Genomic DNA, 72,089 nt, shown 5'->3' with positions numbered 1-72,089 from the left:
ATAGTCCAGTTCTTTTTACAGGTGTAGCAGTTAGATGTCTTTATTTGAAAGGTCCACTCTTTTTATCTCCTTTAAAATATAGATACCTGTTAGTAATTCTTGTTTTTTAAAACTCTTTACCAGTCCATCATAAAGTCTCTAAACTTGTAGATGCAGGCTATGTAGTAATTTTAGTTTTTTCTTAAATCAATAAATATCCTGCAATAATTTAAAAAGTTCTAAACCTTCCCCCTCAAGGGTCCATATCTTGAAATTTGTACTGAATTTGGCCCAGCTGATTATAACTCAGCTTATAGCCATGATTGAACATAGAATCTACCTGGAAATGTCTTCCTTATCCAGTAGGGCAGGGTGGGAACTACAGAACTTCCATAATTCTTCTCTCACTTTCCACAGTTTACCTCTCTTCTTACTTCCCTGCCTCTTTTCCGTGGGTAGGATTAGGAAGTAGAGGAGCTAGGCTGGCTAAAGCAAGATCAAAATGTTGAAGTATTACATGAGCACAATTTCAAAACTATAGTTAGAGGTGAATTTTTCCTTTGTTTTTTTTTACTGAAAACTATACTCCACTACAAGACAGTCAAAGGATATCACTCTTGTGGCTTTCTATAATACAGGTGCTTATCAGGGAAGATAGGTAATATGCTGTGAGGTTTGGGGTATATAAAATTATTTCTGGAGAAAGAAAGAATATCCATCTGTCATCCATTTCTTTATTGCACTCCTCAAGTCCACACACACCCACATACACACACACCCACATACCCACACACACACATTCACACACACACACACACACCATACATATGCACACATGCATACACGCACACACCCCACAAACTTTTCCCAAAATACATTTGCTTTGTGTAGAAGTATCTGACCAGCTGGGTTTCCTGTATAATTTATTTTCTAGCAATTGCTTTAGCATTTGGGGTATATAATTAATTCTTTCAGGCTACTGAAAAAGACTTAAGTATTCATTTGCTAACTGCCATCCTAACAATTTAAAAAACAACAAAGAATCTACCTCTTTAGTTTCAAATGCCTCTCTTTGAGTTCATTATTCCTAGAGACAATTTTGTTAGTGTACAGTTGCTGCATGGGATATCTTTATTTAAATTCTGAACGTTAGCTACTTACAACCATATAAAACTAAATAGGCCTTTCTGTTTAATGGCTTTTTAGCACTTACTATGTAAAAAGCCCAAAAAGTAGTCTGTTTAAAAGCAATCCTTCATATGCACTTATTTTCTCAAGTTGCTACTAATAAAGAATAATCAATGTTACTCTCGTTGGACCAAATTCTCTGGATTCCCAGAAACCAATTAGAGCATACTGCCCTCTAAATTTTATAAGAAATCTAAGCAGACAGTGGGTCTAACAACTCTTGTTGTATTTTTCTGTGTGAATAAGAAAAACACTGAAAATGATAGACATGTGATTAAATTGCATATTTTCAAGATAGTTTTGAGGAAATAACTCAATTTTTCACTTTGGGAAAAATGAATAAGGCCTACATGGTTATACAGAACAGATAGAATCTATTGTTTCTTAGATCACTATTGAAAGTATATAGGAATCATCCAAAGGGTTAAGCTAGAGTAAATAGACATTTTGTCATCTTAGTTTTTAGTCGTGACATGCAGAGCTAGCCAGATCCTAGATAGACTATCAAAATTTGTCAAGGAAATGCATCAATGTGAAAATTAAGTCATTCTACTCTCACATGCCTCTATTCATTGTACCAATTCCATTTCTCTAACTGATAAGTTTTCTAAAGAGAATCTGAATAAATTATGGTATATATACTGCATGTATAAGCATAAATATTCAGTAATGGAAGGATATCAGTTATGTTTCCTTTCACCTGTTCTTTTGAACATGATATTGGAAGTTCCAGCTAATGCAGTAAGACAAGAAAACAAAAAGTGTACAGATTGGGAAGGAAGAATAAAATTGTATTTGTGGATAACATAATTATGTGAAAAAAATCCAAAGAACTGACAAAACAATTCCTGGAACTAGTAAATGATTATAGCAAGGTTGCATAATATAAGATTAACATACAAAAGTCAGTTGCTTTCCTATATACCACCAATGAGCAAGTGGAATTTGAAATTAAAAGCACGTTATCATTAACATTAGCATCCTCAAAATGAAATTATTAGGTATAAATCTAACAAAGTATGTGAAGAATAGTTTCATAGATGAGCAAAACTCCAAAATGCTGATGAATGAAATCGAAGAAAAATTGAATAAATGGAGAGATAATCCATCCATTTCCATGGATAGAAAAGACTCAATATTATAAAGATTCAGCTCTATCAAACTTGATCTATAGGCTCAGTGCAATTCCAGTCAAAATACCAGCAAGACATTTTGTGGATATCAACAGCTGATTCTGAAGTTTATATGGAGAGGCAAAAATACCTAGAATAGTCAATATAACATTGAATAATAATAAATTTAAAGGACTGACACTACCTGACTTTGAGACTTACTACAGAGCTATAGAAATCAAGACTGTGGTTTTAGCAAGAGTAGACAAATAGGTCAAAGGAACAAATTAGCCCAAAACTAAGCCCACATAAATATGATCAACTGGTCTTTGACAACAAAAAGCAAAGCAACACAATGGAGCACACGTAATCTTTTCAACAAATGATGCTAGAACAGCTAGACATACATAGGCAAAAAAATAAAATCTAGACACAGATCTTATACCAGATAGAGCACAAAGGATTTTTAGAGCAGTGAAAATATTCTTTAAATACAATAATGATTGAGATATGTTAAACATTTGTGCAAACCCATAGAATATATAACACTAAGAATGAACTATAGTGTAAACTATTGATTTTGGATGATTATGGTATATCAGTATGGGTTCATTAATTGTAACAAATGTACTACTGTGGTAGGGGATGTTGATAGTCTTCATTATCATGAGGGAAGCTACGCATGTGTGGGGACAGTGAGTATATGAGAAATCTGTACTTTGCCCTCACTTTTGCTGTGTACCTAAAACTGCTCTAAGTAATTAGCATTTTAATTAAAAAAATCAATTATCTTAAAATTTATCTATGAAAACAATGAAATATAACAAATGATAATGGGTTTGCATAAATGTTTATACATATAGCAGAAACTGTGCACTCTACATTTCCCAGCTTTCCATATAGTTACTTTAGCCAGCTGATTAGGACTAGCCAGTGGAACATGAGAGAAAATTATATGCATCTAGGTGGTCTTGAAGCCACTGAGGTGGCCATAGATGAAGTAGCCTAGATCCCTGATTCATCGCTTGGAGAAGATCCCCTCTTTTTTTAAGCCACTAAAATGTGACGTTTTTTGCTTATGGAGTAGTCTCACTTACCTAGATTAAGAAAACTAATACTAAAAATTTATACGAAGAAGCAAAATGCCAAGAATGAGCAACTAATTTTTTTTAGGCAGGTAATTTTGAAAACAAATATCCAGTGAGAGACCAAATATGAATGGAATTGAATAGATATGCACAAAATAACACATGCATACCTAAAAACTTAGTAGCTGATCAAGGTAGCATTGCAAATCAGTGAAGGAATGTGATTGCACTGACTACACGTATGAAAAAGTAAAATTGGATAGTTACTTCATACCTTTTTCAGATATAGATGGATTAAAACCCAAAATGTGTAAGGTAAGCATTTAAGGGAATACATTTATGTTTTAAATGTCTGTACATTAAAAGACCCAATAAACAAAGTGTAAAAGACTCTCTCCCCTCCAATACACACACACAGGTTGAGAAAAGGTTTTGCATTACATATAATTAATAAAAAGCACTGGGATGCCCGGGTGGTTCAGTCAGTGAGCATCCCAATTTAGGCTCAGGTCATGAATTTATGGTTCATGAGTTCGAGCCCTACATCGGGCTTGCTGCTTTCAACACAGAACTTGCTTTGGATTCTCTGTTCCCCTATTTTTCTGCCCCTCCCGAACTTGTGCTGTCTCTCTCTCTCAAAAGTAAATAAACATTTTTTAAAAAATCATTAATATTGAGTATATATAAAAATTTCTTCAATAAGTTAGAAAATATAAATGTAAAAAGTAGCAAAATGAGATACCTGTTCATGCCATCAAATTGGCAAAACTATAAAGATTAATCTATGTATTAGTGAGGGTGTAGTGGAACAGAAAATCTTATAAAATCTAGATGACATTTAAATTAATATTGTCATTTTAGCAGTTTGTTCAGTTTGAAGATGTACATAACATCTGACCTAGCAAATGTCCTTTTAGGTATAAACTCCAGAGAAATTCTCACATATGTGAAAGGAGAAACTGCATAAAGATAATCATAATTGTATTGATTGCAATGGCAAAAGAGCAAAGAATTTCAAATGATTAGTGAAAGTGTATAACAAAAACTATATGTATCAACACAATTAAATTTCAAGATAAGAAATGTTGAATTTTGCTAATGTTTATTTTGAGAGAGAGAGAGAGAGAGAGCGAGAGAGCGAGAGAGAGAGAGAGCGCAAAAGCAGGGAAGGGCTAAGAGGGAGGCAGACAGAGAATCCCAGGCAGGATCCTTGCAGTCAGTGCAGAACCCTACACAGGGCTTGAACCCATGAACCATGAGATTACTACCTCAGCAAAATCAAGAGTTCAATGCTTAACTGACTAAATCACCCAGACACCTCAAGAATGTTGAATTTTTAAAAAGGAAGTTGCACAAGGTAAATCAATGTATGACACCAATTGTATATGGCTCAGTCGTTGAAGTGTCCGACTTCAGCTCAGGTCATGATCTTATACTTCATGAATTAGAGCCTTGCAGTGGGTTCCATGCTGACAGTGTGGAGCCTGCCTGGGACATTCTCTCTCTCTCTCTCTCTCTTTCTCTCTCTCTCTCTCTGCCCTTTCCCCAGTCACTCTCCTCTCAAAATGAGTAAGTAAACTTTAAAAAAGAATTATAAATATTAAATTAATGAATAATTTGGGGGAAGGAATTATATACATGGACCTTCTATTGTACTCGAAGTAATTTATTAAGTTGGGAAGAAAGTTGAATTGCAAACATTTGCATCTCTAATTTTTTTTAATGTTTACTTATTTTTGAGGGGGGGGCATGAGTGGGGAGGGACAGAGAAAAAGAAAGACACAGACTCTGAAGTGGGCTCCAGGCTCTGAGCTGTCAGGACAGAGCCTGATGCGGGGCTTGAACCCACAAACTGTAAGAACCTGAGCTGAAGTCAGACACTTAACCGACTGAGCCACCCAGGCACCCCAATAAACATTTACATCTTAAGCTGTGTGGAGGATAAGCTGGTGTTTGATACCTTATTCCTTGTGTGTCTTTTGCTAGTTTTAAAATACTCTATAAGCAAATGAGGGTTTCAGTTCTGTAATGGAAATTCAAAACAACAAAATATTTCCTGGAAGGATAAAAGACCAAAACTCTCACAGAGAAGCCAATTAATTACAAAAATTATGTATTGGAAGATATTAGAGAACAATAGAGGCAATGAGAATTAAAAGGAATAAAATCAGAGACAGGGATTTCAAAAGTGAGTCTGCAATAGTCCCTGGGGGTATTACTGGATCTACACAGAGGCTATGGATTGCAAATATGGGTGAGGTTCTGACAGAAGGTTACTGCTAGAAATGAAAAATGTAGCAGAACTTTTTACAACCTCATTGGGCTAGAGTAGAAAAAATGGAACTTGAGAAATGCATGTACAGTTTCCAACTCTGACATTTACTGAATTCTGAGGCCAAACAAGCTTTGAGCAAAAACTGTTTAAAACCATCATGAATTCCTTGTATTTGTGTATATTTGGTAAATAAGGACCTACAGAGGGTGAAGGCAAGGAGATTTGCAGGAGAACACCAGGTGAAAGTTGAAAACACTTGAGGGAGTGGCATATTGGCTTTGAAGTCTCAACCTCTTTAATCTGAGGGTTACCCTGGAAGGGAGACCACTGCTATGGAACAGAAACACACACTCACACACACTGCTTTTTGACAGTGGAGCAGGACTGATGTTACAAAATCAGGAGCTTAAGGAACCTCAAAAACAATTTTTAGTCTCCCTCAAGATATTTGTCAAAATCTGAAGCTGTACAAGGCAGGAGCTAAACAACTAAGTCATAAAAGTCTTACAGAAAAGATGAAATTTTTTGTAGTTTTTTAGTACTGCAGAGACAGATTCACAAAGATTTCCAAGCAATCATGAAAGACCATCCTATAAAAACAAAGAAAACCAGAGATAATCTGTATCTTACCAAAGTAGCTGCCTCACCTTCACATCACTCTCTCCAGGACTGTATTAAGGTTACCATGTCACACCCACCCTACTCTATCTTCTCAGCAGACGAAATAATAAAACTTGTTTAGTTGAATATATCATCATTTGATGCCTCTACCATTTTTTTAAAAAATATACAACGTGTAGCATTCAAACAAAAATTACTGGACATGGAAAGAAAAAATAGAACCATGATAGTGACCATGAAAAGAAACAGACAATAGACAAAATAGGAAAAAAAAATCACAGTGATAAAGTTTTTGAAAGCATCTGAAAGATATTGCTTTAAGCAATAAAGAGTTGTAAGGTTTTGCTGGTTCAGTCAGTTAAGTCTTGGTTTCAGCCCTGGTCATGATCTCATGGTTCATGAGATTGACCCCTATGTCAGGCTCTGTGCTGACAGTATGGAGTCTGTTTAGGATTCTCTGTTCCCTTTTCTGTACCCCTCCCCAGATCGTGCTTTCTTTCTCTCTCTATTTCTATCTCTTTCTCAAAAATAAATTAAATTAATTATAAGATTTAAAAAAAAATCTAAGTCTCCAAGGAGAATTAAAGTGAATGTATGGTACAAATATTAACAGAAAAAGATATATCATGAAAGTGTCTAAGAAGAGATAAAGGTCTTGGGGTCGGTATTTCCTAATATGAGATGAGTTTACCAGTAGGAGAAAAAAACTTGTAAAATACTGCTCGAAATGAGGCTGTGTCACATCACATTCTCTGGCTACTTAATTATTTTTTAGATTTGTTTTCTTTCCATTTTTCATTTTCCTATTTCTTTACCTGTAATTCCAGTTCCAGCTGTACATAGCCTGGTACTTGTAGTGAACATAGAGGGATTGGCTGGTCATAGGACACCATTTACTGTGTCCTTTGTCATAGCACTTAACACCTGGTTTCACTGTTTTCATTATCTTGACAATTATGGTTCTGGGTTCTTAGCATTTTCTCAAAGGAGAACAATAACAAAAGCAAATGAGCTTTTAAGGTGGTCCAAAAGATGTCATTTCAGAAGGACATGCAGGATTTATTCATTGTTTCTTTTTTTTAAGTGTATTAATTTATTTTGGGGGGTGAGAGAGAGAGAGAGAGGGAGAGAGAGAGAGAGAGAGAGAGAGAATCCCAACCAGCTTCCTGTTGTCAGCACAGAGCCTGATGTGGGGCTTGAACCCACGACCCTGAGAGATCATGACCTGAGCTGAAATCAAAAGTCAGACACTTAACTGACTGAGGCACCCAGGTGCCACAGCCTTACATTTTTTAGATCTTTTTTTCTAATAATGTTTAAATCATATCACCTTTAAGTGTGAAGGAGGTTGAGTGAAAAATGAAATCAGCACCCCGGAAAGGAGCAAAAGAGCAAATTTGCTTTATATCCATGTTTTTGCAAACATGCAAAGAGTGATTTCCTCTGTTGAAACCTAGTTTAGAGGGATTTTTATTCTAAAGCAGTTAAGTGATACAATGGATGGTAAATAAACGTAATTCATCATTTGAGTGTTTTTTTTTTTCTTTTGAATTCGACAGTCTGAAACACTGAGGGAATGTCTACAGCTCCAACATTAGAAAAACAGTTAACAGTGCCTTAAATACACATTAACTCATTTTAAGCAGTCTAGGACTGGCATGATAGCTCAGTGATATTAGAAAGAGCCAGGCTCCTATCTCTTGAGCAGCCATTTTCCCCCCTTCTATTAGCATGGTGTTCTGCTTTTCATCTATGTATGTTAATGGTTTATATACACTATGAAAGTTTGTTAGTTGTTATCACATTAACCAAGAACCCTAATTTTGGTTTAATTCCAAGATGCTCTGTCAGTGATGAAAGAAGAGAGAGAAAAAAGGTTTGGTTTATGAGTATATGGTCACCATTATGATTGCAAAATGACTTCTCTGTCTTTAGGTTTCAGTTCTCTTTTACTGAAGTTTTTTAGGTTGGATTAGAAAGGGGAAGATGCAAGAAGCTAAATAGGAAAGGATTAAAGAGGATACACTTGAAGAAGCGATTGCCCAAGCCCTCCCCTCACTCGTACCCCCAAAATTTTAATTACATAGCACTGGCAGAGCTGAATCACATTTCTAAATCTCACCTCTATAGCCGAGGAAGCTGAGGGAGAAGATTTGATGGCTTTGGGTAGTCAGTTTCTAATGTCTGCCACAGTTATTTCATCTCATTCTTAATTTAAAAAAATTAGAAAAATACATAAATTACAATTGATGAATATGATGAATAAATAAGAATGTCAAAGGTAGAAAATGTGATAATGTAATTGAAATAAACAATAGGATTTAACCTATAAAAATAAGATGAGCTCATGAGCCACAGTTTGCTCCTATATGTCAAAGAGAAGCTTGTCTGATAATTTTGCAATCTAAAATGTATCAGATCAACAAGCTGTGCACTTTAAATTTATACATTGTTATGTGTCAATTACTTCTCAATAAAGCTGGACCAAAAAAAAAAAGAAAGAAAGAAACCTGTCCACTTACTGCCCCCAAAATCTCATTTTTACTTCTGAAAGTGAAGAGACAGGGACAAGAAGAGTAGCATAACTGAGGAACTATTTTGTATCATTTAAATGCATTTCACATCTTATTGCACTGGTATTTTATTTTGATCACGTGCTTGTAATCAACGTATTTTTTTCTTCCTCCTCATACTAATCAAACACACTCTGAAATTAAATTAAACTTCGGACTGTGGGTAGGTGAACCAAATGACAATTGACAAACTCTCCTTGGGGATGTTTATCTAGGTATATAGCAACATGCTAAACAGGGAAAAAATGTTTTGATCTTCTAAATAATAAGTCTAAAAAAATAGGCTCTGACATTAAGTAAAAGACATCTGGGTCATGGTAAGTGCTTCATTCTTCATCTGTGTTAGGTGGAATTATTATTTTCTTTTAAGTGGAACCAAATCTTACTAGATTAACTATGAACATTTTAGTGAAACCTCAGTGGGAGACAGAAATATCATATCAAAATTGATAACAATGAATATATGATAAGTTAATGATTTATTAAAGTACTTTAGAGGTTACCTCAAAAATCATATATAAATGGTAAATATGGGTGGAAAAGGAATAAAAACTTCAGTATTTTACTTGGAAGGACCTGAAGAGATTAAGCTATAATATGAAGTTTAAGTTCAGTGAAATATTTACATTAACTTCAATAATAAGGTAGTTGTCAATTTTAATAAAAAAGTAATGTGACATAATTTTAAAAATACAAATTTTCTTTTTTTTTTTTGAGAGGGTATTGTTTTATTTTATTTTATTTTTTTTACAAATAGTTTATTGTCAAATTAGTTTCCACATAACACTCAGTGCTCATCCCCAAAGTGCCCTCCTCCATGCCCATCCCCCCCTCCCCCCCACATCCATCAGTCCTCAGTTTTTGTCAGCATTCAAGAGTCTCTCATGGTTTACCTCTCTCCCTTTCCCCCACCATTTCCGCCCTTCTTCTCCCCCTTGTTCCTCCGTCAAGTTCCTCCTAATCCTCCTATACGTGCAAACATATGATATTTGTCCTTCTCTGCCTGACTTATTTCGCTCAGCATAACACCCTCAAGGTCCATCCATGTTGCTACACATGGCCAGATTTCATTGTTTCTCATCGCCATGTAGTATTCCATGGTATAGATAAACCACATCTTCTTGATCCATTCATCTGTTGATGGACACTTAGGCTCTTTCCATGTTTTAGCTATTGTGGAGAGTGCTGCTATGAACATTGGGGTCCATGTGCTCCTATGCCTCAGCACTCCTGTATCCCTTGGGTAAATTCCTAGCAGTGCTATTGCTGGGTCCTAGGGGAGTTCTATTGTTAGTTTCCTGAGGAACCTCCACACTGTTTTCCAGAGGGGCTGTACCAGTTGACATTCCCACCAACAGTGTAGGAGGGTGCCCGTTTCTCCACATCCTCGCCTGCATCTAGAGTTCTCTGATTTGCTCATAAAAATACAAATTTTCTATCATGCCTTAGGATTTAACCAAAAGACCTTTCCTGAAACATTGAGACCATTTAAAATGAACCTTTAAATTACCAAAAATAAAATTCTAAATCTGTCCTGTGTTGTAAGAAAATATATTATAGACAAGAGGCCTGTTACTCAATTTTTGCAGCAAAAAATGCTGCTTAGGGGATGTCTTTAATAGGTAAATCACAACCAGGAGTTAGTAGTTAAGTCAAAGTCCTTTGAGATAGTCCAGTTACAATTTAAACACTGTAGCCATCCTGATTGTGGTTTGTCCTAATGTCTTAGTCCATTTGGGCAGTTATAAACAGAAACACCATAGATTGAATGGCTGATAATAGAAATTTATTTCTCATAATTCTGGAGGCTATGGAACCCAAAACCAAAATGCTAGAAGATTCAGTGTCTGGTGGTTTGTAGACAGCTCTCTTGCTGTGTCCTCACAAGATGGAAGAGTTGGAGAGAGCTCTCTGGAGTTTCTTCCTGTCAGGGCACTAATTCCATTTATGAGGGATCTACCCTTATAACCAAATCAGCTTCCGAAGGCCCCCACCTCCAGGTACCATAGCTAATAGATTTAAGTAGAGCCCAAAGGAACAGAGTGAGCCTGACTGGGTGAAATTATATGAAGCTCTCTTACCTTAAGGACCCTTGGGAATCCTTATAGCAAATTCAGTTCCATGAGAAATGTCTTTTGCCAAGGGGTCTTCTCACAAGTGTTATCCCTCTGATTATCAGGTCATCTTCCCAGCTGGTTTCTAGGACTTGTATTTGATGTTCTGCATCAGCAGGTTTTTTTTTTTTTTTTTTTTTTTTTTTAAATATAGGGAAATTAAATTTTATGTGTTCTGTATCACCCTTCGAGCTCTATGTGACTTGGGATTCACAAGAACTGAATAGACTTGAAATTGACTTGACATTTTTAAACATCACTATTAGTGCCGTTAGAGTTTATATAAAAGTGTGAATAGAATGAATGCCTACAGAATCAGTAATTCTGTCATCTTTGTTTTAGTATCCACTGGGCTTGTTACTTTCCCTAAAAATATCATTTATTTCTGTGGTCAGATAAAAGGAGAAAATAGAAAATAATTCATTTATTTTTATCCTGGAAAAAGTTGAGTTAGTATCTGGAAAACCCAAATGTATTAATATCATCAGAGATCAGGTTTACCTTTAGAGGTATTAGGTTGGTCTTGTGGCACCTGAGTGGCTCAGTCTGTTAAGTGTCCAACTCTTGATTTTGGCTCAGGTGATGGCCTCAGAGTTGGGTTCATGAGATCAAGCCCTGCATATGCGCTGTCAGTGTGGAGCCTGCTTGGAATTTTCTCTCCCTTTTTCTCTGCTCCTCCCCCACTCACATGCACACTTTCTCTCCCTCTTCCTCTCTCTTTCTCTCCTTCTCTCTTGCAAAATAAGTAAATAAACATTCACAGATACTAGAATGGCATTTAAGGTGGTAAAAAGAAGTGACACTAGTTTTGCAGCTTGCCTGACCTGAGTAACCACCTCACATCCAAAACTTATTTTACTATGTGACCTTGGGCATTTCTGAATCTTAATTTCATCTTCTATAAATTAGTATTAGCAATTCCAAATTACAGAGCTGCTATGATGATCAAAGGTAGTGTATGTAAACCGAAATTTTATATAATACCTGACCTATATATTCAGAAAAGATTAATTCATATTATTAGAAATAGTTATCGATTTTTTAAGACAAAAAATCAGTACAGGTAAGTCATATTGACATTCATACATATATTTAGCCATTTTTTTCTGATGCCTTTTCAATAATATTTACATTGTTTCTATATATTAAGTGAAACAACATTGCATTGAGGCAATGTTTTGGTAATAAGTTTTTGTTTATATTTTTTTTAATGGACACTACCTCCTTTAATTTCAAAGAATCTATTCATGCATAGATAGAACTGATTAAGACACACTTTTATTGATGAAGATCTTAGTGCTTAAGATTTGCCAGAAAACTGAAGCAATTGATAGAACCTGGTATGTTTAACCATATTAATTACCTAAATGCAAACTTCTATTTTTTAAAAAAAAATTTAATGTTTTACTTATTTCTGAGAGAGAGAAAGAGAGAGAGAGAACGAGTGAGCGAGCATGAGCGGGGTGGGGAGGGTCAGAGAAAGAGGGAGACACAGAATCCGAAACAGGCTTCAGGCTCTAAGCTAGCTGTCAACACAGAGCCCGATGTGGGGCTCAAACCCACAAACCGTGAGATCATGACCTGAACTGAAGCTGGACGCTTAACCGACTGAGCCACCCAGGCGCCCCTAAATGCAAACTTCTTCATACATCATTTAAAGATTTCTGTGAACTGGTTCCTTCTGTTAATGAACTTTTCTTTTATGAAAGCACTTCTTAATACATAGGCTGAATTCCACTTTCTGTCTTCACAAATTACATACATTTTATTCACCCAGGATATGAAGCATTTCTGTCCAACTCTGAAGGTTCACATTTCATTCATTCTAAAAGATTTTTCTCAAAATCTTATTCCAGGAAGCCTTCCCAGATTCCCTTACTAAAAATAATTGCTTTTCCTCTCACCCCACTGTCATTTTTTTATAGAGGTTTTATGACCTGTATCTTTCTGCATTGTAATATAATTATATTACCCATATCTCATCTTTCTTATTATATTAAAAGCTCCTTAAAAGTGGGATCATGCTTGATTAAGCCTTGTGTGCTTGCAGTAGGTGAACAGAGGGCTTTACTTCTAGTATGCGCACCATACATACGTGTTGAACTGGTCATACTTCAAAGTTTTCAGTTATGATATAGGTATTGAAGTATAATACTAAATGATAAGTGACGAGATAGATAACTATGTACTTAGTGTTCCATAATGACCCAGCCTGTAACTTCTTTTTATATTAATTGTTAATGGAGCATATCCATATCTGTAACAATCTTTTAAACTCTTTTCATGTCCGTCTATAAATTATATTGAAGAACTAAAGTTTACAATTAAAACCTAGTTCCAATCAGTATATTCCAGAAATTAAATACAAAAATACAACTCCAGTCATAAAATGCTTTTTATAAAAGGTATAATATCAATGCAAAGAACTTCAAGTGTATCTTTAACGTTATAATTGTTAATAAGGACAAATCAGCATTTTCACAGAGATAGCAAAGCATTATCACTTCCAATCTTTTAAACCTTTAGTAAAGCATGGTAGTAAAACGATATTAAATGGATGCCAAATTGACCAGAATCATAACGTTAAGTAATTCCACCACTCATTTACAGTGGGCTTTTTGGTAGATTCCTAAATCTCTTTAAATTACAGTTTATTCTTCATTTGAAAATGGGGATTATTGAACATAGCCAGCCTATTCTGTGGGTTGTTGAGAAGATCAACTCTGATTATATATGCATAGGGACTTTTAATCTCTGAATTGCTTATAAAATATAAGTATGATAATTGATTATAATATTTGTTTGTAGTCTTTTTTTTAATGGTTTACATCGGTGTGCAAAGGATCCAATTGCAGCCAGACACCTCATCTGTGTTCCCAAGAAGAACCTTGTGGTCATTAAAAAACATGCCAGCAAACACACGAACCACATTGCATCCAGTGAGCTCAGACCACAGGCAACACACATAACTCTGTTCCTTCTGTATCTGGCACAGGCAAACTTTCTTGGAACTGCTTAGCTCTATATGCTGCTATGGCCCTTGGGCATGTCCCCAGCTCTTTTTTGTATTTAAGAACCCACTGGGCCAGGGTTGGTGTTCTGCTGTAGCCAGTGGGGTGCATGTGGCTGCACTGCCCACGTGGGCTGCAGAGTGAAGCTGGCAACGGGAGACCAGCACATTGCAAGGAGCTGGATCTTGTGCACTCTTTTCTTGCTGTAAATAAACCCTGTGCCACTTGGGCCTGGTGTACATGCTGTCTGTTTTCAGGGGTCTCAAAGTGTGCACTGATCTCTTCCCCGAGTGGCACTTCCCTGCCTTTTAACCTTGATTGTGCTCATGTCATACTCTATCATGGAGCACAACCTGACCACTTAGTAAAACAATATCGTTTTAAGTTTTATTGTCATACTGGAGATGTTTTAGTACGGGATGTGAGTTCTCCATGTTGTTGTCAGTAAAGATGATATTTATGTAGTTTCTTCTAGAGCAAAAATGAAATCTATCTAGGGACAGAAAAAATTGACCTTTGTAGTTTGCATTAATTCTTATTTATGGCATGAATAATAAAATGTAACTTTGCTTTGGAAGGTAGACTTGTCTGTGAAAAAGATTCGGTGTGGCAAATAAAATAAAATACACAGGTGTGTGCGGAGGAATGGTCAAGACAGAAAGTTTTCTTAGTATTCAGGAATATCTTTATATTTCTGGAGTTTGCATGTTTAATGAGTAATATGCTGGTAAAAGAAAGTAAGATGGAGGTAAAGGGTATTGAAAACTTTGAGAATATGAAATTACCCATTTGTCCTTTCTTCCTTAATTCCCATGCCTCCCTCCATTGTTTAAAAGTGTTACTTATGTTCACTAACATGGGTACAGCGACATACAGCAACCACTCTACTTGATTTTCACCACTGACACAGATAATCAGCCTATATGGTTATCTAATAATAGCTATGACTAGCGGTTACTAACAGAATCTGCCAATACTATGAAACAAGAAGGCTCTATTTGTATTATTTTGAAAGTCCATTGCTATTTGTTTCTCTCCATTATCATTTATTACGAAATATAATAGTCTTTTGTTTCTTTGTCACAGACACGTCTCTAGAGTTAGTCTGTGTAGGTAGACTGGGAGTGTGCGAGGTATTTCAGGAAATGTACAAACTGTCCCAAGAAGACTAAACGAATGATTAACACCAGTGGTCACACTCAATAACCTGGCATAGACAGTCCAAAAGAATGTCTGAAAGTGGTGGATTACCCAGCAATCTCAAAAGGAAAACCACCATTGAGCAGATATCTCCCATTTTCTGGGTGAGTGAATCCTAAGATAACAATAATAATTATAATACTTTGATAATGAGGCATAATACTGTAAATAATAAACCCAGTGTAAATTTTGGGTGTCAACGGTTTATTGAGAATAGAGTTTGAAAAAAGAGGTCTTGTGGGGAAAAATTAAGGCGAGGAACTAGAAATAACAGATTGTATCTCTGTATTATAAGTGTTAGATTTTCATTTTTTTATTAATTTAATCAAGCTATGAAAATAAATAGGTTTCCTCAAGGCTACGATTTCACTCAAATGATAATAAAAGTACAAGTAGCTCTTCCTTCTTTATTTCCTCTCCCAATTGGAGTGGAAAACTGATTGTATATGAGATGACTGGTAAACATTTCGTAGAATGTAATTTGGGATTGGTGATTTGAGGTCTTGAGGCTGTGCATTTTAAGTGCAAGATTTTGATAAAGGTTCCCAGTGTGGAGACAACAATTTGTTCAGTAGTGTCCACTGAAACTCAAGTTATTCTGCAAGTTAGGTGACCTGTGACTTACTGCTTCACAGGTTTCTCACATATTGCTTGAAGCTGAAGCTTAATACTGTGTTGTTGTTGTTGTTTTCCTGGTGATCACATTTTCAGGTGAATGAATGGCTGTTTTGCAGTGTTTAGCTATTTTTATACCATTGCTCAAATGGTGCTAGGTAGGATATTTTCCAAGGTCTTGGGGTGTCTTATGAATTCAATTTACGCAAACAGCTCAGCTGATACAAGCATCATGAAGGGTAATTTTTTTTTTTTTTATCCCCGTAGCTTGTATCAGTGTAAAATCTGAGTACATAAAATAAATAGTTTACAGTATGGAATCTATTTTAGGTTCTGAAATCAGTGGTGCATGGGTGTCTCAGTTGGTTAAGCATCCGACTTCAACTCAGGTCATGATCTCAGTTTGTGAGTTCAGACCCCACATTGGACTCTCTATGGTCAGCTCAGAGCCTGGAGCCTGCTTCAGATCCTCTGTCTCCCTCTCTCTCTCTGCTCCTCCCTCCCCACTCAAAAATAAATTAAAAACATTTAAATTCTGCAATCAGATTGGAATAATATCAGTTTAGGAGACTTGCATGATTTTTCAGTTCCCTGTTTGCTTACCATATTGTACCTGGCCGAGTCATTTGGAATACCTAATACCTGCCTAATGAGTCCTGTCCCTGTTGTTTATCTGACACTTCCTAGAGGTTTGGAGAGGAAATTTAATTTTGCAGTTTTGAATGATGAAATGTCAAGCCTCCTTTTATTTCTTGTGATAATAAAGGATGATATAATCATGAATATGGTCCATCACATAACAGTGAAATCTTACAGAGCTATTTCGATTCATGAAAACGTACTATGTGAATACTAATACAGTTTTCCCTTTTTCTGGAGAGATGCTACCACCTTGGCATACTGTGTCAGGATGTAAAAAGTCACGAGGAAGCTCCTACATGTTACCTACATGTCAGCTCTTTTCCAGATAGGCACATTCCACAGCAGTGCCCTGTCCAAGATGCCAAGTTGCATAATAGCTCTCAGTTTTATATACATCTTTTCCTGACTCATGATCAAACCGTAATGGCATCCTCTCTCTAAAATAGCTAAAACTTCTTCAAGTTACTGCCAACTTTTCTCAGATCCTTCCCTCTCATAGTAATATAAGTATACTTGTTGTTTTTTTCCATTGTTAAATCTTTTGTATCTGTCTTTTTTGTTCTACTTTCTTTGCATTGTTTAGGCTAAGACCTTTATAACTTATCATTCCATTTATTAAGAGCCCATTAACGGGAATTTATACTTCAGTCTACCATGATATTTCATGCAGGTTATACCCTGCTTCATAATCCTTCAATTGTCCTGAACTGCCTGTACCACATTTATTATCTGCCTGCCCAGTCTAATTCTAACTTATTTTTCCATATTTATCTCTCATAATGACATTATACCAACCACTGATTCCTAGCAGATTGGTTCACTAGAACATGCCATGTGTAGTCACCATGCTTTTGCTCATTGAGTACCTTTCTCTTTTCCTTTTTCTTTCTTTTTTTTTTTTTTAATGTTTTATTTCTAGGAGAGAGAGACAGTGTGAGCAGGGGAGGGTCAGAGAGAGAGGGAGTGACAGACTCTGAAACGGGATCCAGGCTCTGAGCTGGCAGTCAGCACAGAGCCTGATGCGGGACTCAAATCCACGAACTGCGAGATTATGACCTAAGCGAAAGTCAGACGCTTAACCGACTGAGCCACCCAGGCACCCCTTTTCCTTTTTCTAAAATGTCTTAATTCCTTGCATTTTCCATGGGTAACCTTAAGTCTTCTCAGTAAAGTCTTGTTAAATCTATCAGTGCTGGGCCAACAAAAGCAGAATTCATGTGGGTTTTAAATAAAAAATATAGGAGAATACAAGAAATTGTTACATAGAAAGTGGTCAATAAACATGTTTCTTTGCCAGTTCTCTTTTTAAAATATGTCTCAGGATGATGATATATTTTCATTTTAACCTTGTAGGTGACTATCTCAATGACTTTTGAAGGCTATCAGAGCCCTACCAGTAATTTGCAAATTATAGTTATTCTAAAAGTGGAAACTCAATTGATTAAAATTGCATTACATGGGTGGAGAAGTGAGGACTGAGTGGACCCAGGGCTTCTCTCATGGCATGCTGAGTGATCATAACTTACAAAGTTGAATTTGATGAATAACTGCCAAACACATACCTATGTATTATATTTAACAACTTTACAAAGTCAATAAATAGAGAATATCATCTAGAAATATCAGTCTTTTGCTTTCAAGTAATCTGAGCTACATGTGATATTTAGACCTGATGCCATTATATAGACATTCCTAGATTCATTGTTTATTGTTAGCCTAGAATTTATACTTTGTGAAAAATATTTATTGAAACTAGCTTCTATCTTTTATATATATATATATATTTTTAAATATTGTTTTTGAGAGAGAGAGAAAGAGAGCACACGAGAGAGACTTAAGCAGATTCCATGCTCAGCGCAGAGCCTGACACAGGGTTTGATCCCATGACCCTGGGATCACAACCTGAGCTGAAATCAGGAGTCAGGCTCAACTGACTGAACTATCCAGGTCCTCCTGTTGTTTGTTTGTTTGTTGTTTGTTTTTTAATTTCTGAAATTTAGAACACTTTTTCCTTATAATGTTTTTTTTTGTCTTTTGTGTTTTTTAGACCAAATAATTTCCTCAACCACTGAGTTTAAATTAAGTGTAGTGTTTGAACATTTGTACTAAATCCCAGATATTAATGATGGATACTTTTAATGTAATGTAGAAAAATGAACAGTCACAGCTTTCCTTTTCTTCCAAAAGAATAATTCATGGTAATATACTGAGACATGCATTTGGGGTGGTATAGGTGGGAGAATATTTTTGTTTCCAATGTGGAAGAAAGATCCTGATATGAAGAATGATTCATACAGTACAGTGTAACCAGGTGTGCCACAGTAATGTTTATAGGAACTGAGTATATCACATTTTCCAAGGAAAAATGAGAAACTAAGCAAAACTAGTGGAGTGTGAAGCCCAAGATTGGTTAAATCTCCTCCAGCAAGAGAGTTACTGCTCTTAACCCCTCTCCTCTGTTCACTGCAGGAATTGCTCTGGATTTGGAGGTAAAGTCAATACCTCATTTATAATACATTATGAACACTGGTGTCTGAAATGGAGATATTGTGCACATATCTCAGTAGCTATTGTTACTTTGTTTTCATACTGTGACTATACCAACTGATTAAAATGAAATAGACACACATATGTCCGTAGCAAAAATTTGGAGAATGAAAGATGGATGAGGATTTAGATTAGAGTGATGTATTTGACTCTTTTTTTCTTTTGTATTTGATTTTTTAAAGTATCATTGTCTTGAAACCATGATATAAGTGTGTTATTTTTCATAGTAGATAAAAATGTATTAATGTAATTGTGCTAAATTACATCTCTTACTTCTGTTATTCTGATTTTAAACTCCTGGGTCTGCAACACCGTGAATAGGTAGTGGCATAATAAACAAATACTGCATACTATTGGGAGTCTTATATTTAAAGAAAGCTGGGTTTGAATCTTTTTGTAAAATGAGAAATTTTTGGTATTCTAAAAAATATAATTTTAGGTAATATGTTCTAGAATTTCAGGCTTCTCTGAAAATAGATTTGCTGAAACCTTGGTTCTAAAGTAATTGCTAAAGGTTGTATTTAATAAAATTTACATAATATATATTTATTAAATGCATATGTTTAGACAGCAACTTATTGCTGCTTTCCAAATAATAACTTACATGAGTCCAGCATTATTAGGTTGGCACTTTAGTTCACTAGTAGTCACACAACATATAACTCTAAAATGGATTCATAATTTAAATGTAAGTAAGGAAATCATAAAAATACAAAACAACAACAAAGTAGATACATCATTAACCTTGTGTTCTGATTATCGGCTAAGGCAAATAATCTGGAAATAATATTCCCAGTTTAAGTTGTGTGCCTTATGTGTATTTATGATTCATATGTATGATCATAAATACATACCTGTGAATATACATGTGTACAGAACTAATCTTCTAGTACTTTCTGGAATTTTGCAGACAAGCTATATAAAAACTATAATAAACAGACAACCATTTTTATATTTATTACTATTGTAATATTTATCTTGAGAATTCTTTGTATTTTCCATGTTTGTCAATAAATTTGCATTTCTGTTATGATAAAAGCATTTTTGAAGTAGAAGAGGTGCAGAATGCTTAATTAATTAATGTTGCAAATCTAGGAGAAAAATGTGTGGTTAAAAAAATCTCAAGTATTTAATTACCTTTTAAACACATTTTTCTTTTCAAATTCACCTCAGTGTTATTACTATTACTATTATTATTTAAAGTGCCAAAATATAATAGTGCTGGTATTTATCTTAGCTTCACTCTAAAATAGTGTAGAATTCACTGAGGCCACCCAGACACCCCTCATTAATGTCATCTTTAAGTGCAGCTTGGGTCAACCATAACAGGTTTTAGAATATTTGAAGGCAAAAGCAATCTGTTGAATTTGTATTTGTTGAATTTGGTGTATTGAATCACATTTGGATACAGTTTGTCACTGCGGTAGTTTGTTAAAGAAGAATTTTCTTCTTTTTTTAATCTCTGCCACTATAACTTTGTGTCAAAAAGCCAATCAATTCTGTCAGGGACCAGGATGGTGCTTAAGAAATTGAAAACCTTTCTGCTGACAGGTTCACTATTCATTTCTGACACCCGGCTGGTACAATATTGAGCACTTTAATTTATTGAGGTTGCTATTTGGAAAATAAAAGCCATACATTCTCCTACATGGAACCTATTACAATATTTCCTTATATCTGTTTGGACACAGTTCATAGCTTTATAATAAAACATTGCATATTCCTCTTTTTAAACTGCAATAAAAATGATAGGTAAAACTATTAACTAATTTGAATCCAGGATATATTTTTAAGATTTGTAGACTACATTGGATTTCAAACTAAGAACATTTTACACATATGATAATTTTTTCTCTAGTTTGGTTTGGTTAAATCTCCAAAATATGGGTGTTTTGTAAAGGATTTAAAATGTAATGTCTGTTTTAAAAAGCCCACTTATTTAATATCAAAATTATTATGTACTTTTTTTTTTTTTTGTGAAGGATAGATGTCCTGATCGCTTGGGTGAATGCTAGGAACCAGAGCTAAGATGGTCAGAAATTGAGTTTGAACCATACTTTATAAAGAGCCAAAGTCACCGAGGCACCTGGGTGGCTCGGTTGTTTGAGCGTCCAGCTTCACTCAGGTCATGATCTCACAGTTCGTGACTTCGAGCCCTGTGTTGGGCTCTGTGCAGACAGCTCAGAAACTGGAGCCTTCTTCAGATTCTGTGTCTCCCTCTCTCTGTGCCCCTCCCCTGCTCATGTTCTGTCTCTTTATGTCTCAAAAATAAATAAATACTAAAAAAAAAAAAAAAAAAACATTTAAAGAGCCAAAGTCAAAGCAAGGGAACCAAGATAAGTTCATAAACCCAAATCTTAGAGATAGAAGCATGTATGAGGAGCAATTACAATTAAAAAATAAAAGGAGTAAGGTAAGAAGGATTCTGTGTGATTTTAATGAACGGCATTAAAGTTTAGGATTTACTTTTATAGGCTGTTCTTTAGAACCATGTGGGTGAATTAATCTGGCATAATGCCAAAACCTCAGGCACATTCTACCTGGTGTATTTTGTGTGTTTTGTTTTGTTTCTGGAGACAGTATATGAAGATTTTTTCATCACAGTTTTCTAATTATAAATAAAGCTAAGAAAACATAACCAAGTTTGTAGAGCATGTTGGTAAACTTCTTTTCAGTAATAACTTGAGGATTGTACAAAGGGCTCAATTTGAAATTGTCAAACCTTTTACTCACTAAATCATACATTAACAATCCTTTATCTTCATTCGATATCTGAATCATTAGCATTATAGTGCAATAGGATTTTAATAAATTTTACTTATATGAGTTGCTAATTTTGAATAAATTAGACACTATAATTCTTGTTAACTAAGGGAATAGTTGTTTTAGCAGCAATCATATAATTGTACTTCATACTTTATATGCAAAGATCTATTAATATCTTCCTTGTAAATGAAATAAAGTAGCTCAACGAGTTCTGTTGTTAATGCTATTAATGTCTTCTTTAATTTTTTTTTAATGTTTTGTTTATTTTTGAGAGAGAAAGACAGAGCATGCACAGGGTAGGGGCAGAGAGAGAGGGGGACATAGAATGCTAATCAGGCTTTACAGTCTGAGCTGTCAGCACAGAGCCTGACATGGGGCTCAAGTTCAGGAATTGCGAGATCATAATCTAGGCTGACATCAGATGCTTAGCCAACTGAGCCACCCAAGTGCCCCACGTTATGTCCTCTTTAAGTGCATCTTGGGTCAACCATAACAGATTTTAGAATATTTGAAGACAAAACTCAGTATGTTGAATTTGTATTTAACACCCTTCCCAAATACAAAATACTAGGGCATACTGCTCCCTTCTGCAGTACCCACAGTAAATCTTCTCTGCCATTACCCAAAACTTCAGTGACTCTGAAATTTTAGTGTGCAAACTTTCAGGTACAGTTAAAAATGTTCATTCCTGACACAGTATACATATACATTGTTAACACATATCCTGGGTGATTCTGATACAGAAGATCTACAGACCACATTCTGAGAACATCACACTACTGGCTAAGGCAGCAACTAAGCTATTGATTGTGAATAGTGTCTTCTGATAATTGACAGTGGGAAAAATTTAGCATAAGTTTGAACATGTAGCCGCGCTCTCTTTTTGCCCATTTGGGAATATCATTTGCACACACTCCACAAAGAGTTTGGCTAAATCCAGCCTGAGAAATATGTTTATTGGTTCATGTAATCTTTGTCTTTTGTAATATTTGCCTTGTTAAACCCAGAAAACATTACATCCTCCTAATTTCAGTGGTAAGAATAGAAGTAAAAGGTAAAAACTCTTACCACAACAGGAAAGCATAAGAAGTAATATTAGAATTGAAATTTTATTAGGTAAAAATAGAGCCTTACATCTTGAAATGAATTATAATAATAATAATCAAGTATTGGCATAAAGAAGCACTCAATTATCTTTGAAATTTCCATGGTTTATGCCTTTTCCATGTATAACTGCTTTTCTTATAATTATAGATAACAGAAAATAAGGGTTAAAAACTTTGAGACAATGATTCGTATCTAATATATAAAAGTTTGTCCCTTTTATTTAAGCTAAACTCAACAGGAATATTAGAGGGTTGCATATGACGAAATGTGTTATGAAGTGCAAAATGTTGATAGTTATATACTTTGATGTACAGAATTTATACTTAGGAACAGAATTAGGAACTGATATATTCTGCCAGACACAAATAGGTATGTAGTAAGCGACTATTTGGCTACTAATAGTGGTGAGGAGTATTTGAAGCGTTCTTTTCAATTAATGATAGGAATAGAGAACATCGTTGCTAATCAAAGGACCTTACGTTCACTTGCTGTCATCCTAGATATAGGAGTTAAGTCTTCTGAGAAAATCTTTTCTAGTAGGAATGATTGAAGTCAGTGGTTCTCAAAGTGTCTTCCCCAGATCAGCAGCATCAGGATTATTTTGCAGTTTCTTAGAAATGCAGATTCCTGGGCCTCACTTCAGACCTGCTGAATCACAAACTGCAGGTGAGGCTTGGAGATCCTCATGAGTATTTAAGTTTGAGAACTACTGAGCTGCATAAGTGGAGCTGTCACTTATGGTGGGGAGTGTATGACCTTTGTACCATAGGAGCAAGAAAATTCTCAGTGAATCATCTCTTCTAAACGATACAGAGAGAGTTCTTCATTAAGGAAAAAAATCAAGTGATCTAGCAAAAACTGACAGTGCACAGTAGAGTGGAGACCACAGAGGCAAACGGAACAGAGATAAGAGTCAGGTGTTAAGCAGGGTACTGGCAGTTGCAATGCCTTTGCACGCATGGCAGTTTGTGATCCATGAACAAAAATTCAAAAGGATGAATCGAAAGGAAAAAAAAATCTCCCTGCTTTTCCTTTGTCAGAGCGCCTTATTGCTCAGCATTCTCGGTGACTACTCATCTGTTTCCTTCTTGTCAACATGCTGACAACTAGCACCAATCAACACTTATCTGGTTTCCTTGTGTTTCTCCCTCCTTTTGTTTTTTCATTCTAAAACCTTCTCTGTCCCAGATCAGAGTTTTAGATTCTAAGAAAATTACCTGTCACTGTCGCAGAGATTTTTTTTTTTTTAAAAAAGAGATACGTATTTCACTGTTTGAAGCTATATATTGTAGATCCTCCAAATAAACAACCGTTCCCACTTTTGACTTTAAAGGAGTCTTTTTTAGACAATGGGTTGAGAAAGATGTAGTGACATACAAGAATATGAATAAAATGTAATTAGTGCCATGAAATATATCTATATTTTTGCCTCTTTTCTGTGCTTGCCTTTTTTCTCTTTTCTCCCTTTCTTCACATCTCCTTTCTGCACACGTTTACTTCTGATCATCTGGGTTGTTCTCTTTCATTTCCACTTCATTATCCCTGTTCTTTGTTCCCCCATTTTCCAGCGTTCCTTTTTTAAAATGAGCATCTTCCCCCAAATCTCAAGTACAGGAGTCTTTTTTTGATTCATTGCCTCATTTACTCATTCACATAGTCATTTTTTTCTCTCTCTGGTTTCGTGCATTCATGTCCCTGCCCTTTTTTCTACCTTCTTTGTCTCTCCCTGCCATGGCCTCCTCATTTTGCTGGGCCTTACCAGTCTCCTGATCTCACCCTTCAGAGCGCCCTCTAGATCTTCATTCTTTTCTTTTTATTCACTTTCTTCTCCTTTTCACTCGTTTTCAATAAAGCAGTTAATGCTCTGAGAAAAATGCATACTGTATGCAGAATTCTAAACATATACTTATCCTAGCAAGAAGAATCAGGCACGGTTTTTGCTCACAAGAAGGCCGCATTCACAGTGACTTTTGACGGGTGCCTCGGAAATGTAGGCTGCGCCCTCAGATTTTACTCATTCTTAACTCATGGCATTTTCACACTTCATTTTCTTTTCTTCCCTCAAGCCTGGTCTCTGCATTCTCTGCTGTTAGAGGATGGCCTTTTCTCCAGATTCACACACACACCAAAAAAATAGACACCATTAGTCATACAGTTTCTTAGTTTTTCAGCTCCCCCAGCTTTTCTCTCACACTTTTACCTGCTAACCCTTCAAGTCCATCTAAAGTTGGATATATTCCTGTTGCACTTTCTATTATTTTGCAAGAAGTGGAAGTGACCTACTTTCTTTCCTGGGTCATATTTACTGCCTGGCTCACAAGAGGAACTTCATAAATGTTTGTGGAACCAAATTAAAGTACATTTTCCCCACCCGCACTCTCCATACCATTTGCTCCCATCCTCTATGTTCCATGCACTTAGTACTGTCAGGTTATCTATTTATTTATTTATTTATTTTACCGACTCTTGTTTTTGTTTTTCGTTTTAGTTTTTGTGGGCAGGATTTCCATCCCTGACTCCCTTAGTATCCAGTACATAGCAGAAGTTCCCACCACCATTTCGTGTAAAGAAAGAACAAACACTGAGTGAATCCATCATTTTGTCTGCTGTGAAAAATGAAGGCAAATCAACTCCATTCCACTTGTGGTCCTTCTTTCATTCTGCACATCTTCACCAAGGTGACTAGGAGTGAGGCAGAGGTGTAGTTGGCATGGGACTGATGACTGCACCATTCATAGCTGTGTGTTCTCTTAGTGGTTTTATATACACATGTGCACTTGGACAGCATCTGTGCTTTATGTTTGGCATAGGTGTTGATGTAGCTCATATCCTCATTTTCTTTACTTTGTCCCTTCCAGCTTATATACCGTGTATATTGCTAAATGAGGTGGAATTGAAAAATGCATGAGATCCTTTTAAAACCCACTGTTATCTCTGGGACTATGGAGCATTATTTTGATGGATAGTCTAGATGGCCTTAAGGTACTTTCATTTAAAAGTGCCTCGTTGGTGCTGTTGTGCAGAGCCTGCTTGGGATTCTCTCTCTCCCTCTCTCTCTGCCCCCCCCCCCCCCACTCACACTGTCTCTGTCTTTCTCAAATAATAAACTTAAAAACAATATAAAAGTGCCTTGTTGTTAGGTGAAAGTTTTCCTTGGACTCTAAAAGCTTGAAATGTAACAGCAACAAGAATAAAATGTGGGCTGTATGAACTTGCTTTTATGGTGAAAATTATACTGTCTCTGGATTTTGATATTAGCTCATTAACAGACTCCAGAACAGCTTTGGACTTTCTTGACTGCAGATAGTTTCTGGGGTTTCAGAGAGTGAATTACAGTTGAGGAGTTAGAACCAGGGACTGGCATCTAGGATCTCTGTACACCTCCCTTCATAGATTAGGAACTGAAGTCTAAGAACAGTCTTAAAGTGGGAAAAGATCAGAAAGAATTATGTTCTTCCTGCCCTTTCAGTTTGAAGCATTTGGTAAAGCTGCCAGGAAATCTGGCTTCAAAAACTAGGCATACGACTTCACGTTATGTTTCATTTATTCTCACTAAAATATGAAGAGCATATTCCACTGTGAAAGGATCAGAGACACGGGCTCTTACATATCAGTTCTTATTGTTGCTGCTGCTGCGCTGCTGTCATAATGATATTGTTCTTAATCACTTCTAGGTTGCGAGATGGTGAACGTAAGATATAAGATCATATCTCTTTCCTTAGGGAGCTCATATTCATAGTATGAGACACGCACATATACACAGGTACACAAATAAAATGCCTTTTGCAAGATTCTTCAGGACAGAAAAAGATCTGCCTCATTTTTCCAGTTTTTGAACCTCTCATCTTATTTCTTCAGAGATATAAAAGCAGATTGCCCTAAAATCTCTAAATCATAAAAATGAGGCATACCTACTAATACGGCATACACAAGAAATCAGGGTGATATTAGGGACAATACTAATTGACTACCACTTATCGAATGCCTTTGTAGCGCCTCTAACAATAAGTACTTACACAAAACAGCAAGTAAGAAGTAGTTATTCTTAATTTATGTAGAATGAAGCTGAATCTGAGGATGATTAAATGACTGGTCAAAGGCTACACATATGTAAGATTCCCGTGTTCCTTTTGGAAAGCATCAGAAGAAAGAGCAGAATTGCTTGCAGAGAATGATATTGGGAAATCTCTTACCAAAGACAAAATATAAAGTTCAAGAAACATTTTTGAGATACTAATAATTTTGAAACTCTTTGTAGTCCCTTCTCAAAAATGAAAATAGGCCCACTCTGTGTACAAGTCTAGCAACACCTTATTTAGAAAGTGTACAAATTGCTGACAACTGTGGCTCACCAACTTGAATGATGTACAAAATCAAGAATACTGATGCAAAAAAAAAAAAAAAATGGTACCTCTTTGGCTCCAAAACTTTACTTTTAAGTTAGAATTCAGACTTAAAGGTGACATGCTAACAGTGAATAGATTCAGAGGTATACAATAGTTTTGAAAGTACTGTAATGTGTCACTGGCTTTGTACAATAATCCTGTGGGAAGGTCAGGATTCATACATGTGTAAGTTGACAATATGAATAGCCAAGCAACCAGACCATAATAGGTAGACCTAGAATAAGAGTCCAGATCTTCTGATATCTGCTTGTTGTGCCCTTCACAAAAGATGACCACCATGAGTCATTAAGAAAAGATCGACTGCAGTGTTTCAGTTGTCTGTTATCCTAAAACATAGTGGCTTAGAACAACAAAGACCATGTATTTGCTCCTGTGTCTGTAATCTGGGCATAACTCTAGGGGGTAGCTCCTCATCTCTGTTCTATGGGAGAACAGCTGGCTCACCCCAGCTGGGGAAGAGCCCCTTATAATGCAGTTCACTCATGAGCCTGGTGTGTTGGTTTTGGCTATTGACTGGAAACTCAGCTGGGGCCATCAACCAGGGATTCAGATCTCCTCATTGTGGGCTCTTCCTGAGGTTCAAGGTAATTGGACTTCTTATAAGGAATCCGGCTTCCTCTAGATTGCAAATGCAGAAGCTGCCAGAACTTCTTAATTCGCAATCCTGGACCTGACCCAGTTTCATGTGTGCCACATTCTGCTGATTAAAGCCAGTCACAGGGCTAGTCCAGACTCAAGGGAAGAGACTGCATAGTACTAGTACATAAATAATGGGAGGTGTGGTCCATTGGGGCCACTGATATAAGTGACTATCACATTACATAGAGTTTAGAATGTTCCACTTAAGAACAAAGACATAGTATGCATTATTTGAAAGATTTCCAAGTCAGGTATTGACAAAAAGAAGTTTTCGTTAATGGGAAATATCATTTATTTCCTGCAGTGATCCAGATAAAAGAATCCACTTTTTGAAAATGATCCCAAAATAATATGTCTTAACTATTTTTTTTCCTGTTAGCAGTTTGGTAATCTGTCTTCAACTAGATCTTTTCAATGAGTATGTGATGGATTACCTACTGCTTATTTTTGGATCTTATTTGGGAGAGTGTCCAACATATGTCAGCTTTCTCTACTGGAGACAGAGCCAGGAAAATAGCCTCTCATTCATATTACTGTGCTACCTTGGAGAAATCACTTATAGAGGACACATTTTTGAAGAATAAGCTAATAAGATACCTTAGAGATGAGATGTAGATTTGTGTGTTATTGTATTTGGCTCTATTCAGCAAGAGGAACCTCAGTTTTATTAAGAATTGAAAAATCAACTATTGTTATCAACTTTACATCTGGGAAAGGCAATGAAGTTCTTTCCTGTCAAAGATATAAACTGGCCATGAAGGAGTTTGATCAAGAATTTGAACATTTATTTGCCAACTGAATAAAAATTCACCCAACTCTCCCCTGAGCAAGACTAGCCTCCTTCATGGGATATTTATCAAATGCTATGTCTCCCTTGCTAACATCCCCTTACAGTGGTCTAGTCATTCTTTAAATCATAAATAAGAATCTCTGGAGTGTTTCAAGGCATAGCAAATCAAATACAACAGGACTGCAAAAGCAAGAATTTTGCCGTTTATTCTTCTACCAGTCTTGTAAGCAGGATGAAGAATTTTCTGTCAGTTAGCACTAAACTGTAGCACTCTTCGATGAATGCTCCTTCTGTTAGCAGCCAGACTAAAAAGCAAGAGGACCAAATAGCTATAAGGAACACTTTTTTTTTTTCTAAGAATGAGAAAGTATGACGCCTTCATCTCAAGTAATCTCTACCAGAAAATGTGAAGATTCTAGAAGCAGTTCAGTGGAAGCCAAGAAAAAACTAATTTCAGGGAAACATTGTCTTCTGGAGTGTGTGACCAGAGTACTCAAGCTCACACTAGTTTCATCCTTGAGTGTCTTGAAGTTTTGTCCCTATTTTTCTTTTCCTTACTGCTTTATTTTACAATGTAAGACATGTATAGTTTAAGTATAGACACTATTAAGAAATAAAATTCTGTTGGGTCATTATTTGTGCTGAAACATGAATAAATCCTGAGGGTTGTATTTAAACGTTTCAAGACTTGAATCCCCCTTCTCCCTACGCCATGATTTCCACGTGCCCTATTCCTTTTACCTGGTTCCCAGGATGGCAGGATTAGCTGAGACTGCTGTGATTATGTCAGTAAAATAAAATTCCCAGCCAGTACTTGCTGGGCTTCGTTCAGACAACCCTCGTTTTCCAGTTCTGCAAAGGTCTGTCACTTCTGTGGCTCCCTCTTTAAGCAGTTTGCTGAGAGGAATCACGTTTACCTGAAACATCTGATTAGGAAGTGTTAATTAAGACGTTATATGATTCACAATTAAGTCTCTAAATTTAACCTTGTGTATGTTCAAATAAATGTTATCTTTACTGTCTTGCCTCACTATTGATAGGCCTGCTGTGAATCCATGCTCTTTTGAATCTTAGGAATGTAGGCATCCCCTCAACCCCAATGAAAAATGCTGCCATATTTTAGTATGCCCATTATTTATTGCTTTCCCTAGACCTATTGGTATTCTTAACATAGTAGATGGGATGTAAAAAGCAGCCAGTTTATAATGAGGAATTTAGTCAGTAAAACAATTATTTATAAGGAAGCATCTTGACTCTTTTAATTACAGAATTTACTTTTTCTACGCTAAGTAATAAGATCTTTTAAGGGGCGCCTGGGTGGCTTAGTCGGTTCAGCATCCAACTTCGGCTCAGGTCATGATCTCATGGTTCGTGTGTTCAAGCTCCGCATCAGGCTCTGTGCTGACAGCTAGCTCAGAGCCTGGAGCCTGCTTCAGATTCTGTGTCTCCCTCTCTCTCTGACCCTCCCCTGCTCATTCTCTCCTCTCTCTCTCTCTCTCACTCTCTCGTTCTCTCGCTCTCTCTCACTCTCGCTCTCTCAGAAATAAATAAAACATTTAAAAAAAAAAAGAAAAAAGGTCTTTTTGTATTGTATAGATGCAACTCATTTGTGTGTGTGTGTGTGTGTGTGTATGTGTGTGTGTGTGTGTATGCATGTGTGTGTACTCAGTATCTTTGAACAGGAGAGAGATCAGACTGGTTTTGTATGTGCTTATCTTTGCATAGAGTGGGACTTCTCTGTGTTGACATTTTGGATGGTGCTGGTGCTGATATTTTAGAGGCCTTGCCTTTTAGTATCTCCATATTCAGAATAGTGGGAAGGAGTGAAGAGTAGAATATTCCATGACTTTGAACCAGTGTGGGGAAATCAGTGAAAAGTTGCCAAGAGTGATAATGTTTCAGTATTTTGTATTTACTAGTTGTGAGAAAGATGAAGAGGACTTTTAGGGAATGATGGTAGCATAGATGTTTTATTTTGAATGATAACAGGCAAGATTAAAGTTTGAAGTATTGCATTGAGTAAACTAGGGATTGGAAAATATTATACATCTGCTCACTACCAAATCAGCTGAGCTGTGAAACAGTTGAATAAAAATATATACTTTACAAAGGTAGTGATAGTATTACTCAATTTTGTTTTAGCCATCCAAGCATAGCCTAGAGTACATTAAATGGAGGAAATGAGGCTAGGGTGATTTTGTAGGTCTGGAACAGGATTGCTTTTAGCTTCAAGACTGCTGTAGCTAACAAGGAAAGGAATATGTGACATTAAGCATAATAGTGATTATAATTAAATAAAAAACAAGTTTTGAAGACTTTTTGTAGCAGGATCACACTGGATCAAAGTGAAATTTACCTTAGTGCAAATAGAAATATCCATCTTAGCAGTTTTTAAAATTTATGTCTTTATTTTTGGAAGATGCTAAAGATTTGTTGTTGTTGTTGTTGTAGAAGTTTAATTAACAAAAGAGAAGAGCTGACTTAGGTCCATTATTGAGACTTGGTAATCTTCTATGGGCTTAATCTTGTTGTTGTTGCTTTAATAATGGATGCAGCGATGGTTGAAATTAACTGTAATTAAATGCAAAGCAGGTTAGTTTTTTTTTTTTCTTCTACAAAACCAAGGTTTCAATTGCTATACAAATGTTAGCGCCTTCCCATTGCTTTCATTATGAGATTTTAATATACTTTACAGTGATTATGTGTATACATATACATTACTGTATATGCATGGAAGTTTAGTTAAGGTCCCAGTCTCTTAAAAGGCCAAGATTGTATGTATTTAATTGCCGAGCCCATGCACATGATTGTTCATTTTGTTAAGCATATTCCTTGCAGAGGCATATATTATATCTAGTGGCAACATCTGCAGACAGTGAATGACAGAACCACAGTTTCCTGTAATACTTTCATTGAGCAAACATTAAACACATACTCTGTGCCAGCTCAGTGCTGGCCGGACCCTGTGGGAAGAAAATGAAGAAGATACAGCTGGCCCTCAGTAGAGCATACACCCACTCAGGCTCTGTTTCAGTGCTTCTAAAATGGGAAGATTAGCCTACCAGAGGAATTAAAGGGTGGCTACATGTGGTTGAGGGCCCTGAGGTGGAGTTAAGGAGTAGAAAGCATAGGTTATATCATTAATAATCTAATTATTTGGGTTGGGCTCTATCTCCATGGTGTTTATGATTTATTGAAAGAAAAGAAAATACCTAATTCATCAATTTCATGAAGCAGTAATGAAATTGTATCATCAACCATAAATTTCAAAATTTCACTTTTTGTGTACCAAATACCCTCATCAGTGAGTCTGTAGTAATGTCATAGAGATAGCAAAAAAAAAAAAAAAAAAAAAAAGAAAAAAGAAATCAATGGAAAAGGCTTTGCAGATTTCTACTCTGAGTCAAGAGTGTCTGAGCTAATTCACTAGTCTTGTTCAATCTCATTTACATTACAGGAATATTTGCTCTGTGAGGTTTTTTGTATATTTTTGTTCCCTGCTATATCTTTGGTGCCTTGTACATAGTATGCTCAAAAATATTTATTGAATGGTAGCATAATAGGTCATAATGTTCTTTAGTCTTGGTAAATCGCATATCTTTACTATTTTTTTGAAATTTAATAGGTATGTTTCTGTACTAAATAGTCTATATTTCTAAAAGGACAATATTTAGATCTTGATGATGTTGTTTGGGTTTTAATAGCAATGTGATTAAATAATACATTCTATTCCCATGTATAATGATAAAGTCCAAAATGACCTAAAATGTTCTTGTGAAATATTTTAGAAACTTATAAAAATAGATTTAATTAAGATCATTGGTAAGCTAAATTTATTCAACCTTTAGGTAAAACATTTAACACTTTATCTGTAGAAGGTAATAGCATAATTTGGAGTTAATAAGCTATTGTAGTTGGGTGAATTCTTAGAGATTATTTAATCTAATTTCTTCACTTCATAAATTAGGAAATTGAAAAGGAGGTTAGAACTTATGAATTGCTAAATTACACATATTTTTAAGAAGAAATTGTTTTTCACAAGATCTTTTAGCTTAATTCTGAATCTTTAATAGAAGAAATAAATAATATTTTTGCTATATTCAAAAATTTTAATGAGAGATGTGCTGACAGCTCAGAGTCTGGAGCCTGCTTCAAATTCTGTGTCTCCCTCACCCTCTGCCCCTCCTCTGCTCTGTGCACATGCGTGGGCTCTCTCTCTCTCCCCACCTCTCAAAAATAAATATTAAAATATTAAAAAAATAAAACGCTTGGGATATATAGGACACAAAGCACAAACTGTACAAGAACATAAAAATTGAACTAGTGATGTCTGGGTGACTAGTCAGTTGGGCATTAGCCTTCGGCTCAGGTCATGATCTCACGGTTTACAAGTTTAAGCCTCCATCAGGCTTTCTGCTGTCAGCACAGAGCCTGCCTCAGATCCTCTGTCCACCCACTCTCTCCCCCTCCCCTGCCTCTCATGTGCATACGCTCCCACTCTCTCAGAACTAAAAAATAAACATTTAAAAATAAATAAATAAATTGGGTTACATTTGCTCTTTGAAAGACATCATTAAGGCGAAAAAATGAAAAAGTAAGCTACAGGCTGGGAGAAAAATGTTCTTAATACATGTATCAGACGAAGAATACAATACATATATCAAAGAAAATACTGATGTCCAGAATATATAAATAATTCCTATAGATCACCAAGAAAAACAAAGAGGCAAATAAAAAAGGGAGGCAAAAGACTTAAACAGACACTTCATAAAAGAAGTAGATTAATGTAATCATGGTTTGAGGAAGCAAAATGATAAAATTAGTATTCAACTGTTGATTTATACATGCTTTTGTTTTAATGTAATTTTTTTCCAAATTATACTCCTGATTTATTACAGGTATCTAAACCAATGATTTTCAATGCTGGCTGCGTGTTAGAATCACTTAGGAGCCTTTAAAAATGCCAGTGTTCAGGCTCCATCTCTGACCAGAATCACTTGGGGTGGTGGGGGAAGTCCTGAGGATATCAGTACTATTTGAAAGTTTTTGGTGATTGTAACATGCAATCGGAGCTGAGAACCAATGTGCTGATACTCACTTGATGTGTTATACTTCTGACTACAGGTTTGAGAAAAGCTTACGTAAACTGTTCTGAACTTGTACTATGTAAATCTGATTTACCACTGCCAACTTCATGGACATGTATTAGGTGTTATATAACAGGAATCTACGGGGAGTGAGTAATGCCAGCTGTTAGCTAGAGAGAGACTGTTCTTTTAAGGATCATGTAAAAGCCTTTGTGATGTTGAGGCTGCAGAGTTGGCAACCAACATCTCATTTAATGGTTTATTTACCTACCATTTTGACCAATTTATCTTTCTTACTCTGATGATGTAGACAGCAGGATCCTTTTAAATTTGGATCAAATATGTTAGGCATAGCCTATTACCTCAGTAACCAGTGCTGCCAACTGTGTTTTATTGGAGGTTGATGGTGTGAGCCAAAGGTGGCTTGTTGTAACAACAGTGGCAGGAATAACTTATTGGGCTTAAATTGAGGCTATTCGTTTTAGTTGCAGGATGCCATTTCCTCCTATCTCCATTTACAGACTTATCAAGTCACCTTTAAGTCACACTTATATAATGTCAGTGATTCCACCATTAAATATTTTTCTCTCACGTGACAAAACTTCATCGCTATTGTTTAGAATTGGTCTTATCATAATTTTGGCATTAAAGCTCTTCTCATTTCCATTCCTTCCTCTGCATGAGCTTTTTTCTCCCTTCCTTTTCTTCTGTAAAAAATTTTAATGAACACTTTCTTAACCTCTTTACTACCTCTCCATTACTTTTTTTTTTTTAAATTAAGAATGTTGCTTATGGTTAAAAATTATATTTGAACTTGGTCCCTGCCTCTCTCTTCCTCCCTCTTTCCCTCTGTCCTTTCTTCCTTTCCTTTCTTCCTCCCTCTAATCCCCTCATATATTTATCAAGAACTCATTGAGGAGGATCATTCAAGAGATAATTGGGGTTTGACCTTAGAATGGAAATCAGTAGTTATAAATGACAATCAATTTTAGAAATACAATAGGCAAAAGAAACTGCAGTAAACTATATACCTAGAAGTCAAACTTGATGAATATGGTATATGGAAACCTAGCCCACCTTCTTTGCAGGCGAAGAGCAGGGGGCAAGTCATGCCTGAGTTTGCATGTCTGCCAGATATTGCTTTTAATAAGTCATCAGGGAGGATTGCATCTACCTAAATCTTAGATGCTGTACTCTATACCTTATTTATAAACACCGTCTATATTCCCAGGGGTTCCTTATATATTATACTAAAAGGTTTGGATTCAATTCGCTTCCAGCTCTAGCAATTTGTAATTCTACGTGCAGTGCCTTATTTAGACCAGAATTCATTTGGTAACCTCTTTACCAAGGTTTGCCACCAGAGGACAGGAGAAACTATGGTTTAATTCTAAGTAAGTTATAATCATAGGAGGAACAGCTGTTCAAGAAAGGTGTTCCAAAGTAAGTCAATATGAGGGGTTCAAATCAAAGATTTGTCCAGGAAGTAGGAAGTCTTCAAAAAATGGGAAGCAGGCTTTGATAGTTCCCACTGTTTAATAATATACTTGCCAGCTTTTATCCTGGTTAATTCCTACACATCCTTCAGATTCAGGTCACTTCCTCTGCAGGGCTGCCTTAGCTCTACGTTAGGAACCATTCCTCTGGATTTTCTCCTTTATAACATGTAACACATGGTATTGTAATAATAATTTCTTGTGTACTTTTCTGACTTTCCCACTGTATTGGGATCAGAGATCAAAATTTTCAGCTCTGAAACACCAGCATATACTATAATATGTAACACATTGTAATGCACAGTGATTTTTTTAAATACATGAATAAGTATTCAGATATTCTGTCTGGGTGGTATAACTGCCTATAGTTCTCTCCTGATGGCAGCTTCAGTACTGGTGAGCCAAACACTTCATGACCCTTTGCAGTGTAAACCTTTAGTCACTGACATTGACAGAGTTTTTCTATACATTTTTCTAATGCAACTTCTTTCAGATTTCAAGATTTATAATTAAAGTTTTACATTTCATGGCTAAAGTTTTCATTGTGTGCTTTAAAATATGTCACAACATTACTATAACACTTTTTAAAGTAGGTTTCATACATTTAAAATCCAAAATATTTATATATATATTTTACATAGATGTTAAATATATAGCTATGGTTAGAAACAATGTGGATTCATGTAAAGAGGACCAGTTACTTCAGTAACCAGCTCTTTGGACTCCAGCAAACCTTTCCATTTTAGTTTTGAAATAGTAGCAACAAAGCAACAAAGGCAGAGCTTGCCTCAGATAATAAATTTGGAAGAGTTTGAAAACTAGAACACACAGTGTTAACAAAATGGCACTGTCTGATTATTTCTTCTGGATCCTTTAAGATTCAGAACAGTACTAGAAAGCATCTTCCTCCCTCTGTCATACAGATAGGTGCTTGATAAGGCTTATTTATGGTCACACTGCCGTTTTCCTTGAATAAACTAATGTGAACACGCGTGCTCTCTCAGGGAATGCTCAGGGGATCCTGCAGGAAGCCTGGGAAATTGAAATTCTAGACTCTTATTTTTGAAACCCTTTCTTGATTCCCATCCACCCACTCTCTGTGCACACACGCTCCTTTACTGCCTGATTTACCTGTCAGAAATCCTTATCCAGTCAGCTGCCCAGCCCAGACACCTCTGATCTGTCTCCCTTCCCTCCTGTCTGCGGCCAGTCACTTGCTCCTGTCAGGTGTCTGTGCTATCATCTGCCCCTCTCCATGTGTGCTGCCACTGCTCGAGGGCCAGCCCTCCACACCTCTTTACTGCACTATTGCCATGGCCTCTGCTCAACATTGCTCTAAGCAACTGGCCTTTCCTTTGTCTCATCCAAGCCATCAGCTGTGCTTCACACCTTTCACAGACATATGAAACCTCCATTTTACCAGTTTCTGGGAACTAAAAGCCAAATCTTCTTTTCCTGGCCCAAAAGTTCCCCGTAGATGGTTGGGCCCCTTTGTAGCTTTTCAGCCCTATCTTCCTCCAAATCATCAGCATTGATATTGGTACTCCCAATATCATCATCATCATTATGTAACAGTAACAACTTATCATATGCCAAGTGCTCTGCTGAGAACAAACCAGAGTCTTCTCAATTCATCTTCACCACAGTCAAGCATAGTGGTGATGTGGAGAAGAAAATTGAGGCTTGAGGAAGCTCCATACAAGCTGGGAAGCAGGACCCCAACATGAGACCACTGAGACTTCAGAGCCAAAATGTTAAATCACTGCTTCCTTGCCATTCTTCCCAAAGGGGAGGCTCCCTTACTGCCCCTGTGTTCATCCATGCTGTCCTAAATGGTCTTTCCTCTTCTCTACCTATCAACTTACAACTCATCCCTTAAGATGCTGCCCAAACTCCACCTTCCTCATGGCAGAAGGGTTGTGAAAGATTCCAAAGGCCACAATGCTAGAAAATAACATAATTGGGATTGAAAAAATGAGACAGCACAACGATAGCTTTCCTTTCATCAAAACAATGGCTTTGACAGACACCACTAGCACAGGTTTGGAAATCTATTCAAGACAAGTTGTTGATGGTAGTAGCATTCTGATTTGCAGCCTAATCTCACATTGCTTGAAAGATGACCTTCCAACCCATCTTCTATATTTTCCATCCTACAAATACATAAATAATTGGAAGTAGAACTGTTTATATTCTTTGGGAACATGTTCCAGGTATCACAAAAATAACCAGTTTCTTAGTTCTCCCCTTTCTTATTTTGTCTTGCAGAATGCAGCTGTTAAGTCAAAACAGTTGGTCCCCTACAAGGAGACCTTAAGCGTTTGGCGGCTTCTGCTAGTGACATAGACTGGAATAGAAACAGATGCACATTGGGAAGTCCAGTTATCTTTCACGAGCAGAAACCTAACACTGTTGTTCCTTAAAAGATGCTAATAAAGTTCAGCTAGGTTTTGAAAGCTCTCTGGATGCGTGGCAGGCTATTTTGTGTACGATTGCACTGCTCACTTCTTTATGAAGAAAGTTCTTTAGTGTAAAATGAAAATTCTGCTTCCCCAAACTAGTGAATTAAATTACTGCAAATGATGACATTAATTTTGTGGTGGGAAATCAAATAGAAAACTAAGGAGTGAAAACACATAAAATAATAGTGTAAATAATGGTTCTTAATTGAGGATGAGCAGCAGAATAACTTGGGGAAAGGTTTCTAAATTTATACCATGACAGCCATCTCTCATTTCCCCCATTCTAACTCAGTGTACCTGGGATGTTGCCAGATATTGAATTTTTTTCCTGAAAGATTTTTAAGTAATTCTGATGTACTTATACTGGATTATAAATAGGAGTGATGGTCTCAAACCATGTCACTAGCCTTACACAGCCTTACCATTTATCCTTTTATATCAAAATCCAATACAATTCACTGTCTGACATGCAAATTCAAATTTCCAGTCAGAGGCTTAGGACACATGACCTAGGAGCTTAGATCCTATAATAAAGTGTCCTTCCGCTTCTGGAATTAATGAGGATCTTGGCCAATCTTTATTTTAATGGTGTTTTGAACTAGTTTTGGAGACTGAAACCTTTTTTCCCCTTAATAAAGGTAGTCCTGACTATAAAAATAGATGAAACAGGAGATCAGTTGAATAAAGAGACACCTGCATAACTGCCTCCTACTTCCTCTGGGCCTTGTGTGACTTCCTTGATCCCTTTGGGGCTCCACAGTTATAGCCACTGGTAGTATAGCCATCCCATTTCACAGATGAGGAAACTAAGTACAAGTAAAGGGAAGCACTTTGCTTTGGAAACAATTGTTAGAACATGAGAGTTCAAAATGCCTGTTGAATGCATTTTCCATTACTGTATTTATTACTTTTGCTGGGAGAGGATAGTAAGAGATATAATGGGCTGCTGTTATCCTCATTAACATTTTGCACAACAACATGGCCTTCCTAATCTTGGACTTATAATTGCTAAAATAAATGGAAAAATACATGTAAAATTAAATTAGCTTTATTATCCCATTAAAGGAACCATTTGATTTTGTCAGTTGGGAAAAATCTAATAAAATCAGATGTTATATTAATTAAGTAGAGTAATATAATGAAACTTCAAAATTGTGAAATTGGATCTGGATAGGGCCCTGTAGAGGAGGCGATATGTTATCTCATCATATGAACTCTCATGGGGATTTCCCTATTATACATTCAATGGTAGAATGTAGAAATTAGTTGAATGTCTCCCTCTAGTCAAAAAAACACTAAGAGGCATTTCAAAGAGAAATTATGATGGTAGGAAAAAAAGAAAGAAAGCATTTAACTCAATGTGATCTCCTTACTTTAGCAACTATTGGGCTTATCTTAAAAACTTCCAAAGTGAGGCTGCTTCAATTTAAGTTGTTACTAAACTTGCACATTTCAGGTTTTTTTCACATTTCATTTTTAAATACACCTATTTACTAGTTAAGTCATAGAATGTGTTAATTTACATACATTCAATAGGTCAAATAACTCTAAGCCATATTTTATTTGAAATACTGTAGACATTTGAAAAAGGAAAACAAAAGAGTAACATAAATCTCTACTACCAACCCTCCCCCCCAAAGGCTAATAATGCCTTATTTTCTGCAGCTGGCAGAATATAGAGCATTGTATTTCAAAATTCAATTTTCTGTATTTTGTGATAACATTAAAGCACATTTGAAAGGAACATATGTAATTTAATGGGATGTTGCCTATTATATCACTAATGACATCTCCTAAAGAGCAAAACGTGAATAAAATTATGAAACAAATATTGAATATTTGTTAAATGTTTATTTTTGAGAGAGAAAGGGAGACACAGAGCATGAGCAGGGAAGTGGCAGAGAGAGAGGGAGACACAGAATCTGAAGTAGGCTCCAGTCTCTGAGCTGTCAGCACAGAGCCCAAGGTGGGGCTCGAACTCATGGATCTTGAGATCATGACCCGAGCCGAAGAACAATGCTTAACTGACTAAGCCACACAGGTGCCCCCAAATATTGAATATTTTTTAATAGCAGGTGACATTGGGCAGAAAAATAGCTTTTCTGTCACCAATATTAAATGGAACATTTTTTTTTAATGTTTTTTATTTCTAGGAGAGAGAGAGAGAGAGAGAGAGAGAGAGAGACAGCGTGAGCAGGGGAGGGTCAGAGAGAGAGGGAGTGACAGACTGAAACAGGCTCCAGGCTCTGAGCTGGCAGTCAGCTCTAACTGGCGTGGGGCTCGAACCCACGAACCGCGAGATCATGACCTAAGCAAAAGTCGGACACTTAACCGACTAAGCCACCCAGGCGCCCCTAATTGGAACATTTTAGATGGAGGAGAATTTCTGAGGCATTAGAATGCTACAACCTGGATTTATTTGGAGATGCAAGGTGATGAGATAAGTAGATATGACAAAATAAAGGAAGGATGGACTTGGTGCTAAGTAAGTCACTGAGGGGAGAATAAGCTGTATTTGGTAGGATTTGAGGTTGCCTTGAAACCCACTGAAGGCTTCTGTGTAATATGAGGGGAGAATCTTGTCTTAAATCATCAAGCAAATTAAAAATAGCAAAATTTTGGTTAAGACAATCCATCTGTTCCACAGCGTTAGACAAAGGGAGACCGAGGAATATCTAGGAATGCTCCTGGGGTCTAGGAGTAGAAGAATGGTCCCCCTGGAGCTGATTCACCTCTGGGCCTCACTCAAGTTTATAGTGCCTGATCTAGCCAGACTTGAAGGTAATACCTGAGAATTAGAAAGTGAAAATAACTGGGATCAATATTTTGTCAAGGTAACCAGGATTCCAGTGCTCAATAACAAGGGAGGACAGAGACAAACTGACCCTGTAGCCATGGTTTCCAATGCCAGCTGCACAATAAAATTGTCGGGAGAGCTTGGGAAAAAAAAAATTTCACTGCCTGGGCCCCTCCTAGGTCTTTTAAATCAAAGTCCTGGGTGGGGGTGGGGGTGATACATAGGCATTACAAGGATTTGTTAAAAACTCTGCAGGTGATTTAATGTGCAGCCAGCCTTGAGAACTTCTGTTCTATAATAAGAATACAATAGCAATACTTCCCATAGAAACAGGGAGGGCCATCTCCCTAGTAAAACCATAAACTGCTATTTGGCAAATTTAACGTCTGTAAATACAAGAGAAAAGAACGGTGTGTGTGTGTGGCGGGGGGGCTTGTCCTTTAAGGGGGAATGCATCTGTCTCTGTTGTGGACAGAATAATTTCCTAGAGTATAAATTATCTTTAATAAAAAAAACAGTTCTGTAAGAGACATTTCCAAGAATATATCAGCTTTTTGGCTGGCAGGAAGAAGTCACAATCTGGTTACAGAAAGAGCCAATATATTATATAAGAACATCTTGTCATAGACTTAATTCTGTGATTCTGGTGTGCCCATGAATATTTTTGATGGTGAAGACAAGTCTTAAATTATTTTTTCCTAGCACATAAGCATTGAATATGAGGAATTTTGAGATTTTGTCTGGTAAGCATTCTAGTTCTTCTATTTGCAAGTCAGAGAACAAATTCAGATGTATAGACCTTAGTAGTTTTATTCAGCAGAAAGCAGAGGGAAAAAGTGTTAATGAACAACCACTTGTGGAACCCAGGTGATTTTCAGTGACTTGGTGCTATTTCATTATTTCAATGTCAGTTTTCATAACAGTCATGCCTGCAGGAAGCAACTACCCCCCCCCCCAAAAAAAGAAGAACCACCACCAAGAGTGTCTGCTCTAGATGGTGAGAATTAATCAACTTGCTGATACGCTGATACTACCTTGAGTGAGGTCCACAAAATACTTCAAGGCAAAATAGGGGTAACATCAGTATCTCATGCACGAATGAGACACAGGAATGGAAAGTCTAGGTTTATTGTACAGTAAGTTGGAGTTATGTGGTAGTTATAGGACATTTGCTTATTTACAAAAGGACCCTAATCAGAGATCAGAGGTATGAAAACCAAAGTCCAGCCTCTAGAAAAAGACAATGGCCAGGTGATTATCAAGAGAGCAACCCCAAAAGATGAGGTTCTAGAAATAGCTCCATTCTGAAGGGGACACCAGTCATATTAAGGAGGGATTAAGGCAGAAACCCAGATCTACACACTGAGCCATTGTGGAAGAAACAGAGTATAATATCAGGGTATGGAAGTCCCTAGGACTACTCTATTGATAGCCTCCAAGTCCAGTAGAAAGAAAGATAAAGGCTCTTTAAATTCTTGCTGCTCCAGCTAGCATTTAGTTGTGGGTACTGGAGCTAGACTAGTGTGCAGGTGGGGCTACGTAGTTGATTCAGGTCTGGAGGGCTACAAAGATACAGAAGAAATGAGGCAGTAGCCAGTCAGGCTACTGATTATGATAGTGAATATGATCCTGATCTTGCCACCTCCATAAATAGCCAGTAATGGTACACCAAGAAAATTAACTTATTGTCAGCTGCCAAAATATTTTACTCCTTTCCTCTTCTACTTTCTTATTTGCTAATAGAGGTAGAACACCAGGTATAATTGGAAGAAGGTTCTCTTTAAAGCTCTCAAATTTTATGTGGGCCCCAAGCAGAGGATTTTCAGTTGGAGTGCATCACCTTTGGAGCTTTATCAGACTAAACATTCCACTACCTTCTTTTCATTCCCATATTTTTCTGGAAATTCTGATTATGTTCTCTCCCTCTGTCCCTCAGCCTCCCTACTCAGCATCTGGACACAATGCTGAAATCTTTCATATTTAAGATCCTTTTTCAGTGTCATTCATGACACTTGTAACTGTGTATTTAATGCATTCCTTGCTAGGATGTGGACCATGCTATTGATTTCTATGAGGGAAGAATCTGTGTCTGAAGTGGAGAAAGCATTTAGTAAATATCTAAGTGAATGAATGACTGAGTGAATCTACTTGCTTATCTGTTTATTTTTAATTCAACACATTCATTGATCTTCCCTCCTGCTTTAACAACCATAATATATAGAACATCCGAAGTCTTTTTATTTATTAAAAAAAATTTTTTAAAGGTTTATTTATTCTTGAGATAGAGACAGAGTGTGAGTGAGGGAGGGGCAGAGAGAGAGGGAGATACAGAATCTGAAGCAGACTCCAGGCTCTGAGCTGTCCTCACCGAGCCTGACACGGGGCTCGAACTCAGAAACTGAGATCATGACCTAAAATGAAGTTGGATGCCTAACCTACTGAGCCACCCAGGTGCACCTTATTTGTTTTTTAATTATGTTACTTCCTGGATCATCATTCTCATTTTATTTTTCTTTTTTCCCCTAAGATTTTTTAAAATTTAAATTCAAGTTAGTTAACATATAAGTTATATATACATATATATACACACACACATATATATATATATACATATAACTATAATGTAGTATTGATTTCAGCAATAGAATTTTGTGATTCATTCCATTTTTATAATACTCAGTGCTCATCCCAACAAATGCTCTTTCATGCCCATCACCCATTTAGCCCATCCTACCACCCACCTCCCTTTCAGCAACTCTCAATCTGTTCAAACCTTAGGGATTGCCTCCCTTTCTGTTTTTATATTATTTTATCTTTCCTTCCTTTCCTCTGTGTTCATTTATTTTGTTTCTTAAATTCCACATGAGTGAAAGCATCTGATAATTGTCTTTCTCTGACTGACTTATTTTGCTTCGTATAATACCCTCTGGTTCCATCCACATTGTTACAAATGGCAGGTTTTCATTCTTTTTGATCGCCAAGTAATTTTCCATTGTGTATATGTATGTGTATGCCTGTGTGTGTGTGTACATACCACCTCTTCTTTATCCATTCATTGGTCGATGGACATTTGGCTCTTTCCATAATTGGGCTACTGTTAGTAGTGTTGCTGTAAACATTGGGTTACATGTGACTCTTTGAATCCACATTTTTGTGTCCTTTGGATAAATACCTACTAGTGCAATTACTGGGTTCTAGGGCAGGTCTATTTTTAGTTTTTCGAGGAACATCTATACTGTTTTCCAGAGGGGCTGTGCAGTTTGCATGCCCACCAAAAGGGCAAAAGTGTTACCCTTTCTCTGCATTCTTGCTGGCATTTGTTGTTCCCTGAGTTGTTACTTTTAACCATTCTGACAGGCGTGAAGTGGTATTTCATTATGGTTTTGAATTGCATTTTCCTGACGATGAATGATTTTGAGCATCTTTTCATGTGTCTGTTACCCATTTGGATGTTTTCTTTGTGTGGAATGAAGTGTCCATTCCTGTCTTCTGCCCATTTATTCACTGGGTTATTTGTTTTTTGGGTGTCAAGTCTGATAAGTTCCTTATAGATTTTGGATACTAACCCTTTATCTGATATGTCATTTGCAAGTGTCTTCTCCCATTCTGTCGATTGCCTTTTAGTTTTGTTGATTGTTTCCTTCACTGTGCAGAATCTGTTTTTTATCTTGATGAGGTCTCCATAGTTCATTTTTGCTTTTGTTTCCCTTGCCTCTGGAGACATGCCTAGTATACAGTTGCTGTGCAGGGAGCCTGGGTGGCTCAGTTGGTTAAGTCTGACTTGGGCTTAGGTCATGATTTCACAGTTTTTGGGTTTGAGCTGTGCATTGAACTCTCTGCAATCAGCGTGCAGCTTGTTTCAGAGCCCATCTCCCTCTCTCTGTCCCTCCCCACTAGCACTCACTCACATGCATACATACACTCTCACACACACTTTCTCAAAAATAAACATTAAAAAACAACAAAAAAAAGAAGTTGATGCTGCCAATGTCAAAGAGATGCTATGTGTTTTCTCCTCTAGGATTTTGATGGTTTCCTGTCTTATGTTTTTGTCTTTCATCCATTTTTTTAGATCTAAAATATATTTATATATTTATTTTAAAAATATTTTATTGTCAAGTTGGTTTACATATAACACCCAGTGCTCATCCCAACAAGTGTCCTCCCCCATGCCCATCACCTCCTTCCCCTCTCCCCCACCCCCATGAGCCCTCAGTTTGTTCTCAGTATTCAAGAGTCTCTCATGGTTTGCTCCCTCCCTCTCCCAACTATTTTTCCACTTCTTCTCCCTCATGGTCCTCCATTAGCTTCCTCCTAATCCACCTATATGTGCACACATATGGTATCTGTCTTTCTCTGCCTCACTTATTTTGCTCACCATAACACCCTCTAGTTCCATCCATGCTGCTACACATGGCCAGATTTCATTCTTTCTCATTGCCATGTAGTATTCCATTGTATAAATATACCACATCTTCTTTTTTTTTTAATGTTTTATTTATTTATTTATTTCTAGAAGAGAGAGAGAGAGAGACAGCGTGAGCAGGGGAGGGTAAGAGAGAGAGGGAGTGACAGACTGAAACAGGCTCCAGGCTCCGAGCCGGCAGTCAGCACAGAGCCCGACGCGGGGCTCAAACCCACGAACCACGAGATCATGACCTAAGCGAAAGTTGGAAGCTTAACAGACTAAGCCACTCAGGCGCCCCTAAATAGACCACATCTTCTTGATCCATTCATCAGTTGATGGACACTTAGGCTCTTTCCATGTTTTGGTTACTGTTGAGTGCTGCTATGAACATTGGGGTACATGTGCCCCTATGCATCAGCACTCCTGTATCCCTTGGGTTGATTCCTAGCAGTGCTACTTCTGGCTCATAGGGGAGTTCTATTGTTAATTTTTTGAGGAACCTCCATACTGTTTTCTAGAGGGGCTGCACCAGCTTACATTCCCACCAACGGTGTAGGAGGGTGCCCGTTTCTCCATACCCTCACCAGCATCTAGAGTCTCCTGATTTGTTCATTTTAGCCACTCTGACTGGCATGAGGTAGTATCTCAGTGTGGTTTTGATTTGTATTTCCTTGATGATGAGGGATGCTGAGCATTGTTTCATGCATCTGTTGGCCATCTGGATGGGTCTTTCATCCATTTTGAATTTATTTTTCTGTATGGTATAAGAAAGTGGTCCAGTTTCATTTTTTTGCATGTTGCTGTCCAGTTTTTGCAACACCATTTGCTTACAAGACTTTTTCTTTTCTTTTTTTGAAATTATTTATTTTTGAAACACAGAGAAAGACAGATCACAAGCAGGGGAGGGGCAGAGAGAGACACAGACTCCAAAGCAGGCTCCAGGCTCTGAGCTTCCATTCAACATAGAGCCCAATGTGGGGCTCGAACCCACAGACTGTGAGATCATGACTTGAGCTGAAGTCAGCTGTTTAACCAACTGAGCCACCCAGGTGCCCCTAGATTGTCTTTTTTCCATTGGATATTCTTTCCTGCTTTGTTGCAGATTAGTTAAACATATATCTGTGAGTCTGTTTCTGGGGTTCTCTATTCTGTTGAGTTGATCTGTGTGTCTTTTCTTATGCCAGCCCCATATTGTTTTCATTATTACAGCTTTGTAATACAGCTTGAAGTCTGAAACTGTGATGCCTCCAGCTTTGGTTTTCTTTTCCAACATGACTTTGGCTATTGGGGGTCTTTTGTGGTTCCATACAAATTTTAGAATTGTTTGGTCTAACTCTGTGAAGAATACTGGTGTTATTTTGATAGGGATTGCATTGAATATGTAGATTGCTTTGGGTAGTATCGACATTTTAACAATATTTGTTCTTCCAATCCATGAGCATGGAATTTTTTAAAAATTTCTTTTGTGTCTTCTTTAGTTTCTTTCATAAACATTGTATAGTTTTCAGTGTATAGATCTTGATTATCATTCTCATTTTAAATGGATATATATAAAGGAAGATGAAAAAGGTCTATATTCTGAAATATACTATAAAATGTACTCTTATTAGACAAAATTTCTCACCTCGATCCCCTCAGATTTTTTTTTTTTGTAATTTTGTAATTTTTTATTTATTTTTGAGAGAGAGAGAGAGACAGCATGTGCAGGGGAGGGTCAGAGAGAGGAGGAGACACAGAATCCGAAGACAGCCTCCAGGTTCTGAGCTAACTGTCAGCACAGAGCCTGATGGGGGCTCGAACACATGAACTGTGAGATAATGACCTGAGCTGAAGTTGGACGCTTAACCCACTGAGCCTCACAGGCACCCCCACCTCAGATTATTAAAGAGAGAGGGATATTGATATTATATGAAGGAATCTAGTTGATGGCCTCCCAGAGATGGAGAGTATACTCTGTGTCCTATTATCTATTATCATCAGCATGACTAAGTAGTTTTATTGTATCATAGAAGTTCTGTCTTCTCAGAATACAGCAATACTATGCAGCTGAGTGAGTGAACTGGATAACAGTACATTTAGGTGCCAATTTTATTTATAGTTCCATGGTCACTATATTATGATCATTTTTTAACTCTGTGAGCTCCCTGGACTTTTTTATTTCTTTATTATAGCTCAGTTATTATTCAGAAACCTTTACATAACAGTTCCACTGATGTGATAAGACTTGGAGCTACCTTATAATATTAGATGTTAGGCCTAATAAATTGGTTGATGAAGAACTCTTGTGTGAATCATGGGACTATGTGATGAAAGAATAATGAATGCTCTTACACCCACTGGTGATTGCTTTAATGATAGCTTTCATTAGGTAGGTGTAATTTTGCTAAGGCTCAGTCCGGATTAACATGATCTAATAATTTTTTTTAAAGTTTATTCATTTATTTGAAGAGAGAGAGGGGGCAATAAGGGGAGAAAGAGAGAGAGAGAGAGAGAGAGAGAGAGATTGAGGTTGACTGATTCCTGAGTAGGCTCTGTGCTGTCTGTGTAGAGAGCCCAATGTGGGGCTTGAAATCACAAACCATGAGATCATGACCTGAGCCGAATCCAAGTTAGCTGCTTAACCCACTGAGACACTCAGGCACCATGATCTAATAGATTTTTATGGCAAATGTGAGTTTTCAAAGTTTCCTGTTTTTGTGCATTCTCCTCCCAACTACCATTATATTTTTTGGCTCTTTGTCTATGAGAACTTAGACTCCCCATTATCTCTTACTTTTTTTTTTTTTTCCTACCTTACTATAAATGGACTGTAACTTCTCTAAGAAAGGTATGTTATCTACTTTGTCTCAACTTTTGATATCTGGCACCTAAACAGAGCGTAGGATAATGAAATCCTGCAGTAAATACCTGTTGAATCATGTAACCTTAACTACTATCCCACTTTGAATAAGACGAGGGTGAATCTGATTAGCAAGTGCATACATTTTAAAAGTAACTAAATATTGACTCTATCCTACAAGCTTATCTGACTTGGCTTTTTGGTTCTGTAGAAGTCCATATTCTTCATCACTGTCACGCATGTGTTACTCTTCTGTGGCATTTGCCCTATCCAGGCAGACCACAGTTGTTACTTTCCTGTGACTTTATTCTTCTCTTCTCTCCTTGGGTCCTACAAGTAAAGTAGACCAGAAATCAGTCTACTTCTCTGTTCAGCAAGTTGTTCTTTGAAATTACTTCTCTAAAAAATGTTAACAGTTATCTAATTCAGGAAGCTTTATCTCAAGGACAAAAGGGTTGGGAATATGAAAGAATCTGAAAAAAGGCTAAGTCTTCCCAACCCTGCCCAAATCCCCCACATAAGATGGTCTTCTTTTCAACCTTTCCACCTGCTGATTTGCTTCTAGCAGCTCTCCTTTAGGTGTAAACCCAATGGGCACAAAAGTGTAATCCATTATATTTCAAACTGCTTCAAGCAGTTTTGATCCTCAACTCAGTGTAAAAACAATACAGTTTCAACTTTCATGACTTTAGTATTATCTGTGGTAAAAGATTGTAATTAACAGAGTTATTATAGCTATTAATTTTTGAAACCTATATTGAGGTGTATTATTGCTGTTTTAAAGTTGAATTGTATTTAAAATCAAGTGAGATATAATTAAAATTACTTGGTCAATAAATATTTTAAAGTAGCTACTCTGTCTTCAACAACTTTAGTTTTTTTGTTTTTTTGTTTAAACAACAGAAAATAACATAAAATAACATTAAAATTTAAAGATAACAGGCAGTATTTTAGTATATTTATTTGATTCAATATATTATTTTTATGTGAATTCAACAATAATCAGCCATGCCAGAAGCAATTTATAACCCATATGGTATTGGTAGATATATTATAACACATTCTCCTTTGGAATGAACACTTCTGAAAAAGCTATACATTTCTGAGCTGAATGCAAACCATTAATAAATATTTCTGTTAGTGGTAGGTTTTTGTGTTTTGTTCATTTGTTCAGGTCACCATACCTGTGACCTGGTAGAAATCCTTCTATGCACCAAGGTTTATTCAAGCAGATCTGGGCAACACCAAGATGTTCAAGGACAGAGAGATTATGGGTGCTAAGAGTGGAGATCTGGGTTGGAGGATGGCATTGAAGGTAGCAGGGGTCTGTTGCCTGTTTCTCTCCTGACAGGAACACATCATGAAACAGACATAGCAGGAAACAAAAACAATTGAATGTCAATCTACACAACCCTTACTTCTTTTCTTAAAAATAATGCTACTAGGGGCACCTGAGTGGCTCAGTCAGTTAAGCTTCCAACTTCAGCTCGGGTCATGGTGTTGCGGTTCGTGGGTTTGAGCCCCGCGTCGGGCTCTGTGCTGACAGCTAGCTCAGAGCCTGGAGCCTGCTTCAGATTCTATGTCTCCCTCTCTCTCTGACCCTCACCTGTGCATGCTGTCTCTCTCTCTCAAAAATAAATAAAACATTAAAAAAATAATGCTGCTGTATAAAACTTTTAAAAAAGATACATGATTATGAAAATAATTCAACTTCTTACATTTATCTTTTTGAAATTAGGGATTATTCTGTCTCACTCAGTAAAGATGCCCTGCTTTCAATGAGACACAAATCCACCATGTAATAATTTGGAGGTCATTTCAACAAAATCTTTGAACATAATGTGGCATTTTTTTCAACTGCAGGCCTACATATGTCACCTCTTAATACTCATTACATAGGGTGGGAGTTGAGGGTAATAAATAGACCAGAACATGCCTCATGCTTTAGAGCCCTGATCCACTTGTCTGACTTTGTTCTAATTTATTATAAATTGAATATAGAATGAACAATATTGTCCTTTATCATTATATTTCATTATAATAATTTAATTTTTATAAATTATTACTCTACCTATGTCATATGGCCAAATTTCCCCCTCTTGTTGAACTAGAGTTAGAGATGACTCACAATTCAGAGACACCACAACTTTGTTCAGTTAGAATTCTTATATAAAACAAATAAACCATTATTCATATTCAATTTTAGCTGTGAAGTTAATCAAAGTAAATACTAAAATAAATTGTTGCCTAACTGTGTACCTTATAACAATGAATCCTCTGAATTATAAAGATTTCCAGTGAAGTTGTATCCAACAAAATTGGCGTCATGAAAAATTATAACTAACTAGCTCATCTACTCATTTAAAATTCATAGCTTTGGGGTGTCTGGGTGGCTCAGTTGGTTAAGCGTCCGACTTTGGCTCAGGTCATGATCTCACCGTTCATGGGTTTGAGCCCCATGTCGGGCTCTGTGCTCACAGCTAGCTCAGAGCCTGGAGCCTGTTTCAGATTCTGTATCTCCCTCTCTCTCTGACCCTTCCCTGCTCATGCTGTCTCTCTCTCTCTCTCTCAGAAATAAATAATACATTAAAAATTTTAAAAATAAAAATTAATAGTTTTAAGTCAAATATACTTTGTTTTCTATATCCTTTGTAGAAGAAGTTTGGCAATTCTAAAGTTATCTGTCATCACAAAAGACAGATTATCCCAAAGTAATCATTGCATTTAGTTCAGAAACAGAATTGTCCTAACAAAATGTTTCATTACACAAGGTTTATTCTGCTGTATTTCTGAAATAGTATAGGTAACTGTAGCAGAATTTTTTAATATATTACTTTAGATGTGTACCTGATCTTTTGATACTGCGGCTTTAATGCAACCCTACTGAAACAAGGGTCTTTCTCTTTCTCTCTCTCTCTCTCTCTCTCTTTTTATTTTGGGAATACTCTAAGCAGTTTTTTTGCTAGAAACAATTTGATGTGGGAACACTTTTATACATTACACATTTTTTTATAAAAAAATTATTATTGTTAGCATTTCATTACTAAGTGCTAGTCAAAATAGGTATTTTTCCCTCTAACCTTGAAAATGGATACTTGGCACCAAATACTCTTTACTCATTGACCATGGAAATCAGGATTAAGGTGGTTTAGGGGTAGAGTAAGGCCTCAGAGGGCAGAACTGTAAACCACAGCAGATTATTCCCAGGCATTGGAACCTAATGGAGTTTATCCAGTTGGATTTGACATTGTTAGGACCAGTGATTCTTGTCTCCATTCCATTTTCTTCCTTTGGAATAGGAATGTCTACAACTACTATCCCCTTCTGCCTCACTATTGTATTTTGGGGACAGATCATTTATTCTCTAATTTCACAAATCTGCAGATAGAGAGGAGTTTTGCACCAGAAAGGTTTACACCTAGAATCTCATCCATACCTGATTTAGATTATTTAAATGAAGACATTTGAGCTGCTGGTATTAAGGTGAGATTTTTTACTTTGAGTTGATGTTGTAATTATTTAGACTCTGTGGGATATTGGCATGGGGTGAATGTATTTTGCATGTGGGATAGATGTGAATCTTTGGGGACAAGAGGATGGGCTATAGTAGGCTTAATAATGACACTTATGTCCATGTCCTAGTCCTGGAAACTTGTGATGATTACTTCATAAGCCAAAAGGAACCTTTGGAAGTAATCAAGTTAAACATTTTGAGACTGGGAGATTATTCTAGATTATCTGAGTGGCCTGATATACTCACAGGTATCCATATAACAGGGACACAGGAGGAGTCAGAGTTAGAGGGGAAAGTGTTACGATGGAGGCAGAGACTGGAATAATTTGTTTTGAAGATGGAGGAAATGGCTACAAGCCAAAGAATACAAGTGGCAGTAAGAATCTGGAAAAGACAAAGAAACCAATTCCTGCCTAGAGCCTCCAGAAAGAGTGCAGCCCTGTGGACAGCTTAACTTCAGCTCAATGAAACTGATTTCAGACCCTTGACCTCCAGAATTCAAAGATAATAAATTCATGTTGTTTTAAGCCACTAAGTGTGTGGGGTTTTCTTATAATAGCAGTAGGAGACTAATGCTGAGTGTCCATATGAAACTGCTTTATAAAGATGGATTCTGGTAGAAAACTGAAGATTCCTTGAATATTAAATTCATACTTCTTGAAAAAATTCAAACAAATATAAAAATAAAATTATGTAATGGGAGTGGGAGTTGGAGATGAAGTCAAAGTCAGGAATGTCTGCTGCACACATTACTGGGTAATAAAGAAGAGGAATTTTACAGTTTGGCAAGGATGCTTTAACTAGTGTCCAAAAAACTGCATTAAAAACATTTTTATTTTGGTTTCCCTAGATATTTTCTCTCCTTTGTCACCCACCCCCACTCCTCTAGAGCGTTTCAAGTTGGACCTGCAGAGACACTTTTGAAGGTTAAATGAAGTTCAAGGGCTTCAGTTCTTAGTTTCCCTGCTGAGACAAAAGATACACTAATTAATGGCTTTTATGAAGTCTTGGCTTTTACTGGAAATAAAACCAAATAATTCCTCTGAAGAGTTTATAACTAATTGCTATTTAGCATAATTTGATTTGAATTTCTCATGGAAAACAGTTGAATGGAAACAGAGTTGATTATTATGAATACAAAAGTTTCTTCATCTTAAGATTAGTCGTGCTAAAAGCCAGTATATCGTTATAAATTTTAGTCTGCAACACATTTTTTTTTGTTTTTGTTTTGCTGTACTCTATGTGTCAGAATGAAATGAGCTTTTGGAAGAACAAAGAATTTATTACATTAAGTGGTCTAAAACCTTTGCTACCTAAATATTTGAGAAAAATAAGTTGCTCCAAATTGAAACATTTTCTGGATAGAATCTTTTCTTTTAATCAAAAAGCAAATGTTGGGTTGGGGGGCATGTATTTTATATATTATATATGTATATAAGCTGTGTGCATGTGTGTGCTTGTGTGTGTGTGTGTGTATGTGTGTGTGTGTATCTGTATGTATATAAGCCATATGTATATTTTGCATGTTTTGACTTTTATTTTAAACATTGTGGAAGGAAATTCATATATAAATTATACTTAGTTGTGGTTTTTAAATCGTGTGTGATATAAATTAACTTTATCTTAGTGATATTGTATTTGCAATAAGACACTATTTCTTTGGGACAATGCCTAAGGACACAGAACAAGCTTGCTGAGATGTATAAAACCTGAGCATACGCAAGATCCCGGACATGCCCACAAAGAGTCACAGGTATGGCTGTGACCTTTCTAAAAAGTAGCATAAAAAAGGAATATCATTACTTGCATGTTTTAGTATATATGGGGGAAAAAAGATAAAGAACAACTTGTTACTGTGAACTGAAGAAATTTCTTAATAAGGCCCTGATAAAAATGACATGTTGTAATGCAATGAACAAAGTCCTCAACAACATCTTTAGGGCCATACTACAATGATTTTATAGGACTTTTTTGAATAAAGAGCCTTCTTATTTGCTAATGGTTTGAAGCCAAAGTAAAGTTCGAATAAAAACAATCAGAATCTGCCAAATCTTCAAATCCAAGACTTCCTAAAAGACTTTGAAATTGTACCCTTTTTAAATGCCAATATGATATTTAGAACAGGATTTGTATTTGTTACAATCTTATGTGAAATCTGGTTGTTGTATCATTAATCACCTTGTATTTAAATTGAAGTTCCTTCATTCATTCATCCATATATTTTTCTTTATTCTTGTTTTTTTTTTTCCTCCTGCTCTCCCTTTTTCCCTTCTTTTCCTTTCTACCTTGTCCTTCTATTCCTTGCTTTCCTCTTCTTATGTCTCTCATGTCCTTTTTGTCTTTCTTTAGCCTTCCTTCCTTTTACTGCCTAAGAGTACAAGTCAAAGTGAATCTAAAATGCTGAGCACATTTTCTGGGGGCAAATATGAAAAAAAAAAAAAAACTTTTAAAATGATTCTCAAGTTATTGAAGAGTTGAGGGCAAAACCTTCATCTCTAAATTCAGAAGACACTGTATTGAGATGTCATTAATGTATTTTGAAATCTCTTGAAACATCTTATTCTCACTGGCTCCCTAATTGTTTTGACCAGCCCTCAATGCAGACTCTTAGATGCTTAAGAAAGGGGATGGGAAAGAACAGTGATCATTTTCTACTCAACTGTTTCATGTAACAAGTGAGTTAGTAAGAAATGTTTTGCTGTCTTTTCTTGATATTTTAGATTTATCACCTAAAAATGCAAAGTTGTTTCCCCCTGCATGCTTCTGTGTTTTCATGTTCTAGATTTTGTTCCATGGGTGGAAATAACTTAGACTATATTCCAAGAACATTTTCATCAATTAAAGACAGGAATTCAGTGAGCAGAATGTCCTCTCCCCTATTTTCTAGGCAGTGTAATTGTAGTTTCTGCCTCAGTCTATGAAAGAACACAAGAAGATAATTGGACTTATTGTTAGTCTAGTTGTATGGCCTCATCCCTAGATTTGATTTGTACAAAAGCAAAGTAATATGCTATTTCTTGTACCTTGAATGTTGTGGGCTAATTAATCTTTATTGCCCATAGAAAATAATAATAATAATTGTACTTGAAATCCAGTTCACTGGTATATAACTATAAATAATGTGCTTTATTGAGTAACTTGAACAAAGTTTATGGTTCAGTCTTTGAGGAGACAATCAGAGTCAGTTCAAGTTAAAAGTTAGTACTTATGCAAACTTATGCAAACCGAATGAATTTGCTTCTAAGGAATGACCAAAAATTTTAGATCTTCACAGGCTTATTCCAGGCTTAGCAATTCTAAATTCTTAGGCAATGAGAACTATATTTGATTTGATTTTGCCTTTCCAGTCCCTTTCTTCTTTCTCCCTTTCTCCTTCCTCCCTTCCTCCTTCCCTATTGCTAGTGCTATACCTATCTCTATTTCAATCTTTATTTCTAGTCTCTAATTCTTTAAAAAATGATAATAGTTAACAGCTAATCTTTACTGAGTATTTAATATGTGCCAGGTATAAATCTTACATGTATTTTTTTTTTTAATGTAATGTTTTATTTATTTCTAGGAGAGAGAGAGAGAGACAGCGTGAGCAGGGGAGGGTCAGAGAGAGAGGAAGTGACAGACTGAAACAGGCTCCAGGCTCTGAGCTGGCAGTCAGCACAGAGCCTGACGTGGGGCTCAAATCCACAAACCGCGAGATCATGACCTAAGCGAAAGTCGGACGCTTAACCGACTAAGCCACCCAGGCGCCCCAAATCTTCCATGTATTTTATATAAATTTGGGAGAATGATAAAATGGAAGACAAAACAATTGTTGCATTTTAAAGTGTTATGAAAAATAAACTTCAGTATACATTTAAAGTGTTAAGCACTCATGTGAGGAATACCCACTAGCGATATTCATGAGAAAAATAGTCACTAAGTTTACAGATCTGACTAAAGTAACTGGTCAGAATACTATTCCCTCAATGACCTATTTAATTTATCCCTCACCCTCTTTGTTCAAGCATATCTTAGGTGCCTACTATATATAGGGAGTTATACCAATAATTGTGAATACAAAACAAAGAAAACTGAGTTTTCATCCACAACAACCTATGTCCTGTAGTAAGTGTTGCATTTCCCTGCTGGAGCTGTCTTCAGGGATCCTGTTGTGAAACCAGTACATCTAATGTCCAGGTAACATCTGCCAACCTAGACCTTCATAAAATAAGACTTTACTGACTGCAATCAATCAATAGGGTTCATAGCTCCCAGCAGTTTGAGCAACTCTAGATGTGGCAAACTTGCTATGGTCATAACTGCCAGAAGCATTTTTATAGCTATCACAGGGCAGACTTTTCATTTAACTGAGAGGTCCTGAATAGCAGTGTATAGTTGGTTTCATTAGGTGTAAAACAGAACACAATCAACCACAGCTTTCTGAGAGTCTAGAAACACATGGGCCAGCAGGAATAGGACATAGTGGTAATGGAGTCAAAAGCCCCTCATCAAGAAGTAACCGGTGTCTCTTAGAATGTATAAAATGTCTCATATTCCTTGGAAGTCAGAATAGTTGATTTATAAAATCTGTATAAATGAGTTAGATAAAACAAAGTTTAGACACTTTTTTCTTCTCTAAAGTATAAATGAAGCAAGGTAAGTCTAATGACACCTATTTCTCTTGAAAGTACATATTTCTAGCATCAAGTCTAGATGGTTCATATTCATTCTTTCTCTTTCTTCTATTACTTTCAATTGTTTAAAATTGTGATATAGTTATTTTGTATCTTAACATTCATCATTTTGCTTTTAGTTTTCCTGAGGGTTTTTTTTTATTGCCTTTGTTTTTACTGGTTCATAGAAGCAATATATTTTTTATTTTTCAATTTTATTTTTCCAATTATACTATATAGAGATTCTCATTTCTCCCAGTGAGATCCCTCCCATAGTCCTTGATCTTCTGCTCTACAATGAATTATTTATGTTCTAAGCATGCTTCACAGTTGTCATTATGAGACATTTCTTAGATATTCTCCTACGTTAGAGGCACTGTATCCTGGGATTTTATACCTTATTCTATCTTGTTTGGACCTCATTTTGCTAAAATATATACTCAAATGAGCTTCTTAAAAGCAGGAAGTGAAGAACAAAGAAATAAATATTTGAAAATTGTGTATCAGAACTTGTCTCTATGGTACCTTTATCCTTGATTAATAGCTTCACTAGACATAGGATTATTGATCCAAAATAATTTTCCCTTAAAATTTGCATGTTAATCCAATATTATCTAACACTTATTTGTGCTTATCAAAAAGTCAGACACCAAAATGATTCTTATACTATTATAGAAGATATAATTTTTAGTCTTTGTAAGTTTTAGTCTTTGTAAGTTCTCTTTCTCCTTGGAGTTGTGAAATTTCATAAATATGTATTAGAACAGGACTTGCCTCATTTGTGCTTGCTTCATATTGTGCTTGCCAATAGGTAAGCTATTTCAACCGACTTTCTTAAGTGCTGTGTAATTTTGGGGGGTCATATTTTGGATAATTTCTTACCCTCTGTTTCTTCTGTCTTTTTCTTCATATCTTTTTAGTGAGATATTTGGTCTCTTATATGAAGCCTTTATTTCTATATTTTGTTTGCATATCCTGTCTCCTTTTACATTTTGATACTAAATTTTACTATTATGTGGTATCTATCAGCAACATATCTATTCACATTAGACTTTTTAAGCTGGGATTGAGGGAAGGGGCACTATGGGTTCCTGTAACCTTACTAGACCCTGAAGATACACTATTTTCAGAAATTTGTTATAAACTCATTCACTAAAGATCTCTCTTTCAATTTTTTTTTTTTTTGCTGTTGTAGATTTATACTCTTCCTTACGCATCTTCACTGTCAGTTCAGTGGGATTTGGAAAGGCCTGGAGGGAAACTTGTGTAGCAATTTGGCCATCTTGAACTGAACAGGATGCACATTTTCAATAGCTTAATTGGACGAACAGCCTACTAGAAAATCTGGCTTTGTGTAGGAAATGTATCCCAAAAGATTGCCATCTCAGTCGGGAAACAGAAAGTGCAACCTAAACTTCCATAGACCTGAATTAAATAGGAAATTCTCATACTCAATCCAATAGCTAGGACTTCTAGCAGACTTGCCAATGACTAATATAGAGTGAGAATTTTATTTTGCCTCAGTCTATTTTTTAAGTGTTTTTTTTTTCATGCATACATATGTAATCAGTTTGAGTAGGCAACTCTCATGGGATATAGTTAGAAATCACCATTATTTTTGTCTTCCACTGTCCCCTTAAATCTGCTTGATGAGGGACAGTATGTTCCTGCCACTGAAAAAGCCCAGGCTAATCCAAGAGTCACTTTAAATTACCAAAGGTCTTGATTAAATAATTAACATTGTGTTGTCCAGATCATATAAAGGATTTTAAACTTTATTTAAAATTAGTCTTCCATTTTTTCTTTCTCTTTTTTCATCAGGATAACCTGTTTTCAGCCCAACTGGAGATAGAAGAAAGCAAGCAAAGGATTATGTTGTATTCTCTGATTTAACAAATGTGTAAAACTGACTCACTAGTGAGAACTTCTGTGAATCCTTGTCTCTGCAACTGCCTTGGGATGGGCATTACCCCCTCCTTTGCTAGGATTCTCCCAGCTTCAGTACAAGCTCTTACCATTGAAGTCCTCTTGCCCAACAGCCTGCCTTCATTAGCAGAATTCTTTCAACAATGACCCTCTCACTGTCCACTGCATCCATAACTTCAGGGCATGCATATAAAGTTCTCTGAGTGATTCCTTAGAATTCTCTGTTGCTTTTCCTTGAGGTTAGAAGACGACACCTCCTTGGCCTTTCTCCCTCAGGGGATGGACAGACTAGCCCAGTTGTTTTTAAATCAGTCCTCTCAAATTTCAGCGACAGCATGATCACTCTCAGAATTTCCCTTGCCAGCATCTCCTATGGCCTTCATACCTTAACCAAAACTGAGAAGGGAAAAGTCACATTTTAATAGTGTGTTATGCATGGGTTAATACTTCTTAGGACACAGTATTAAGGATAAATTTGAATGACTTTTGGAAAGCTCTGTGAACTAAGGAAAATTATTTAGGCTTGAATTTCCTAACTAGAGTAGAATCTCATTAAAAACAATAAATTAAATAGAAATGAATGAGTTGTTGCAATAAATGGCTTGAGAGAGCCACTAATTTGGAAGCAGAAAGTTCTGAGTGGAAGTTAAAAATATATTGACTTTTGAGAAATTCCAACAGCATAAATTTGAGTAAGAATTAGTTATGAGTTAAATAATAAAAATACATATAAGTAATTTCATTAGGGGAACTAAATGGAAGGAATTGTTAAAATGCCAACTAATTAATTTTATCATTAATATGGTAAAATAATTTTACTTTCTACAAAAAGTTCATAAGGAACCAGACTTGATTTTGATCTCTATGAATAATAGAAAATCACCAACTTAAAAGTTCAGAAGCGTAACAAAAAAATATTTCTCCCAATTGTCTTATGTGCCTATATGTCCTACTTTTAAAAAAATGCCAAAAGAACTAACAAATCAGATGGAACATGGAAATATGCCTTTAAGGAAGGTGACTCATAAGTATAATTATTTCTGAAAAACTACTGTCTGATAGAATACATGATACACTATTCTGGATGAGTCCCACAAATGGCTTGCAGTGGAAATGTGAATAAGGTAAGAGGGCCCAGTGTGACAACTGGCTCTGAACACAAACAGGCCCATAAGGTGACCCATCTCAAACTATCCATAAGCTCTAGCTGGCCAGTGGGCTACTTACAACAAATGGGTTACAAATTAGTAGGTGATCATCTACTAAGACTTGCTATGAACTAGAAGCTTTCTTAGTAACATTTTAATCAAATGAATCCTCACAAAAAACCTATGTGCCAGATATTATTATCATTTTCATTGTACAGATAAAGAAAGAGTATATTAGGTGTGTAACTCCTCACAACTTATAGGCAGCAGAATCTGAATTAAAAATGAGGCCATCTGGTAAAAGAGCTCTGCTTTTAGTATTATGCCACTGTAAGTGACCAGACCCTCGTGAAACGTGTAAATTATCATGGTGTTTAAGTTGACCAGCAGGCAGGGGTCATGAAGTCAGATTTCTGAAGTTCCAAATTTGGGGCGACCCGATCCCATGGAAGCTTGTGGCACAAGCAATGGAAGAGATCTCACAAGGCAGAAAAAGGCCATAGAAGTTCACTGACTACACTGCAAGGGAGCAGCAGGCCTGAGGGCAAAGGAAAGACTGTCCGCCAGAAGGTAGTAATAGGGGGCTGTAGTTAAGGGGGGAAGTGAGGAGGTATGGGAATGAATGGAATTTTCTGTTTTTGGTGCCTGTGCCTGGTTGTAAGTAGCCCATTGGTTAGCTAGGGTTTATGGATATTTTGAAGTGGGTCATCTAATGGGCCTGCTTGCATTCAGTCTGGTGGTCACTGTGGGCCCTTTTACCTTACTCAAGTTTCCATTGCTCAAGACTATTGCCTAAAAGTGGCCTCTACACCAAAGTTAGTCACATTCTTACGGCATGAGGTTTTGGAAGATAATTTGAAGGTACTGGGAAGCGCTTAGCAATGCAATTCTGATACTGTAATGAACATGAAAAATATTCTAACAAGCATATTATGGAATAATGGGAAGACCTTCCATCTATTACATTTGCCTTTGAATAATGAACACAATGTGGCTAAATAGAGCATGTTAAAGAAAAAAAAAAGTACTCAAATTGGCACAAATATGGCTTTGGTTGAGTTGGTAGGAGGCCATAGCGTGATGTGCTCAATATTATGTGTGACCAACATAATCTGATGATAGCTATATAAGAAGAGCTAGAGCTAGCACATAGAAACCTTGCTTAATCTGTACCAGAATGGCTTGACTGGAATATTCAACACCATTATGGACAAACTGGACATATTCATAAGGGATACATCTCAATGCAAAAAGAGCCTAAGACCAGGTTGATATGGAATAGTTGACTATTATCTTGGGAAGAGGAGAATGTAAGGGGAAGACATGATTTATTTTTTAAATATGTAAAGGTTAAGGTCTGTTCATGAAAAGCAACTAGTTTCTTTTTTTCTCATGGTCTCAAGAGGCAATGACAGATGGATATAATGAAAGGTTTCAGGGGAATATAACAAAGCACTTTGTCACAGAGTTGACAAAAAATAAAATAGACTAACTTTGAGATTAGTGATTATTCAAGTATTAAACTAGAGAAAATTTCAGTTAATTAACAGGTTCTGTTTTAGTGTTTTGTTTCTTCACAGTTTAATACAACTTGTTTGCCTCATAGTTTTTGGCTGATATGCCCAACTTTAGTAATTATTTTGAAATTGAGAAGATGCATCACAGTCCGAATGAATATTTTCACTATAATGTAAGTCTTTTTTTCACAGTGAAAATTGATGTTAGATGGCCCAGTCGTTCTTCACCCAGTGTAGTTTGCTCAAAGACATCTCCATTTACAAGAATGTCTTACCTTAGCATAGATTTCAAATGCTTTGGTGATTTGTACTATGCTTAAATAAAGCACATTCTGGCATGAAAATGAATGAATGCCTCCTGGCACTCTGTTCACGTATTCCTCAGAGTTTATGATAATTAGGATGCTTGTTTAATTGCTGTCCTTTTATTTCCACTGGGTTGTGGCAGCTAAAGAGCAGCTTTCAAACCATGTGTGTAACACACACAGGTAATTTATAAACTCACTTTAGCTGTTATAAGCAGAGGAGAAAAAACCCTGAATGTCAGTAAGTCAATGTTTTAATCATTTTGTGCCCAGTAATAGTAATGACACAGTTGTTCTCCTTACACAGGAAAGATGACCATTTGAGTGACTGTATTACATGACTGTGTCGTTTTAGTCATGATAAGTAAGCATCATATTAATACAATAATTTTTGTGGAATAAGAACTCTTGAAATTTCTTATGGGTGCAGTTTACAAATTCAGTTATTTAACTTTCAGTTGTTATCAGGAGCGAATATTCTATATCAGTGTTACTAAATAATTAGTATCACTTAAAATGACTACTAATCCTATATGTCCAATTTATTATGTTAGGAAAGCTTAAAGGATATTGAATTTCTGAGGGTTGTTAATTTTAACTACTACAGTGTAATAATTATTTTCTAAATATAACTCTTTTTATAGTAATCATTTTTTAAATAATGAGCCTAGTTTCCTGGGGTGTTATTGGGTCAGAATGGGTCATAAGCTGGGGAGGTATTATTCCTTATAAGGAAATTATCTTCAAGTTTATGTTAAAGGCAGGATGAAATCAAGATAAAGAGAATCTGACTGTTACATTATCAAAGGATTTTATTTCACATGTATGTGTATTTGAAGCTATAAAATTACTTAATCATTAGATTCTTCATGCGTTCCCTTTTTATATGAAAAGTAATATATTAAATATATTGTGTAGTTTGATTCAGTCCTTTTTTTTTGAACCTTATTTCACTTTTGGCTGTGATTTACATTGAACTTTCCCATAAAGATTGTGATGTAAACAAATATGAGTATTATCCAGAGAAGCTCAAGACAGCAATGGTGAATTATGCACTCTAAGGATTCAAGTAGTAGAGTTATATTAAAACAAAAAAACCCACAGACCTGTGACTGAATAAATGAAGTATGTAAACATGAATGGCAAAATAAGTAGAAAAAAGAAAAAAGGTAGAAAGAAACCTTGGGAAATAAAGCAGCTGTTATGTAAGGATGGGGTGGTATTTGGGGAAATATCTTTATTTTGTTAAGTTTTAACATAATTGAAATATTTCAAAATTATCAGTTAAAATGGGTAACCAGTGCAGTTTCTTGCCTTTGAGCAAGTAAGATGGCATAAAGGTGTTCAAAGAAGGGAAAGGCTTTCCAGTTGGAAGGAAAGATCTTGGGCAGGGACCTGGATCAAAAGCCACATGTGTGCCTGAGAAAAATGATTTGCTTCCATTTTGACAGCTGTGGTAGATGAAAGATCACCTGATTTTTAGTCCAATACACTTCACCATACCACTGTTCAAAGAAAACTGAATTCTGTGAGATCATTCCTAGGTTTAAGCTGCCTTTTAAAGTTGGGTTTTTTTTGTATTTTTTTTTGTATTTTTTTTTTTTTTTTTTTTTTACACTGGTGATACCATGCAGTATCTGCTTCAAAACTTAGGGTAATATTTAAGGTTATGACCCAACTTTAGAAAAGGTAAATTCTTAAAAAAAAAGGTATATTGACTATATCTTATGCATTATACAAAACAAAACAAAACAATTCCAGATGGATTGTAGAAATAAAAGTGAAAGGCAAAACAATAAGGCTTTTTAAAAAATCATAAGGGAATCTTTTCATGAAATGGTGCTAACAAAGATTACTTCAATAGCATATAAATAGCACTAACCATGTAGGAAAAAATGAAGAAAAATAAAGAGAAGTGAACAAAGTCACATTTTAATATCAAGTAGTAGAAAAACCCAGCCATGGAATTGTAGAATATATTTGCAATACTTTCATCTAGCAAAAGCCGTATATCCAGAATATACAAAGAATTTTTACAAATTAATAATCAAAACATAAAAAATTGAATATAGAAATGAGCAAAAGTCTTGCATGAGCACATTGTCAAAGAGGATATACAAATGATCAATAAAAATATGAAAACATGTTCAACTTCATTATAGAAACAACAGTTGAATTTGTAACATAATACCATACATACTCGCCAAATGGCTACCACAAAAAAGAAAAACCATACCAAGTGTTGGCAAGGATGCAAAGCAATTAAAACCCTCATAAGTATGTATTTTGGGAATAAGTATGTAAATTGATGCAAGCGCTTTGGAAAACTGTTTGCTGTTATTTACTAAAGTTTAACATATGTATACCTTATAACCTAGCAATTCTATAGCTAACATAGAACTGAAAAAAAAAAGGGTGTATGTTTCCTCACCAGACGACATGTACACATTTATTTTGTGGAAGCTCTAGAACTGAAATATCTTTAAGAACTCAAATGTCCATAAATATATTGCAATATATTTGAATACCTGAATTTATGACAAGAAAATAAAACACAAGAAATCTGCAAACTGGATGGAACTCAGCATAATGATGAACAAAAGACATTAAAGAAAAAAGAGTATATATTATATGATTCTATCTATTGTATTAGAAATCAGGATAACCCTGTAGAGGGATAACATCTGGAAGAGGATAAGAAAGGAGCTTTTTGGATTCTGGTAATACTGGTTATACTGATTTGTTCATTTTGTGAACATTAATTGAGTGTGCAGTTATGATGTGTGCACTTTTCTGTATGTAGATTGTATCACAGTGAATTTCACAGATAGTGTGAAGGACTGAGGGACAGACCCAGAGAGAGAGAGAGAGAGAGAGTGAAGGGGGAGGAGGTGGAGGGGGAGGGGGAGAGGGAGGGGGAGAGGGAGGGGAGAGGGAGGGGGAGGAATGGGACGAAGGGGAAGGGGAGGGGGGAAGAGAATATACGAGAATGGAATAAAATTGTAGAATATAGTCAGCATTATGTTGATCCTTTGAAATTTACTGAGACGTTCTTTTGACCTAATAAACGGCCAATTTTGTAAATGTTTATGTGTACTTAAACCGATTGTTTATTCTGATTTGAGAGACAGAATTTCATATATGACTGATGACTCAAACCTAATAGTGGTTACAAAGGTTTTTTGTTGTTGTTGAGGTTTGCTATTATAACTGTGTTTTTGTTTTTGTTTTTTCATGGTCTACATTTTCTTTTTCTTTTTTTTTTTTTAATGTTTTATTTATTTCTAGGAGAGAGAGAGAGACCGCGTGAGCAGGGGAGGGTCAGAGAGAGAGGGAGTCACAGACTGAAACAGGCTCCAGGCTCTGAGCTGGCAGCACAGAGCTCGACGCGGGGTTCGAACCCACAAACTGCGAGATCATGACCTAAGCGAAAGTCGGACGCTTAACCGACTAAGCCACCCAGGCGCCCCCATGGTCTACATTTTCTGAAAGGGACATGACAAAATATTTAATGCAAAATTTTTATCACTTCCTTCTTGTTTTGTCAGTTAATCCTTCATATATTTTGAAGATTTATTGTTGGATACATGTGTATTTATGATAAATGTATCTTGTCTATCCCTCAATTTTAAAGTATATAACATCTTCCTTTGTACTTCTTTTTTAAAAAAATTTTTAATGTTTTTATTTATTTCTGAGAGAGAGAGAGAGAGAGAGTGAGCGTGAGCAGGGGAGGGTCAGAGAGAGAGAGGGAGACACAAAATCTGAAACAGGCTCCAGGCTCTGAGCTGGCTGTCAGTACGAAGCCCAACGCAGGGCTCAAACCCACAAACGGTGAGATCATGACCTGAGCCAAAGTCAGACACTTAACCAACTGAGCCACCCAGGTGCCCCTGTAATTCTTTTTTTTTTTTTTTTTTTTTTTTTTTTTTAAGTTTGTGCTTCCAAATATTAGTATCACTGGAGATTTCTTTAAGTTCATATTTGCCTGATGTGTCTTTTTCTATAACAATTTCATCATTTTTATGTCTTTGTTTCATGTTATGTTAATATATTGTAATTGCTGTTTTATTAGTACTTAGCTTTTTGTTCTTGTCTATATTTTCAATTTTATATATCATTTTGTTTCAGTTTTATTCACATTTTCTTAGAGAAGCTGAAGTTGTTTTTTGTTTGTATGTTTGTTTGTTTCCTGATGGTTTAAAACTTATGCATTCTGTGCAAACTTATGCATTCTATGCAAACTGGTGCAGCTACTCTGGAAAACAGTATGGAGATTTGTCAAAAAATTAAAAATAGAACTACTCCTATGATCCAGAAATTACACTACTAGGCATTTAGCCAGAAGATACAAAAATGCTGATTTGAAGGAGCACATGCACCCCAATGTTTATAGCAGCACTAGAAAGAGCCCAAAAGTCCATCGACCTATGAATGGATAAAGAAGATGTGATATATGTATATATATATACACGTATATATATATATACACATGTGTATATATATATACACACACATATATCACACACACGCACACACACACACACACACACACACAATGGAATACTCCTTGGCAATGAAAAAAATGGAACTAGTAGGATTTATGCTAAGTGAAGTAAGTCAGAGAAAGACAGATATCATATGATTTCACTAATATGTGGAATTTGAGAAACACAACAGATAACATGAGGAAGGGAAGGGAAAATAAGATAAAAACAGAGAGGGAGGCAAACCATAAGAGACTCTTAAATATGGAAACCAAAATGAGAGTTGCTGGAGGGGAGGTGGGGGGAAGGATGGGCTAAATGGGTGATGGGCATTTAAGCAGGGCACTTGTTGGGATGAGTGCTCGGTGTCATATGTAAGAAATCAATCACTGGGTTCTACTGAAGCCAAGACTGCACTGGGTGTTAACTAACTTGAATTTAAATAAAAATAAATAAAGAAATAATAAAAATAAAAATTACTCATTCTGACTTTTTGTAGTTGCCATGAATTTAAGAACTATACTCAGCTTATTTACACCTGTTATTGTATTTAACATATCAATATCTTTCTTCTAACAAGACAAGCACTTTTGTAGTTGAGGGAAAGTAATGTTTGGTGATTTAATGCATGTGCATTTTGGATCCAGATGTGCGATGTATTTTTATTGTGGCTGATAATCAAAAATGTTAATGGTCACAAATATATCTTGTAGTCCTATTTTTTAAAAGGTTGACATATTTCTTCTAGGTCGTTAGTTTACTACTCTGTCCTAGTGCATTACCAAGATCATTTTTATTCAGGTATTTATTGCAGCACACTTCCAGCAGGGAGTGGTTCTTAGAATGATTGAAGAGCATTCATGTATAAAACTTACAATAGGAATGTCTCAACAATCAATCTTTTATATTTCTTTAACCAAGCTAGATTTTCCAAGCATAGTAAGTTATTTTAATCTTTGGAAATGGTTTCAAAAGAAACAAATCAAAACAGCAAAGAACAGAAAAATTACTAAAATTAAAATGGTTTTACTTTTTATGTTTCTTTTAATTTAAAAATTCTGTATGGATAATCTGATAGAGTAGGAAAGATACAGCCAACTTCTTCCTGTCTAATCAGTTATGGTTAATGGAAGCCATTCAGGTTAAGGAGTAGTTTTGATGAAGGAAGAATGAGAATGACTTACCCCTTATATCTGAGCATTATGCTTACACTGATTTCTCATTTTGCAACACTATTTTAAATCTTATCTTTATTTACATAATAGGTTATTACATTAAATAAAATTCATTGAATTTAGGAATTGGTAACACTAATTAAAAATTGGAATAAATAGGGTTACCTGGGTAGCTCAGTCAATTAAGCATCTGACTTCAGCTCAGGTAATGATTTCAAGGTTTGTGAGTTCAAGCCCCACATGGGACTTTGTGCTGACAGCTCAGAGCTTGGAGCCTGCTTCAGATTCTATCTCCCTCTGCCCCTCCCCTACTCATTCTCTCTCTCTCTCTCTCTCTCTCTCTCTCAAAAAATAAACTTTAAAATTTTTTAATTGGAATAGGTTTTTATTGATAGATAATAAAGTTGTTATTCATTCTGTTTTTATTGTATATTGCCAATATCTATTTTGATAGGTCAGTATTCCTGTTTTACATGTTTTAAAATATTTTTATTAACATGAATTTTTCAAATTGACTCTACAAATTAATTTCATAATACCCCATGATATAGGTTAAAGGTAAAACTTATTTACTAGGTAAGGGAACCAAAGATAATGGGAGAGATTCAGGTTTTCACAGAACAGCCTTGCCTTTCTTATAGCAAATACAGACAATAAAGACTATTTTTGCCGAATTTTGGTTCAATATGAGCACTAGCAATTTACATGAAAACCCTCACTACCACCCATTTCTTCTTACAAATTCTTTTTTTATGTTTATTTATTTTTGAGAGAGAGATAGAGTGCGAGCAGAGGAGAGGCAGAGAGAGAGGGAGACACAGAATCTGAAACAGGTTCCAGGCTCTGAGCTGTCAGCAAAGAGCTGGACGTGGGACTCGAACCCACAGACCATGAGATCATGACCTGAGGCGAAGTCGGGTGCTCAACTGACTGAGCCACCCAGGCGCCCCTCTCCTTACAGATTCTTAAGAGAATGCAATAAATAGAATGAATAGCAATTTTGAATCAAGAAGACTGCAGCTTAAACCTTGATGTGGTAGTTGACTGGCCGTGTAATTCTGGCCAAGCGACATAACCACTGTGAGATGAAAAAATATCTTTTTGCTAATTATCATTAATTTATAAGGTGAAAGTAATCAATTATGATATAATGCACACTTTATGAAAGTCATTTTTGTTCACTGTGTGTTACATTTCTCCTAAAGTGACACATAATTAACCATGTGTCCTCTTCTTGGTTCAGTGCTTTCTGTAAGATCCACAATAAATTAAAGATGCCAAATCTTAGATTTCAGTGCAGAAAAATAAAGTGGGCTTTCTCCATACAAGCCATTTATATGAACTGTGGAGTCTTAAAAACATAAGATATGTTAAAGATTCATTACATTTTAAATGAATGCATATTCATTCTCTTATGAACCTAGGGTAATGGCCACCATAATCACTGTTGAAAACAATCAATCAGCAACTTCTTTTAATTCTACTAATAAGTTGACCGTGCCATGGATTCATTCAGATATGCTTTCATCTTTCAGCAGACTTTCACAACTATTATATAACAATCTTGGCAGCCACAGATATTAGGAGTATGAGGTATATTCCCTCAGGTATATGCACAGTCCAAACTTTTGTTTTAATTCATGTTTTTGAGTGTTTATTGAGTCTTAATGTTTATTGAGTCTTATATGCATTATCTTATTTAATTTCCTAACAACTCGGTGAGAAAGATATGTCTTATCCCGTCTTATGTAAATTAGAAACTGCATCTCAGAGTTATATCACTTGGTCAAATTTACATGGTTGGTTAATTACCAAGTTGAGATCTATGCTCTCTGAAGAAGTAGTTAAAGGAAACTATGTAGTATTATTAGGATTATCCTGGAAATTTCGAAGACTCATTGGCCTACACTGAGGTGACCTCAGGAATAATGGTTAGTCTACAAGTGAATAGTTTCATGATTTTACTTAACACATTAGGGTTAATAAATCACCAACTATCATGGTTGTTGAAAGTATTAACTACTTAAACAAATGCTAATTTTTTGTTGTTGTTAAGAATGACAGTTTTCCTATTGCAGTGGTGACTTGGATGCTACAATAAACATTGTGCACATCTTGATCCAGTAATTGTATGATATGAATTTCATGGCATAATTAGTTCAATGTATTGCAACAGTAGTCTAACACCTTTATGATGTTAAGCACTATCTTTCATATTGCTGAAGTTCTATTGTGTTCTGCAATTTAAAAGAGTTTCTTAGTTCTTGAAAATGACAGATTAGGCCATAGTTTAACCTTCACTTAGAATTTGCATGTTACTTATTTCCATTTTGAACCTCCATCTTGTGGTCCACTTTATGCTGCTTTGATTGAAAGCAATTTTGGAGATCACTTACATTTATTTCCATTGTCCCACTGACTCCCAAAGTAGAACATAGCTCTCAGTCCCCATGACTTTAAAGCACTTCTGGAAAGTTCAGATCTCCAGGTAACTTTGAATTAACTTTCTGACTACTACTTTCTTTCACTTTCTCTCTTGGATGTGGGTTTAAAAAAAGTGACTTAGCTGGGGAAAACAGCTTGTTACAAAGTCTAATGTCCTCAATACACTGGGAGGAGCAAAGGTAAGGGTGTGAGATGTGAGTATGAGGAAAAGATGATGGAAAAGGAGAGGTAATTTTTTTTATATGGTGTTGAACGGAACTTACCAGAAGAGAAGCCATTGCCTCAATGACATAGAAAATTTTACATTATCTTCCAATACCTTAAAAATAATGTTCCAGAATTTCCCAATGATTCTAAAGGCAATGAAGGAATAGAGTTTGTAATTAATATTGGTTCCCTGACTTGGCCTCATAAACAGGACTACTAGTTTACCAAAGATCACAGCTGAAACCATTTTCCCAATTTCTTTTTTCCTTCCTCTTTCTTTTCTACCCATCTGAGTGAACAGTTGCAGAATGCTTGACTGAGGGGTGAAGTTGGTGTGGCGGTTCTTACTCCACTGGAGAGTAGTGTGTGTTTACTTTTGATAAGTACCACAGATACCACCTAACCTCTTGGTGCTATGTTCGCCTCTGGTTAGTTTTTCCCTGTAGGAATAAGATGGTTCTGCTTGTCAAACAGCTTTCTTTTCTAGGAAAAAAAACTAATTAGGAAAGAGACTCTGTGTTTTCTGGCTTAGGGATACTACAAAGAAGTGGAAAAAAAATCTTAAATACAGCTTTGAAAAACATATTTAAAAGAAAAGGAAATCCATAGTTCTATCAAATAAAGTACTAATAAATAAGTCCCAGAAATTAACCTTTTGGGAGCTACTGTGCTTTCAAATATGATCACACGAAAAGACAATTGCAAATTTTTGTAAGGCGCAGAGCACCTTACCTGAGTAATTGAGGTGTTAGTGCTTAATCACTGCTGGTAAAATACAGCAATTTTTAAATATAGAGCCTCCTTCCCCCAAATGGTTGGCATTATACTTAGTACAAATAAACATTGATTAGATGCCTTCTATTCTTAGCATCATACTGGGTGCTATGCAAAATACAGACAATGTTTAAGGTATTTCCTCTGTTCATAAACACAGTATATATATGAGACGTGGATACTAGAAGGCATTAAATTGCCAAATCAGGTAATAACAAGAAGTACCGTAGGATTTTGGAAAATGTAAAAGACTGATACGTGATAAAGCTACTAGGATGGTCTTTGGGGCGGGAGGTGGGGGGAGTAGGGATAGAATGCTCTTATTCATATTATCATTCAAAGTCAAAGAATGAAGAATATAACTTGTTTCTGAGTATTAGTGCTTTAATGCACCAAGATGTATCTTATAGTCTCTTCAACTATGAAATTACACATTGATAATGGTGTTTACTATTCTTAGTGACTTGGCTTTATTCACCACCTTTAGTTTGAAATTATCCCAGGGACCTGATTGTTTCAAAACCAATGTGTCTGATAATGTTATTTCCCAATAGATACCAGTAATACTACACTATATGAAATTACAAGTGTGGACTAAAACCACTATTATAATCAGAATATTTGGTGTCAAGCAAACATATTTATTCTTTAGGATTTGTTCTGAAAAGTTTAAAGCCTATTAAATATCAGCTTGATGGGTTATCTTCTCTAAGATTAGTACGAGAAGATTGATATCTGGTTTACCTTCATCCTTTAGAACATAACTCCAAAATGAAGTTCTAGAACAAGTGGAAGGTTTTTGCAGTAGTTTAAAAGGGCTGTTAGAGATTTAGAAATGATTCAGAATTCACATATGACTTCTATGCATTGGCATCAGTATTACTTCTGTGCCACTGATTGTTTCAAAGGACAAAGTTAGTAACCAGAAATATCTTGGAGTTGTGCTTATGGCATACTCACTGAAGCTCAAAGTCAATGACATTCTATTTAAACTAGTGAACAATGGATAGAAATTGGGTGTTTTGGCAGACTAACAAATGGTAACTTCCAAAAATAAGCAAAAAAACTGTAAATTTGCTGGGTTCACTAAAAGTAATGTGGGGTTCCTAGTAAATCTCAGGAGTAGCTGGTTCAATATAAAGTACAGTTATCAAAGGTGGTCTGGTTTTATCTGTATGAAGATATTGTATATTTCAAGAAAGTAAGCACAGATCCATAAACCAGAAAAATTCACTGCATGATATGACTTAGGTATGACATATTTTAGAGTGTTTTGAAATAGATGTAAATTACCTGATGCCGGATGTGGCCATTGCAATCTGTCTTTTCCATAATGATTAGCCTTAGAAACCATATAAACCATTGTTCTGGTGGCACTAAGTCTCAGAACATATAGAGTATTTGCTCTAAAGGTGCTTCCTTGAAGACTTAGAATGCACACTGTTAAGTTGTACCTTCCAAAATCACTTTATTGCATGAAACAGAGAAAGCATAGACATTGTTATGGTAGCAAATAGAAAGGGACATCATTTGGCATTGGGATGTTATTGAAAGGAAGTGACTTTTTCTAATATCACCAACTAGACTTATTTAAGTGCTAATTTTGGCTAATGTGAAGTGATGAAATAACAGAGTCATTCAGTATTTACTGAGTAGAATAATAGAATGTACTATAGGTAGGATATCATTCTGGGTACTGCTATATAAGTGAAAAGAAGTAGGGATCAAAATTTTAGTCATTTGGTACTATACTATCTGATATGGTAGATCCTAAATGTATGTGGCTACTTAAGTTTAAAGTTAATTAACTTTCTAGTTTAATTCAATTTAAATGAAAATTTAAATTAAAAAAAATTAGAAATTCCAATCTTTAATTGCATTAGTCATATTGCATATACTCAATAGTCAAAGATGGATATTGGCTACCATATTGGATAGAGCAGAATTTTCCATCATCACAAAAAGTTCTATTGGACAGGTCATTTACTCTAGAACTAAATGATTTTTATATGTGTGAAAAATACAGGGAATATAAAACAATAAATCAAATGCAAACATGAGACAAATATTAGTATTTAAAAGAAAAGACAAAAGTCTATAAATGAAATAAAAGGTTAGTCTTTCAAGCATTCATATATTTAAAAGGTTGCTCAAATATTCTTCCTGTCTCAGCATGTCAG

The sequence above is a fragment of the Hyaena hyaena genome, unplaced genomic scaffold, assembly GCF_003009895.1.
Source record: "Hyaena hyaena isolate Hyena2069 unplaced genomic scaffold, ASM300989v1 scaffold_363, whole genome shotgun sequence".
NCBI lineage: Eukaryota > Metazoa > Chordata > Mammalia > Carnivora > Hyaenidae > Hyaena > Hyaena hyaena.
Note: the sequence above shows the minus strand (reverse complement) of the source record.